The sequence below is a fragment of the Nothobranchius furzeri genome, chromosome 3, assembly GCF_043380555.1.
Source record: "Nothobranchius furzeri strain GRZ-AD chromosome 3, NfurGRZ-RIMD1, whole genome shotgun sequence".
Classification (NCBI taxonomy): domain Eukaryota; kingdom Metazoa; phylum Chordata; class Actinopteri; order Cyprinodontiformes; family Nothobranchiidae; genus Nothobranchius; species Nothobranchius furzeri.
In genome coordinates this window covers 23,977,976-24,047,283 of record NC_091743.1, presented here as the reverse complement: position 1 = coordinate 24,047,283, position 69,308 = coordinate 23,977,976, and positions in this window count along the sequence as shown.

Below are 69,308 nucleotides of genomic sequence, written 5' to 3'. Positions count from 1 at the left end.
CAGAACCAGTGTTGACATGTGTCAAGACACTCCTCGGGGCGCGTCTTGCTTGGGCTTCTCTCCTGGAGGCGCTCAGAAGAACCCAGTGTTGACATGTGACAAGACGCTCCTCGGTGCACGTCTTGCTGGGGACTCTCTCCTGGAGGCGCTCAGTCAGACCCAGTGTTGACATGTGGCAAGACGCTCTTCGGGGTGCGTCTTGCTTGGGCCTCTCGCCTGGAGGCGCTCAGTCAGACCCAGTGTTGACATGTGGCAAGACGCTCCTCGGGGCGCATCTTGCTGGGGTCTCTCTCCTGGAGGCGCTCAGTCAGACCCAGTTCTGACATGTGGCAAGACGCTCCTCGGGGCGCGTCTTGCTTGGGCCTCTCTCCTGGAGTTCCTCTGTCAGAACCAGTGTTGACATGTGTCAAGACACTCCTCGGGGCGCGTCTTGCTTGGGCTTCTCTCCTGGAGGCGCTCAGAAGAACCCAGTGTTGACATGTGACAAGACGCTCCTCGGTGCACGTCTTGCTGGGGACTCTCTCCTGGAGGCGCTCAGTCAGACCCAGTTCTGACATGTGGCAAGACGCTCCTCGGGGCGCGTCTTGCTTGGGCCTCTCTCCTGGAGGCGCTCAGTCAGACCCAGTGTTGACATGTGGCAAGACGCTCCTCGGGGCGCGTCTTGCTTGGGCCTCTCGCCTGGAGGCGCTCAGTCAGACCCAGTGTTGACATGTGGCAAGACGCTCCTCGGGGCGCATCTTGCTTGTGCTTCTCTCCTGGAAGCGCTCAGTCAGACCCAGTGTTGACATGTGGCAAGACGCTCCTCGGGGCGCGTCTTGCTTGGGCTTCTCTCCTGGAGGCCCTCAGTCAGACCCATTGTTGACATGTGGCAAGACGCTCCTCGGGGCGCGTCTTGCTTGGGCCTCTCTCCTGCAGGCGCTCAGTCAGACCGAGTAGTGACATGTGGCAAGAAGCTCCTCGGGGCGCGTCTTGCTTGGGCCTCTTTCCTGGAGGCGCTCAGTCAGACCGAGTGCTGACATGTGGCAAGACGCTCCTCGGGGCGCGTCTTGCTGGGGCTTCTCTCATGGAGGCACTCAGTCTGACCCAGTGTTGACATGTGGCAAGATGCTCCTCGGGGCTCGTCTTGCTTGGGCCTCTCTCCTGGAGGCGCTCAGTCAGGCCCAGTGGTGAAACGTTGCAAGACGCTCCTTGGGGCACGTCTTGCTTGGGCCTCTCTGCTGGAGGCGCTCAGTCAGACCCAGTGGTGACATGTGGCAAGACGCTCCTCGGGGCGTGTCTTGCTTGGGCCTCTCTCCTGGAGGCGCTCAGTCAGACCCAGTGTTGACACGTGGCAAGACGCTCCTTGGGGCGCGTCTTGCTTGGGCCTCTCTCCTGGAGGCGCTCAGTCAGACCCATTGTTGACATGTGGCAAGACACTCCTCCGAGCGCATCTTGCTTTGGCCTCTCTCCTGGAGGCGCTCAGTCAGACCGAGTGCTTACATGTGGCAAGAAGCTCCTCGGGGCGCGTCTTGCTTGGGCTTCTCTCCTGGAGGCCCTCAGTCAGACCCATTGTTGACATGTGGCAAGACGCACCTCGGGGCGCATCTTGCTTGGGCCTCTCTCCAGAAGGCCCTCAATCAGACCCAGTGTTGACACGTGGCAAGACCTTCCTCGGGGCGCGTCTTGCTTGGGCCTCTCTCCTGGAGGCGCTCAGTCAGACTGAGTAGTGACATGTGGCCTGACGCTCCTCGGGGCGCGTCTTGCTTGGTCCTCTCTCCTGGAGGCCCTCCGTCAGACCCAGTGTTGACATGTGGCAAGACGCTCCTCGGGGCGCGTCTTGCTTGGGCCTCTCTCCTGGAGGCGCTCAGTCAGACCCAGTGTTGACATGTGGCAAGACGCTCCTCGGGGCGCGTCTTGCTTGGGCTTCTCTCCTGGAGGCCCTCAGTCAGACCCATTGTTGACATGTGGCAAGACGCTCCTCGGGGTGCGTCTTGCTTGGGCCTCTCTCCTGGAGGCGCTCAGTCAGACCAAGTAGTGACATGTGGCAAGATGCTCCTCGGGGCGCTTCTTGCTTGGGCTTCTCTCATGGAGGCACTCAGTCAGACCCAGTGTTGACATGTGGCAAGACGCTCCTCGGGGCTCATCTTGCTTGGGCCTCTCTCCTGGAGGCGCTCAGTCAGACCCAGTGGTGACAAGTGGCAAGACGCTCCTCGGGGCGCGTCTTGCTTGGGCCTCTCTCCTGGAGGCGCTCAGTCAGACCGAGTGCTGACATGTGGCAAGAAGCTCCTCGGGGCGCGTCTTGCTTGGGCTTCTCTCCTGGAGGCCCTCAGTAAGACCCATTGTTGACATGTGGCAAGACGCTCCTCGGGGCGCGTCTTGCTTGGGCTTCTCTCCTGGAGGCCCTCAGTCAGACCCAGTGGTGACATGTGGCAAGACACTCCTCCGAGCGCATCTTGCTTTGGCCTCTCTCCTGGAGGCGCTCAGTCAGACCGAGTGCTTACATGTGGCAAGAAGCTCCTAGGGGCGCGTCTTGCTTGGGCTTCTCTCCTGGAGGCCCTCAGTCAGACCCATTGTTGACATGTGGCAAGACGCACCTCAGGGCGCATCTTGCTTGGGCCTCTCTCCAGAAGGCCCTCAATCAGACCCAGTGTTGACACGTGGCAAGACGTTCCTCGGGGCGCGTCTTGCTTGGGCCTCTCTCCTGGAGGCGCTCAGTCAGACTGAGTAGTGACATGTGGCCTGACGCTCCTCGGGGCGCGTCTTGCTTGGGCCTCTCTCCTGGAGGCCCTCCGTCAGACCCATTGTTGACATGTGGCAAGACGCTCCTCGGGGCGCGTCTTGCTTGGGCCTCTCTCCAGAAGGCCCTCAATCAGACCCAGTGTTGACACGTGGCAAGACACTCCTCGGGGCGTGTCTTGCTTGGGCCTCTCTCCTGGAGGCGCTCAGTCAGACCCAGTGTTGACATGTGGCAAGACGCTCCTCGGGGCGCGTCTTGCTTGGGCCTCTCTCCTGGAGGCGCTCAGTCAGACCCAGTGTTGACATGTGGCAAGACGCTCCTCGGGGCGCGTCTTGCTTGGGCTTCTCTCCTGGAGGCCCTCAGTCAGACCGAGTAGTGACATGTGGCAAGATGCTCCTCGGGGCGCTTCTTGCTTGGGCTTCTCTCATGGAGGCACTCAGTCAGACCCAGTGTTGACACGTGGCAAGACGCTCCTCGGGGCTCGTCTTGCTTGGGCCTCTCTCCTGGAGGCGCTCAGTCAGACCGAGTGCTGACATGTGGCAAGAAGCTCCTCGGGGCGCGTCTTGCTTGGGCTTCTCTCCTGGAGGCCCTCAGTAAGACCCATTGTTGACATGTGGCAAGACGCTCCTCGGGGCGCGTCTTGCTTGGGCTTCTCTCCTGGAGGCCCTCAGTCAGACCCATTGTTGACATGTGGCAAGACGCTCCTCGGGGCGCGTCTTGCTTGGGCATCTCTCCAGAAGGCCCTCAATCAGACCCATTGTTGACATGTGGCAAGACACTCCTCCGAGCGCATCTTGCTTTGGCCTCTCTCCTGGAGGCGCTCAGTCAGACCGAGTGCTTACATGTGGCAAGAAGCTCCTCGGGGCGCGTCCTGCTTGGGCTTCTCTCCTGGAGGCCCTCAGTCAGACCCATTGTTGACATGTGGCAAGACGCTCCTCGGGGCGCATCTTGCTTGGGCCTCTCTCCAGAAGGCCCTCAATCAGACCCAGTGTTGACACGTGGCAAGACACTCTTCGGGGCGCGTCTTGCTTGGGCCTCTCTCCTGGAGGCCCTCAGTCAGACACATTGTTGACATGTGGCAAGACGCTCCTCGGGGCGCATCTTGCTTGGGCCTCTCTCCAGAAGGCCCTCAATCAGACCCAGTGTTGACACGTGGCTAGACACTCCTCGGGGCGTGTCTTGCTTTGGCCTCTCTCCTGGAGGCGCTCAGTCAGACCGAGTGCTGACATGTGGCAAGAAGCTCCTCGGGGCGCGTCTTGCTTTGGGCTCTCTCCTGGAGGCCCTCAGTAAGGCCCATTGTTGACATGTGGCAAGACGCTCCTCAGGCCGCGTCTTGCTTGGGCCTCTCTCCAGAAGGCCCTCAATCAGACCCATTGGTGAAATGTGGCAGGACACTCCTCGGGGCGCGTCTTGCTTGGGCCTCTCTCCTGGAGGCCCTCTGTCAGACCCAGTGTTGACATGTGTCAAGACGCTCCTCGGGGGGCGTCTTGCTTTGGCCTCTCTCCTGGAGGCCCTTAGTCAGACCCATTGTTGACATGTGGCAAGACGCACCTCGGGGCGCATTTTGCTTGGGCCTCTCTCCAGAAGGCCCTCAATCAGACCCAGTGTTGACACGTGGCAAGACGTTCCTCGGGGCGCGTCTTGCTTGGGCCTCTCTCCTGGAGGCGCTCAGTCTGACTGAGTAGTGACATGTGGCCTGACGCTCCTCGGGGCGCGTCTTGCTTGGGCCTCTCTCCTGGAGGCCCTCCGTCAGACCCATTGTTGACATGTGGCAAGACGCTCCTCGGGGCGTGTCTTGCTTGGGCTTCTCTCCTGGAGGCCCTCAGTCAGACCCATTGTTGACATGTGGCAAGACGCTCCTCGGGGCGCGTCTTGCTTGGGCCTCTCTACAGAAGGCCCTCAATCAGACCCAGTGTTGACACGTGGCAAGACGCTCCTCGGGGCGCGTCTTGCTTGGGCCTCTCTCCAGAAGGCCCTCAATCAGACCCAGTGTTGACACGTGGCAAGACGCTCCTCGGGGCGCGTCTTGCTTGGGCCTCTCTCCTGGAGGCGCTCAGTCAGACTGAGTAGTGACACGTGGCCTGACGCTCCTCGCGGCGCGTCTTGCTTTGGCCTCTCTCATGGAGGCGCTCAGTCAGACCCAGTGGTGACATGTGGCAAGACACTCTTCGGGGCGCGTCTTGCTTGGGCCTCTCTCCTGGAGGCCCTCTGTCAGACCCAGTGTTGACATGTGTCAAGACGCTCCTCGGGGCGCGTCTTGCTTGGGCTTCTCTCCTGGAGGCGCTCAGACAGACCCAGTGTTGACATGTGACAAGACGCTCCTCGGGGCGCGTCTTGCTTGGGCCTCTCTCCTGGAGGCGCTCAGTCAGAACCAGAGGTGACATGTTGCAAGACTCTCCTCGTTGCGCGTCTTGCTTGGGCTTCTCTCCTGGAGGCCCTCAGTCAGACCCATTGTTGACATGTGGCAAGACGCTCCTCGGGGCTCATCTTGCTTGGGCCTCTCTCCAGAAGGCCCTCAATCAGACCCCGTGTTGACACGTGGCAAGACGTTCCTCGGGGCGCGTCTTGCTTGGGCCTCTCTCCTGGAAGCGCTCAGTCAGACTGAGTAGTGACATGTGGCCTGACGCTCCTCGGGGCGCGTCTTGCTTGGGCCTCTCTCCTGGAGGCCCTCTGTCAGAACCAGTGTTGACATGTGTCAAGACACTCCTCGGGGCGCGTCTTGCTTGGGCTTCTCTCCTGGAGGCGCTCAGAAGAACCCAGTGTTGACATGTGACAAGACGCTCCTCGGTGCACGTCTTGCTGGGGACTCTCTCCTGGAGGCGCTCAGTCAGACCCAGTTCTGACATGTGGCAAGACGCTCCTCGGGGCGCGTCTTGCTTGGGCCTCTCTCCTGGAGGCGCTCAGTCAGACCCAGTGTTGACATGTGGCAAGACGCTCTTCGGGGCGCGTCTTGCTTGGGCCTCTCGCCTGGAGGCGCTCAGTCAGACCCAGTGTTGACATGTGGCAAGACGCTCCTCGGGGCGCATCTTGCTGGGGTCTCTCTCCTGGAGGCGCTCAGTCAGACCCAGTTCTGACATGTGGCAAGACGCTCCTCGGGGCGCTTCTTGCTTGGGCCTCTCTCCTGGAGTTCCTCTGTCAGAACCAGTGTTGACATGTGTCAAGACACTCCTCGGGGCGCGTCTTGCTTGGGCTTCTCTCCTGGAGGCGCTCAGAAGAACCCAGTGTTGACATGTGACAAGACGCTCCTCGGTGCACGTCTTGCTGGGGACTCTCTCCTGGAGGCGCTCAGTCAGACCCATTGTTGACATGTGGCAAGACACTCCTCCGAGCGCATCTTGCTTTGGCCTCTCTCCTGGAGGCGCTCAGTCAGACCGAGTGCTTACATGTGGCAAGAAGCTCCTCGGGGCGCGTCTTGCTTGGGCTTCTCTCCTGGAGGCCCTCAATCAGACCCAGTGTTGACACGTGGCAAGACGTTCCTCGGGGCGCGTCTTGCTTGGGCCTCTCTCCTGGAGGCGCTCAGTCAGACTGAGTAGTGACATGTGGCCTGACGCTCCTCGGGGCGCGTCTTGCTTGGTCCTCTCTCCTGGAGGCCCTCCGTCAGACCCATTGTTGACATGTGGCAAGACGCTCCTCGGGGCGCGTCTTGCTTGGGCCTCTCTCCAGAAGGCCCTCAATCAGACCCAGTGTTGACACGTGGCAAGACACTCCTCGGGGCGTGTCTTGCTTGGGCCTCTCTCCTGGAGGCGCTCAGTCAGACCCAGTGTTGACATGTGGCAAGACGCTCCTCGGGGCGCGTCTTGCTTGGGCCTCTCTCCTGGAGGCGCTCAGTCAGACCCAGTGTTGACATGTGGCAAGACGCTCCTCGGGGCGCGTCTTGCTTGGGCGTCTCTCCTGGAGGCGCTCAGTCAGGCCCAGTGGTGAAACGTTGCAAGACGCTCCTTGGGGCACGTCTTGCTTGGGCCTCTCTGCTGGAGGCGCTCAGTCAGACCCAGTGGTGACATGTGGCAAGAAGCTCCTCGGGGCGTGTCTTGCTTGGGCCTCTCTCCTGGAGGCGCTCATTCAGACCCAGTGTTGACACGTGGCAAGACGCTCCTTGGGGCGCGTCTTGCTTGGGCCTCTCTCCTGGAGGCGCTCAGTCAGACCCAGTGTTGACATGTGGCAAGACACTCCTCCGAGCGCATCTTGCTTTGGCCTCTCTCCTGGAGGCGCTCAGTCAGACCGAGTGCTTACATGTGGCAAGAAGCTCCTCGGGGCGCGTCTTGCTTGGGCTTCTCTCCTGGAGGCCCTCAATCAGACCCAGTGTTGACACGTGGCAAGACGTTCCTCGGGGCGCGTCTTGCTTGGGCCTCTCTCCTGGAGGCGCTCAGTCAGACTGAGTAGTGACATGTGGCCTGACGCTCCTCGGGGCGCGTCTTGCTTGGTCCTCTCTCCTGGAGGCCCTCCGTCAGACCCATTGTTGACATGTGGCAAGACGCTCCTCGGGGCGCGTCTTGCTTGGGCCTCTCTCCAGAAGGCCCTCAATCAGACCCAGTGTTGACACGTGGCAAGACACTCCTCGGGGCGTGTCTTGCTTGGGCCTCTCTCCTGGAGGCGCTCAGTCAGACCCAGTGTTGACATGTGGCAAGACGCTCCTCGGGGCGCGTCTTGCTTGGGCCTCTCTCCTGGAGGCGCTCAGTCAGACCCAGTGTTGACATGTGGCAAGACGCTCCTCGGGGCGCGTCTTGCTTGGGCTTCTCTCCTGGAGGCCCTCAGTCAGACCCATTGTTGACATGTGGCAAGACGCTCCTCGGGGTGCGTCTTGCTTGGGCCTCTCTCCTGGAGGCGCTCAGTCAGACCGAGTAGTGACATGTGGCAAGATGCTCCTCGGGGCGCTTCTTGCTTGGGCTTCTCTCATGGAGGCACTCAGTCAGACCCAGTGTTGACACGTGGCAAGACGCTCCTCGGGGCTCGTCTTGCTTGGGCCTCTCTCCTGGAGGCGCTCAGTCAGACCCAGTGGTGACAAGTGGCAAGACGCTCCTCGGGGCGCGTCTTGCTTGGGCCTCTCTCCTGGAGGCGCTCAGTCAGACCGAGTGCTGACATGTGGCAAGAAGCTCCTCGGGGCGCGTCTTGCTTGGGCTTCTCTCCTGGAGGCCCTCAGTAAGACCCATTGTTGACATGTGGCAAGACGCTCCTCGGGGCGCGTCTTGCTTGGGCTTCTCTCCTTGAGGCCCTCAGTCAGACCCATTGTTGACATGTGGCAAGACGCTCCTCGGGGCGCGTCTTGCTTGGGCATCTCTCCAGAAGGCCCTCAATATGACCCATTGTTGACATGTGGCAAGACACTCCTCCGAGCGCATCTTGCTTTGGCCTCTCTCCTGGAGGCGCTCAGTCAGACCGAGTGCTTACATGTGGCAAGAAGCTCCTCGGGGCGCGTCCTGCTTGGGCTTCTCTCCTGGAGGCCCTCAGTCAGACCCATTGTTGACATGTGGCAAGACGCTCCTCGGGGCGCATCGTGCTTGGGCCTCTCTCCAGAAGGCCCTCAATCAGACCCAGTGTTGACACGTGGCAAGACACTCTTCGGGGCGCGTCTTGCTTGGGCCTCTATCCTGGAGGCGCTCAGTCAGACTGAGTAGTGACATGTGGCCTGACGCTCCTCGGGGCGCGTCTTGCTTGGGCCTCTCTCCTGGAGGCCCTCAGTCAGACACATTGTTGACATGTGGCAAGACGCTCCTCGGGGCGCATCTTGCTTGGGCCTCTCTCCAGAAGGCCCTCAATCAGACCCAGTGTTGACACGTGGCTAGACACTCCTCGGGGCGTGTCTTGCTTGGGCCTCTCTCCTGGAGGCGCTCAGTCAGACCGAGTGCTGACATGTGGCAAGAAGCTCCTCGGGGCGCGTCTTGCTTTGGCCTCTCTCCTGGAGGCCCTCAGTAAGGCCCATTGTTGACATGTGGCAAAATGCTCCTCGGGGCGTGTCTTGCTTGGGCTTCTCTCCTGGAGGCCCTCAGTCAGACCCATTGTTGACATGTGGCAAGACGCTCCTCAGGCCGCGTCTTGCTTGGGCCTCTCTCCAGAAGGCCCTCAATCAGACCCATTGGTGAAATGTGGCAAGACACTCCTCGGGGCGCGTCTTGCTTGGGCCTCTCTCCTCGAGGCCCTCTGTCAGACCCAGTGTTGACATGTGTCAAGACGCTCCTCGGGGGGCGTCTTGCTTTGGCCTCTCTCCTGGAGGCCCTCAGTAAGACCCATTTTTGACATGTGGCAAGACGCTCCTCGGGGCGTGTCTTGCTTGGTCTTCTCTCCTGGAGGCACTCAGTCAGACCCATTGTTGACATGTGGCAAGACGCTCCTCGGGGCGCGTCTTGCTTGGGCCTCTCTGCAGAAGGCCCTCAATCAGACCCAGTGTTGACACGTGGCAAGACGCTCCTCGGGGCGCGTCTTGCTTGGGCCTCTCTCCAGAAGGCCCTCATTCAGACCCAGTGTTGACACGTGGCAAGACGCTCCTCGGGGCGCGTCTTGCTTGGGCCTCTCTCCTGGAGGCGCTCAGTCAGACTGAGTAGTGACATGTGGCCTGACGCTCCTCGGGGCGCGTCTTGCTTGGGCCTCTCTCATGGAGGCGCTCAGTCAGACCTAGTGGTGACATGTGGCAAGACACTCCTCCGAGCGCATCTTGCTTTGGCCTATCTCCTGGAGGCGCTCAGTCAGACCGAGTGCTTACATGTGGCAAGAAGCTCCTAGGGGCGCGTCTTGCTTGGGCTTCTCTCCTGGAGGCCCTCAGTCAGACCCATTGTTGACATGTGGCAAGACGCACCTTAGGGCGCATCTTGCTTGGGCCTCTCTCCAGAAGGCCCTCAATCAGACCCAGTGTTGACACGTGGCAAGACGTTCCTCGGGGCGCGTCTTGCTTGGGCCTCTCTCCTGGAGGCGCTCAGTCAGACTGAGTAGTGACATGTGGCCTGACGCTCCTCGGGGCGCGTCTTGCTTGGGCCTCTCTCCTGGAGGCGCTCAGTCAGACCCAGTGTTGACATGTGGCAAGACGCTCCTCGGGGCGCGTCTTGCTTGGGCCTCTCTCCTGGAGGCGCTCAGTCAGACCCAGTGTTGACATGTGGCAAGACGCTCCTCGGGGCGCGTCTTGCTTGGGCTTCTCTCCTGGAGGCCCTCAGTCAGACCCATTGTTGACATGTGGCAAGACGCTCCTCGGGGTGCGTCTTGCTTGGGCCTCTCTCCTGGAGGCGCTCAGTCAGACCGAGTAGTGACATGTGGCAAGATGCTCCTCGGGGCGATTCTTGCTTGGGCTTCTCTCATGGAGGCACTCAGTCAGACCCAGTGTTGACACGTGGCAAGACGCTCCTCGGGGCTCGTCTTGCTTGGGCCTCTCTCCTGGAGGCGCTCAGTCAGACCCAGTGGTGACAAGTGGCAAGACGCTCCTCGGGGCGCGTCTTGCTTGGGCCTCTCTCCTGGAGGCGCTCAGTCAGACCGAGTGCTGACATGTGGCAAGAAGCTCCTCGGGGCGCGTCTTGCTTGGGCTTCTCTCCTGGAGGCCCTCAGTAAGACCCATTGTTGACATGTGGCAAGACGCTCCTCGGGGCGCGTCTTGCTTGGGCATCTCTCCAGAAGGCCCTCAATCAGACCCATTGTTGACATGTGGCAAGACACTCCTCCGAGCGCATCTTGCTTTGGCCTCTCTCCTGGAGGCGCTCAGTCAGACCGAGTGCTTACATGTGGCAAGAAGCTCCTCGGGGCGCGTCCTGCTTGGGCTTCTCTCCTGGAGGCCCTCAGTCAGACCCATTGTTGACATGTGTCAAGACACTCCTCCGAGCGCATCTTGCTTTGGCCTCTCTCCTGGAGGCGCTCAGTCAGACCGAGTGCTTACATGTGGCAAGAAGCTCCTCGGGGCGCGTCCTGCTTGGGCTTCTCTCCTGGAGGCCCTCAGTCAGACCCATTGTTGACATGTGGCAAGACGCTCCTCGGGGCGCATCTTGCTTGGGCCTCTCTCCAGAAGGCCCTCAATCAGACCCAGTGTTGACACGTGGCAAGACACTCTTCGGGGCGCGTCTTGCTTGGGCCTCTCTCCTGGAGGCCCTCAGTCAGACACATTGTTGACATGTGGCAAGACGCTCCTCGGGGCGCATCTTGCTTGGGCCTCTCTCCAGAAGGCCCTCAATCAGACCCAGTGTTGACACGTGGCTAGACACTCCTCGTGGCGTGTCTTGCTTGGGCCTCTCTCCTGGAGGCGCTCAGTCAGACCGAGTGCTGACATGTGGCAAGAAGCTCCTCGGGCGCGTCTTGCTTTGGCCTCTCTCCTGGAGGCCCTCAGTAAGGCCCATTGTTGACATGTGGCAAGACGCTCCTCAGGCCGCGTCTTGCTTGGGCCTCTCTCCAGAAGGCCCTCAATCAGACCCATTGGTGAAATGTGGCAGGACACTCCTCGGGGCGCGTCTTGCTTGGGCCTCTCTCCTGGAGGCCCTCTGTCAGACCCAGTGTTGACATGTGTCAAGACGCTCCTCGGGGGGCGTCTTGCTTTGGCCTCTCTCCTGGAGGCCCTCAGTCAGACCCATTGTTGACATGTGGCAAGACGCACCTCGGGGCGCATTTTGCTTGGGCCTCTCTCCAGAAGGCCCTCAATCAGACCCAGTGTTGACACGTGGCAAGACGTTCCTCGGGGCGCGTCTTGCTTGGGCCTCTCTCCTGGAGGCGCTCAGTCAGACTGAGTAGTGACATGTGGCCTGACGCTCCTCGGGGCGCGTCTTGCTTGGGCCTCTCTCCTGGAGGCCCTCCGTCAGACCCATTGTTGACACGTGGCAAGACACTCCTCGGGGCGTGTCTTGCTTGGGCCTCTCTCCTGGAGGCGCTCAGTCAGACCCAGTGTTGACATGTGGCAAGACGCTCCTCGGGGCGCGTCTTGCTTGGGCATCTCTCCTGGAGGCGCTCAGTCAGACCCAGTGTTGACATGTGGCAAGACGCTCCTCGGGGCGCGTCTTGCTTGGGCTTCTCTCCTGGAGGCCCTCAGTCAGACCCATTGTTGACATGTGGCAAGACGCTCCTCGGGGTGCGTCTTGCTTGGGCCTCTCTCCTGGAGGCGCACAGTCAGACCGAGTAGTGACATGTGGCAAGATGCTCCTCGGGGCGCTTCTTGCTTGGGCTTCTCTCATGGAGGCACTCAGTCAGACCCAGTGTTGACACGTGGCAAGACGCTCCTAGGCTCGTCTTGCTTGGGCCTCTCTCCTGGAGGCGCTCAGTCAGACCCAGTGGTGACAAGTGGCAAGACGCTCCTCGGGGCGCGTCTTGCTTGGGCCTCTCTCCTGGAGGCGCTCAGTCAGACCGAGTGCTGACATGTGGCAAGAAGCTCCTCGGGGCGCGTCTTGCTTGGGCTTCTCTCCTGGAGGCCCTCAGTAAGACCCATTGTTGACATGTGGCAAGACGCTCCTCGGGGCGCGTCTTGCTTGGGCTTCTCTCCTGGAGGCCCTCAGTCAGACCCATTGTTGACATGTGGCAAGACGCTCCTCGGGGCGCCTCTTGCTTGGGCATCTCTCCAGAAGGCCCTCAATCAGACCCATTGTTGACATGTGGCAAGACACTCCTCCGAGCGCATCTTGCTTTGGCCTCTCTCCTGGAGGCGCTCAGTCAGACCGAGTGCTTACATGTGGCAAGAAGCTCCTCGGGGCGCGTCCTGCTTGGGCTTCTCTCCTGGAGGCCCTCAGTCAGACCCATTGTTGACATGTGGCAAGACGCTCCTCGGGGCGCATCTTGCTTGGGCCTCTCTCCAGAAGGCCCTCAATCAGTCCCAGTGTTGACACGTGGCAAGACACTCTTCGGGGCGCGTCTTGCTTGGGCCTCTCTCCTGGAGGCGCTCAGTCAGACTGAGTAGTGACATGTGGCCTGACGCTCCTCGGGGCGCGTCTTGCTTGGGCCTCTCTCCTGGAGGCCCTCAGTCAGACACATTGTTGACATGTGGCAAGACGCTCCTCGGGGCGCATCTTGCTTGGGCCTCTCTCCAGAAGGCCCTCAATCAGACCCAGTGTTGACACGTGGCTAGACACTCCTCGGGGCGTGTCTTGCTTGGGCCTCTCTCCTGGAGGCGCTCAGTCAGACCGAGTGCTGACATGTGGCAAGAAGCTCCTCGGGGCGCGTCTTGCTTTGGCCTCTCTCCTGGAGGCCCTCAGTAAGGCCCATTGTTGACATGTGGCAAGACGCTCCTCAGGCCGCGTCTTGCTTGGGCCTCTCTCCAGAAGGCCCTCAATCAGACCCATTGGTGAAATGTGGCAAGACACTCCTCGGGGCGCGTCTTGCTTGGGCCTCTCTCCTGGAGGCCCTCTGTCAGACCCAGTGTTGACATGTGTCAAGACGCTCCTCGGGGGGCGTCTTGCTTTGGCCTCTCTCCTGGAGGCCCTCAGTCAGACCCATTGTTGACATGTGCCAAGACGCACCTCGGGGTGCATTTTGCTTGGGCCTCTCTCCAGAAGGCCCTCAATCAGACCCAGTGTTGACACGTGGCAAGACGTTCCTCGGGGCGCGTCTTGCTTGGGCCTCTCTCCTGGAGGCGCTCAGTCAGACTGAGTAGTGACATGTGGCCTGACGCTCCTCGGGGCGCGTCTTGCTTGGGCCTCTCTCCTGGAGGCCCTCCATCATGCCCATTGTTGACATGTGGCAAGACGCTCCTCGGGGCGCGTCTTGCTTGGGCCTCTCTCCAGAAGGCCCTCAATCAGACCCAGTGTTGACACGTGGCAAGACACTCCTCGGGGCGTGTCTTGCTTGGGCCTCTCTCCTGGAGGCGCTCAGTCAGACCCAGTGTTGACATGTGGCAAGACGCTCCTCGGGGCGCGTCTTGCTTGGGCCTCTCTCCTGGAGGCGCTCAGTCAGACCCAGTGTTGACATGTGGCAAGACGCTCCTCGGGGCGCGTCTTGCTTGGGCTTCTCTCCTGGAGGCCCTCAGTCAGACCCATTGTTGACATGTGGCAAGACGCTCCTCGGGGTGCGTCTTGCTTGGGCCTCTCTCCTGGAGGCGCTCAGTCAGACCGAGTAGTGACATGTGGCAAGATGCTCCTCGGGGCGCTTCTTGCTTGGGCTTCTCTCATGGAGGCACTCAGTCAGACCCAGTGTTGACACGTGGCAAGACGCTCCTCGGGGCTCGTCTTGCTTGGGCCTCTCTCCTGGAGGCGCTCAGTCAGACCCAGTGGTGACAAGTGGCAAGACGCTCCTCGGGGCGCGTCTTGCTTGGGCCTCTCTCCTGGAGGCGCTCAGTCAGACCGAGTGCTGACATGTGGCAAGAAGCTCCTCGGGGCGCGTCTTGCTTGGGCTTCTCTCCTGGAGGCCCTCAGTAAGACCCATTGTTGACATGTGGCAAGACGCTCCTCGGGGCGCGTCTTGCTTGGGCTTCTCTCCTGGAGGCCCTCAGTCAGACCCATTGTTGACATGTGGCAAGACGCTCCTCGGGGCGCGTCTTGCTTGGGCATCTCTCCAGAAGGCCCTCAATCAGACCCATTGTTGACATGTGGCAAGACACTCCTCCGAGCGCATCTTGCTTTGGCCTCTCTCCTGGAGGCGCTCAGTCAGACCGAGTGCTTACATGTGGCAAGAAGCTCCTCGGGGCGCGTCCTGCTTGGGCTTCTCTCCTGGAGGCCCTCAGTCAGACCCATTGTTGACATGTGGCAAGACGCTCCTCGGGGCGCATCTTGCTTGGGCCTCTCTCCAGAAGGCCCTCAATCAGACCCAGTGTTGACACGTGGCAAGACACTCTTCGGGGCGCGTCTTGCTTGGGCCTCTCTCCTGGAGGCGCTCAGTCAGACTGAGTAGTGACATGTGGCCTGACGCTCCTCGGGGCGCATCTTGCTTGGGCCTCTCTCCTGGAGGCCCTCAGTCAGACACATTGTTGACATGTGGCAAGACGCTCCTCGGGGCGCATCTTGCTTGGGCCTCTCTCCAGAAGGCCCTCAATCAGACCCAGTGTTGACACGTGGCTAGACACTCCTCGGGGCGTGTCTTGCTTCGGCCTCTCTCCTGGAGGCGCTCAGTCAGACCGAGTGCTGACATGTGGCAAGAAGCTCCTCGGGGCGCGTCTTGCTTTGGCCTCTCTCCTGGAGGCCCTCAGTAAGGCCCATTGTTGACATGTGGCAAAACGCTCCTCGGGGCGTGTCTTGCTTGGGCTTCTCTCCTGGAGGCCCTCAGTCAGACCCATTGTTGACATGTGGCAAGACGCTCCTCAGGCCGCGTCTTGCTTGGGCCTCTCTCCAGAAGGCCCTCAATCAGACCCATTGGTGAAATGTGGCAAGACACTCCTCGGGGCGCGTCTTGCTTGGGCCTCTCTCCTGGAGGCCCTCTGTCAGACCCAGTGTTGACATGTGTCAAGACGCTCCTCGGGGGGCGTCTTGCTTTGGCCTCTCTCCTGGAGGCCCTCAGTAAGACCCATTGTTGACATGTGGCAAGACGCTCCTCGGGGCGTGTCTTGCTTGGTCTTCTCTCCTGGAGGCACTCAGTCAGACCCATTGTTGACATGTGGCAAGACGCTCCTCGGGGCGCGTCTTGCTTGGGCCTCTCTGCAGAAGGCCCTCAATCAGACCCAGTGTTGACACGTGGCTAGACACTCCTCGGGGCGTGTCTTGCTTGGGCCTCTCTCCTGGAGGCGCTCAGTCAGACCGAGTGCTGACATGTGGCAAGAAGCTCCTCGGGGCGCGTCTTGCTTTGGCCTCTCTCCTGGAGGCCCTCAGTAAGGCCCATTGTTGACATGTGGCAAGACGCTCCTCAGGCCGCTTCTTGCTTGGGCCTCTCTCCAGAAGGCCCTCAATCAGACCCATTGGTGAAATGTGGCAAGACACTCCTCGGGGCGCGTCTTGCTTGGGCCTCTCTCCTGGAGGCCCTCTGTCAGACCCAGTGTTGACATGTGTCAAGACGCTCCTCGGGGGGCGTCTTGCTTTGGCCTCTCTCCTGGAGGCCCTCAGTCAGACCCATTGTTGACATGTGCCAAGACGCACCTCGGGGCGCATTTTGCTTGGGCCTCTCTCCAGAAGGCCCTCAATCAGACCCAGTGTTGACACGTGGCAAGACGTTCCTCGGGGCGCGTCTTGCTTGGGCCTCTCTCCTGGAGGCGCTCAGTCAGACTGAGTAGTGACATGTGGCCTGACGCTCCTCGGGGCGCGTCTTGCTTGGGCCTCTCTCCTGGAGGCCCTCCATCATGCCCATTGTTGACATGTGGCAAGACGCTCCTCGGGGCGCGTCTTGCTTGGGCCTCTCTCCAGAAGGCCCTCAATCAGACCCAGTGTTGACACGTGGCAAGACACTCCTCGGGGCGTGTCTTGCTTGGGCCTCTCTCCTGGAGGCGCTCAGTCAGACCCAGTGTTGACATGTGGCAAGACGCTCCTCGGGGCGCGTCTTGCTTGGGCCTCTCTCCTGGAGGCGCTCAGTCAGACCCAGTGTTGACATGTGGCAAGACGCTCCTCGGGGCGCGTCTTGCTTGGGCTTCTCTCCTGGAGGCCCTCAGTCAGACCCATTGTTGACATGTGGCAAGACGCTCCTCGGGGTGCGTCTTGCTTGGGCCTCTCTCCTGGAGGCGCTCAGTCAGACCGAGTAGTGACATGTGGCAAGATGCTCCTCGGGGCGCTTCTTGCTTGGGCTTCTCTCATGGAGGCACTCAGTCAGACCCAGTGTTGACACGTGGCAAGACGCTCCTCGGGGCTCGTCTTGCTTGGGCCTCTCTCCTGGAGGCGCTCAGTCAGACCCAGTGGTGACAAGTGGCAAGACGCTCCTCGGGGCGCGTCTTGCTTGGGCCTCTCTCCTGGAGGCGCTCAGTCAGACCGAGTGCTGACATGTGGCAAGAAGCTCCTCGGGGCGCGTCTTGCTTGGGCTTCTCTCCTGGAGGCCCTCAGTAAGACCCATTGTTGACATGTGGCAAGACGCTCCTCGGGGCGCGTCTTGCTTGGGCTTCTCTCCTGGAGGCCCTCAGTCAGACCCATTGTTGACATGTGGCAAGACGCTCCTCGGGGCGCGTCTTGCTTGGGCATCTCTCCAGAAGGCCCTCAATCAGACCCATTGTTGACATGTGGCAAGACACTCCTCCGAGCGCATCTTGCTTTGGCCTCTCTCCTGGAGGCGCTCAGTCAGACCGAGTGCTTACATGTGGCAAGAAGCTCCTCGGGGCGCGTCCTGCTTGGGCTTCTCTCCTGGAGGCCCTCAGTCAGACCCATTGTTGACATGTGGCAAGACGCTCCTCGGGGCGCATCTTGCTTGGGCCTCTCTCCAGAAGGCCCTCAATCCGACCCAGTGTTGACACGTGGCAAGACACTCTTCGGGGCGCGTCTTGCTTGGGCCTCTCTCCTGGAGGCGCTCAGTCAGACTGAGTAGTGACATGTGGCCTGACGCTCCTCGGGGCGCATCTTGCTTGGGCCTCTCTCCTGGAGGCCCTCAGTCAGACACATTGTTGACATGTGGCAAGACGCTCCTCGGGGCGCATCTTGCTTGGGCCTGTCTCCAGAAGGCCCTCAATCAGACCCAGTGTTGACACGTGGCTAGACACTCCTCGGGGCGTGTCTTGCTTCGGCCTCTCTCCTGGAGGCGCTCTGTCAGACCGAGTGCTGACATGTGGCAAGAAGCTCCTCGGGGCGCGTCTTGCTTTGGCCTCTCTCCTGGAGGCCCTCAGTAAGACCCATTGTTGACATGTGGCAAGACGCTCCTCGGGGCGTGTCTTGCTTGGTCTTCTCTCCTGGAGGCACTCAGTCAGACCCATTGTTGACATGTGGCAAGACGCTCCTCGGGGCGCGTCTTGCTTGGGCCTCTCTGCAGAAGGCCCTCAATCAGACCCAGTGTTGACACGTGGCAAGACGCTCCTCGGGGCGCGTCTTGCTTGGGCCTCTCTCCAGAAGGCCCTCAATCAGACCCAGTGTTGACACGTGGCAAGACGCTCCTCGGGGCGCGTCTTGCTTGGGCCTCTCTCCTGGAGGCGCTCAGTCAGACTGAGTAGTGACATGTGGCCTGACGCTCCTCGGGGCGCGTCTTGCTTGGGCCTCTCTCATGGAGGCGCTCAGTCAGACCCAGTGGTGACATGTGGCAAGACACTCTTCGGGGCGCGTCTTGCTTGGGCCTCTCTCCTGGAGGCCCTCTGTCAGACCCAGTGTTGACATGTGTCAAGACGCTCCTCGGGGCGCATCTTGCTTGGGCTTCTCTCCTGGAGGCGCTCAGACAGACCCAGTGTTGACATGTGTCAAGACGCTCCTCGGGGCGCGTCTTGCTTGGGCCTCTCTCCTGGAGGCGCTCAGTCAGAACCAGAGGTGACATGTGGCAAGACGCTCCTCGTTGCGCGTCTTGCTTGGGCTTCTCTCCTGGAGGCCCTCAGTCAGACCCATTGTTGACATGTGGCAAGACGCTCCTCGGGGCGCATCTTGCTTGGGCCTCTCTCCAGAAGGCCCTCAATCAGACCCAGTGTTGACACGTGGCAAGACGTTCCTCGGGGGGCGTCTTGCTTGGGCCTCTCTCCTGGAGGCGCTCAGTCAGACTGAGTAGTGACAGGTGGCCTGACGCTCCTCGGGGCGCGTCTTGCTTGGGCCTCTCTCCTGGAGGCGCTCAGTCAGACTTAGTGGTGACATGTGGCAAGACACTCCTCGGGGCGCGTCTTGCTTGGGCCTCTCTCCTGGAGGCCCTCTGTCAGACCCAGTGTTGACATGTGTCAAGACACTCCTCGGGGCGCGTCTTGCTTGGGCATCTCTCCTGGAGGCGCTCAGAAGAACCCAGTGTTGACATGTGTCAAGACGCTCCTCGGGGCGCGTCTTGCTTTGGCCTCTCTCCTGGAGGCCCTCAGTAAGACCCATTGTTGACATGTGGCAAGACGCTCCTCGGGGCGTGTCTTGCTTGGTCTTCTCTCCTGGAGGCCCTCAGTCAGACCCATTGTTGACATGTGGCAAGACACTCCTCGGGGCGCGTCTTGCTTGGGCTTCTCTCCTGGAGGCTCTCAGAAGAACCCAGTGTTGACATGTGACAAGACGCTCCTCGGTGCACGTCTTGCTTGGGCCTCTCTCCTGGAGGCGCTCAGTCAGACCGAGTGCTGTCATAAGGCAAGACGCTCCTCGGGGCGCGTCTTGCTTGGGCCTCTCGCCTGGAGGCGCTCAGTCAGACCCAGTGTTGACATGTGGCAAGACGCTCCTCGGGGCGCATCTTGCTTGGGCTTCTCTCCTGGAGGTGCTCAGTCAGACCCAGTGTTGACATGTGGCAAGACGCTCCTCTGGGCGCGTCTTGCTTGGGCTTCTCTCCTGGAGGCCCTCAGTCAGACCCATTGTTGACATGTGGCAAGACGCTCCTCGGGGCGCGTCTTGCTTGGGCCTCTCTCCTGCAGGCGCTCAGTCAGACCGAGTAGTGACATGTGGCAAGAAGCTCCTCGGGGCGCGTCTTGCTTGGGCCTCTCTCCTGGAGGCGCTCAGTCAGACCGAGTGCTGACATGTGGCAAGACGCTCCTCGGGGCGCGTCTTGCTGGGGCTTCTCTCATGGAGGCACTCAGTCAGACCCAGTGTTGACATGTGGCAAGACGCTCCTCGGGGCTCGTCTTGCTTGGGCCTCTCTCCTGGAGGCGCTCAGTCAGGCCCAGTGGTGAAACGTTGCAAGACGCTCCTCGGGGCGCGTCTTGCTTGGGCCTCTCTCCTGGAGGGGCTCAGTCAGACCCAGTGTTGACACGTGGCAAGACGCTCCTTGGGGCGCGTCTTGCTTGGGCCTCTCTCCTGGAGGCGCTCAGTCAGACCCATTGTTGACATGTGGCAAGACACTCCTCCGAGCGCATCTTGCTTTGGCCTCTCTCCAGAAGGCCCTCAATCAGACCCAGTGTTGACACGTGGCAAGACGTTCCTCGGGGCGCGTCTTGCTTGGGCCTTTCTCCAGAAGGCCCTCAATCAGACCCAGTGTTGACACGTGGCAAGACGTTCCTCGGGGCGCGTCTTGCTTGGGCCTCTCTCCTGGAGGCGCTCAGTCAGACTGAGTAGTGACATGTGGCCTGACACTCCTCGGCGTCTTGCTTGGGCCTCTCTCCTGGAGGCCCTCCGTCAGACCCATTGTTGAGATGTGGCAAGACGCTCCTCGGGGCGCGTCTTGCTTGGGCCTCTCTCCAGAAGGCCCTCAATCAGACCCAGTGTTGACACGTGGCAAGACACTCCTCGGGGCGTGTCTTGCTTGGGCCTCTCTCCTGGAGGCGCTCAGTCAGACCGAGTGCTGTCATAAGGCAAGACGCTCCTCGGGGAGCGTCTTGCTGGGGACTCTCTCCTGGAGGCGCTCAGTCAGACCCAGTTCTGACATGTGGCAAGACGCTCCTCGGGGCGCGTCTTGCTTGGGCCTCTCTCCTGGAGGCGCTCAGTCAGACCCAGTGTTGACATGTGGCAAGACGCTCCTCGGGGCGCGTCTTGCTTGGGCCTCTCGCCTGGAGGCGCTCATTCAGACCCAGTGTTGACATGTGGCAAGACGCTCCTCGGGGCGCATCTTGCTTGGGCTTTTCTCCTGGAGGCGCTCAGTCAGACCCAGTGTTGACATGTCGCAAGACGCTCCTCGGGGCGCGTCTTGCTTGGGCTTTTCTCATGGAGGCACTCAGTCAGACCCAGTGTTGACATGTGGCAAGACGCTCCTCGGGGCTCGTCTTGCTTGGGCCTCTCTCCTGGAGGCGCTCAGTCAGGCCCAGTGGTGAAACGTTGCAAGACGCTCCTCGGGGCGCGTCTTGCTTGGGCCTCTCTCCTGGAGGCGCTCAGTCAGACCCAGTGTTGACACGTGGCAAGACGCTCCTTGGGGCGCGTCTTGCTTGGGCCTCTCTCCTGGAGGCGCTCAGTCAGACCCATTGTTGACCTGTGGCAAGACACTCCTCCGAGCGCATCTTGCTTTGGCCTCTCTCCTGGAGGCGCTCAGTCAGACCGAGTGCTTACATGTGGCAAGAAGCTCCTCGGGGCGCGTCTTGCTTGGGCTTCTCTCCTGGAGGCCCTCAGTCAGACCCATTGTTGACATGTGGCAAGACGCTCCTCGGGGCGCATCTTGCTTGGGCCTCTCTCCAGAAGGCCCTCAATCAGACCCAGTGTTGACACGTGGCAAGACGTTCCTCGGGGCGCGTCTTGCTTGGGCTTCTCTCCTGGAGGCGCTCAGTCAGACCCAGTGTTGACATGTGGCAAGACGCTCCTCGGGGCGCGTCTTGCTTGGGCTTCGCTCCTGGAGGCCCTCAGTCAGACCCATTGTTGACATGTGGCAAGACGCTCCTCGGGGCGCGTCTTGCTTGGGCCTCTCTCCTGTAGGCGCTCAGTCAGACCGAGTAGTGACATGTGGCAAGAAGCTCCTCGGGGCGCGTCTTGCTTGGGCCTCTCTCCTGGAGGCCCTCAGTCAGACCGAGTGCTGACATGTGGCAAGACGCTCCACGGGGCGCATCTTGCTGGGGCTTCTCTCATGGAGGCACTCAGTCAGACCCAGTGTTGACATGTGGCAAGACGCTCCTTGGGGCGCGTCTTGCTTGGGCCTCTCTCCTGGAGGCGCTCAGTCAGACCCATTGTTGACATGTGGCAAGACACTCCTTCGAGCGCATCTTGCTTTGGCCTCTCTCCTGGAGGCGCTCAGTCAGACCGAGTGCTTACATGTGGCAAGAAGCTCCTCGGGGCGCGTCTTGCTTGGGCTTCTATCCTGGAGGCCCTCAGTCAGACCCACTGTTGACATGTGGCAAGACGCTCCTCGGGGCGCATCTTGCTTGGGCCTCTCTCCAGAAGGCCCTCAATCAGACCCAGTGTTGACACGTGGCAAGACGTTCCTCGGGGCGCGTCTTGCTTGGGCCTCTCTCCTGGAGGCGCTCAGTCAGACTGAGTAGTGACATGTGGCCTGACACTCCTCGGTGTCTTGCTTGGGCCTCTCTCCTGGAGGCCCTCCGTCAGACCCATTGTTGACATGTGGCAAGACGCTCCTCGGGGCGCGTCTTGCTTGGGCCTCTCTCCAGAAGGCCCTCAATCAGGCCCAGTGGTGAAACTTTGCAAGACGCTCCTCGGGGCACGTCTTGCTTGGGCCTCTCTCCTGGAGGCGCTCAGTCAGACCCAGTGTTGACACGTGGCAAGACGCTCCTTGGGGCGCGTCTTGCTTGGGCCTCTCTCCTGGAGGCGCTCAGTCAGACCCATTGTTGACACATGGCAAGACACTCCTCCGAGCGCATCTTGCTTTGGCCTCTCTCCTGGAGGCGCTCAGTCAGACCGAGTGCTTACATGTGGCAAGAAGCTCCTCGGGGCGCGTCTTGCTTGGGCTTCTCTCCTGGAGGCCCTCAGTCAGACCCATTGTTGACATGTGGCAAGACGCTCCTCGGGGCGCATCTTGCTTGGGCCTCTCTCCAGAAGGCCCTCAATCAGACCCAGTGTTGACACGTGGCAAGACGTTCCTCGGGGCGCGTCTTGCTTGGGCCTCTCTCCTGGAGGCGCTCAGTCAGACTGAGTAGTGACTTGTGGCCTGACGCTCCTCGGGGCGCGTCTTGCTTGGGCCTCTCTCCTGGAGGCCCTCCGTCAGACCCATTGTTGACATGTGGCAAGACGCTCCTCGGGGCGCGTCTTGCTTGGGCCTCTCTCCAGAAGGCCCTCAATCAGACCCAGTGTTGACACGTGGCAAGACACTCCTCGGGGCGTGTCTTGCTTGGGCCTCTCTCCTGGAGGCGCTCAGTCAGACCCAGTGTTGACATGTGGCAAGACGCTCCTCGGGGCGCGTCTTGCTTGGGCTTCTCTCCTGGAGGCCCTCAGTCAGACCCACTGTTGACATGTGGCAAGACGCTCCTCGGGGTGCGTCTTGCTTGGGCCTCTCTCCTGGAGGCGCTCAGTCAGACTGAGTAGTGACATGTGGCAAGATGCTCCTCGGGGCGCTTCTTGCTTGGGCTTCTCTCATGGAGGCACTCAGTCAGACCCAGTGTTGACACGTGGCAAGACGCTCCTCGGGGCTCGTCTTTCTTGGGCCTCTCTCCTGGAGGCGCTCAGTCAGACCCAGTGCTGACATGTGGCAAGAAGCTCCTCGGGGCGCGTCTTGCTTGGGCTTCTCTCCTGGAGGCCCTCAGTAAGACCCATTGTTGACATGTGGCAAGACGCTCCTCGGGGCGCGTCTTGCTTGGGCTTCTTTCCTGGAGGCCCTCAGTCAGACCCATTGTTGACATGTGGCAAGACGCTCCTCGGGGCGCGTCTTGCTTGGGCATCTCTCCAGAAGGCCCTCAATCAGACCCATTGTTGACATGTGGCAAGACACTCCTCCGAGCGCATCTTGCTTTGGCCTCTCTCCTGGAGGCGCTCAGTCAGACCGAGTGCTTACATGTGGCAAGAAGCTCCTCGGGGCGCGTCCTGCTTGGGCTTCTCTCCTGGAGGCCCTCAGGCAGACCCATTGTTGACATGTGGCAAGATGCTCCTCGGGGTGCATCTTGCTTGGGCCTCTCTCCAGAAGGCCCTCAATCAGACCCAGTGTTGACACGTGGCAAGATGTTCCTCGGGGCGCGTCTTGCTTGGGCCTCTCTCCTGGAGGCGCTCAGTCAGACTGAGTAGTGACATGTGGCCTGACGCTCCTCGGGGCGCGTCTTGCTTGGGCCTCTCTCCTGGAGGCCCTCAGTCAGACACATTGTTGACATGTGGCAAGACGCTCCTCGGGGCACATCTTGCTTGGGCCTCTCTCCAGAAGGCCCTCAATCAGACCCAGTGTTGACACGTGGCAAGACACTCCTCGGGGCGTGTCTTGCTTGGGCCTCTCTCCTGGAGGCGCTCAGTCAGACCCAGTGTTGACATGTGGCAAGACGCTCCTCGGGGCGAGTCTTGCTTGGGCATCTCTCCAGAAGCCCCTCAATCAGACCCATTGTTGACATGTGGCAAGACACTCCTCCGAGCGCATCTTGCTTTGGCCTCTCTCCTGGAGGCGCTCAGTCAGACCGAGTGCTTACATGTGGCAAGAAGCTCCTCGGGGCGCGTCCTGCTTGGGCTTCTCTCCTGGAGGCCCTCAGTCAGACCCATTGTTGACATGTGGCAAGACGCTCCTCGGGGCGCATCTTGCTTGGGCCTCTCTCCAGAAGGCCCTCAATCAGACCCAGTGTTGACACGTGGCAAGATACTCCTCGGGGCGTGTCTTGCTTGGGCCTCTCTCCTGGAGGCCCTCCGTCAGACCCAGTGTTGACATGTGTCAAGACGCTCCTCGGGGCGCGTCTTGCTTTGGCCTCTCTCCTGGAGGCCCTCAGTAAGACCCATTGTTGACATGTGGCAAGACGCTCCTCGGGGCGCGTCTTGCTTGGGCTTCTCTCCTGGAGGCCCTCAGTCAGACCCATTGTTGACATGTGGCAAGACGCTCCTCTGGGCGCATCTTGCTTGGGCCTCTCTCCAGAAGGCCCTCAATCAGACCCAGTGTTGACACGTGGCAAGACGTTCCTCGGGGCGCGTCTTGCTTGGGCCTCTCTCCTGGAGGCGCTCAGTCAGACTGAGTAGTGACATGTGGCCTCACGCTCCTCGGGGCGCGTCTTGCTTGGGCCTCTCTCCTGGAGGCGCTCAGTCAGACCCATTGGTGAAATGTGGCAAGAGACTCCTCGGGGCGCTTCTTCCTTGGGCCTCTCTCCTGGAGGCCCTCTGTCAGACCCATTGTTGACATGTGGCAAGACGCTCCTCGGGGCGTGTCTTGCTTGGGTTTCTCTCCTGGAGGCCCTCAGTCAGACCCATTGTTGACATGTGGCAAGACGCTCGTCGGGGCGCGTCTTGCTTGGGCCTCTCTGCAGAAGGCCCTCAATCAGACCCAGTGTTGACACGTGGCAAGACGCTCCTCGGGGCGCGTCTTGCTTGGGCCTCTCTCCAGAAGGCCCTCAATCAGACCCAGTGTTGACACGTGGCAAGACGCTCCTCGGGGCGCGTCTTGCTTGGGCCTCTCTCCTGGAGGGGCTCAGTCAGACTGAGTAGTGACATGTGGCCTGACGCTCCTCGGGGCACGTCTTGCTTGGGCCTCTCTCATGGAGGCGCTCAGTCAGACCCAGTGGTGACATGTGGCAAGACACTCTTCGGGGCGCGTCTTGCTTGGGCCTCTCTCCTGGAGGCCCTCTGTCAGACCCAGTGTTGACATGTGTCAAGACGCTCCTCGGGGCGCGTCTTGCTTGGGCTTCTCTCCTGGAGGCGCTCAGACAGACCCAGTGTTGACATGTGACAAGAGGCTCCTCGGGGCGCGTCTTGCTTGGGCCTCTCTCCTGGAGGCGCTCAGTCAGAACCAGAGGTGACATGTGGCAAGACGCTCCTCGTTGCGCGTCTTGCTTGGGCTTCTCTCCTGGAGGCCCTCAGTCAGACCCATTGTTGACATGTGGCAAGACGCTCCTCGTGGCGCATCTTGCTTGGGCCTCTCTCCAGAAGGCCCTCAATCAGACCCAGTGTTGACACGTGGCAAGACGCTCCTCGGGGTGCGTCTTGCTTGGGCCTCTCTCCTGGAGGCGCTCAGTCAGACCGAGTAGTGACATGTGGCAAGATGCTCCTCGGGGCGCTTCTTGCTTGGGCTTCTCTCATGGAGGCACTGAGTCAGACCCAGTGTTGACACGTGGCAAGACGCTCCTCGGGGCTCGTCTTGCTTGGGCCTCTCTCCTGGAGGCGCTCAGTCAGACCCAGTGCTGACATGTGGCAAGAAGCTCCTCGGGGCGCGTCTTGCTTGGGCTTCTCTCCTGGAGGCCCTCAGTAAGACCCATTGTTGACATGTGGCAAGACGCTCCTCGGGGCGCGTCTTGCTTGGGCTTCTCTCCTGGAGGCCCTCAGTCAGACCCATTGTTGACATGTGGCAAGACGCTCCTCGGGGCGCGTCTTGCTTGGGCATCTCTCCAGAAGGCCCTCAATCAGACCCATTGTTGACATGTGGCAAGACACTCCTCCGAGCGCATCTTGCTTTGGCCTCTCTCCTGGAGGCGCTCAGTCAGACCGAGTGCTTACATGTGGCAAGAAGCTCCTCGGGGCGCGTCCTGCTTGGGATTCTCTCCTGGAGGACCTCAGGCAGACCCATTGTTGACATGTGGCAAGACGCTCCTCGGGGTGCATCTTGCTTGGGCCTCTCTCCAGAAGGCCCTCAATCAGACCCAGTGTTGACACGTGGCAAGACGTTCCTCGGGGCGCGTCTTGCTTGGGCCTCTCTCCTGGAGGCGCTCAGTCAGACTGAGTAGTGACATGTGGCCTGACGCTCCTCGGGGCGCGTCTTGCTTGGGCCTCTCTCCTGGAGGCCCTCAGTCAGACACATTGTTGACATGTGGCAAGACGCTCCTCGGGGCGCGTCTTGCTTGGGCCTCTCTCCTGGAGGCGCTCAGTCAGACTGAGTAGTGACATGTGGCCTGACGCTCCTCGGGGCACGTCTTGCTTGGGCCTCTCTCATGGAGGCGCTCAGTCAGACCCAGTGGTGACATGTGGCAAGACACTCTTCGGGGCGCGTCTTGCTTGGGCCTCTCTCCTGGAGGCCCTCTGTCAGACCCAGTGTTGACATGTGTCAAGACGCTCCTCGGGGCGCGTCTTGCTTGGGCTTCTCTCCTGGAGGCGCTCAGACAGACCCAGTGTTGACATGTGACAAGAGGCTCCTCGGGGCGCGTCTTGCTTGGGCCTCTATCCTGGAGGCGCTCAGTCAGAACCAGAGGTGACATGTGGCAAGACGCTCCTCGTTGCGCGTCTTGCTTGGGCTTCTCTCCTGGAGGCCCTCAGTCAGACCCATTGTTGACATGTGGCAAGACGCTCCTCGGGGCGCATCTTGCTTGGGCCTCTCTCCAGAAGGCCCTCAATCAGACCCAGTGTTGACACGTGGCAAGACGCTCCTCGGGGTGCGTCTTGCTTGGGCCTCTCTCCTGGAGGCGCTCAGTCAGACCGAGTAGTGACATGTGGCAAGATGCTCCTCGGGGCGCTTCTTGCTTGGGCTTCTCTCATGGAGGCACTCAGTCAGACCCAGTGTTGACACGTGGCAAGACGCTCCTCGGGGCTCGTCTTGCTTGGGCCTCTCTCCTGGAGGCGCTTAGTCAGACCCAGTGCTGACATGTGGCAAGAAGCTCCTCGGGGCGCGTCTTGCTTGGGCTTCTCTCCTGGAGGCCCGTCAGTAAGACCCATTGTTGACATGTGGCAAGACGCTCCTCGGGGCGCGTCTTGCTTGGGCTTCTCTCCTGGAGGCCCTCAGTCAGACCCATTGTTGACATGTGGCAAGACGCTCCTCGGGGCGCGTCTTGCTTGGGCATCTCTCCAGAAGGCCCTCAATCAGACCCATTGTTGACATGTGGCAAGACACTCCTCCGAGCGCATCTTGCTTTGGCCTCTCTCCTGGAGGCGCTCAGTCAGACCGAGTGCTTACATGTGGCAAGAAGCTCCTCGGGGCGCGTCCTGCTTGGGATTCTCTCCTGGAGGACCTCAGGCAGACCCATTGTTGACATGTGGCAAGACGCTCCTCGGGGTGCATCTTGCTTGGGCCTCTCTCCAGAAGGCCCTCAATCAGACCCAGTGTTGACACGTGGCAAGACGTTCCTCGGGGCGCGTCTTGCTTGGGCCTCTCTCCTGGAGGCGCTCAGTCAGACTGAGTAGTGACATGTGGCCTGACGCTCCTCGGGGCGCGTCTTGCTTGGGCCTCTCTCCTGGAGGCCCTCAGTCAGACACATTGTTGACATGTGGCAAGACGCTCCTCGGGGCGCATCTTGCTTGGGCCTCTCTCCAGAAGGCCCTCAATCAGACCCAGTGTTGACACGTGGCAAGACACTCCTCGGGGCGTGTCTTGCTTGGGCCTCTCTCCTGGAGGCGCTCAGTCAGACCCAGTGTTGACATGTGGCAAGACGCTCCTCGGGGCGCGTCTTGCTTGGGCATCTCTCCAGAAGCCCCTCAATCAGACCCATTGTTGAGATGTGGCAAGATACTCCTCCGAGCGCATCTTGCTTTGGCCTCTCTCCTGGAGGCGCTCAGTCAGACCGAGTGCTTACATGTGGCAAGAAGCTCCTCGGGGCGCGTCCTGCTTGGGCTTCTCTCCTGGAGGCCCTCAGTCAGACCCATTGTTGACATTTGGCAAGACGCTCCTCGGGGCGCGTCTTGCTTGGGCCTCTCTCCAGAAGGCCCTCAAACAGACCCAGTGTTGACACATGGCAAGACGTTCCTCGGGGCGCGTCTTGCTTGGGCCTCTCTCCTGGAGGCGCTCAGTCAGACTGATTAGTGACATGTGTCCTGACGCTCCTCGGGGCGCGTCTTGCTTGGGCCTCTCTCCTGGAGGCCCTCAGTCAGACCCATTGTTGACATGTGGCAAGACGCTCCTCGGGGCGCATCTTGCTTGGGCCTCTCTCCAGAAGGCCCTCAATCAGACCCAGTGTTGACACGTGGCAAGACACTCCTCGGGGCGTGTCTTGCTTGGGCCTCTCTCCTGGAGGCCCTCCGTCAGACCCAGTGTTGACATGTGTCAAGACGCTCCTCGGGGCGCGTCTTGCTTTGGCCTCTCTCCTGGAGGCCCTCAGCAAGACCCATTGTTGACATGTGGCAAGACGCTCCTCGGGGCGCGTCTTGCTTGGGCTTCTCTCCTGGAGGCCCTCAGTCAGACCCATTGTTGACATGTGGCAAGACGCTCCTCGGGGCGCATCTTGCTTAGGCCTTTCTCCAGAAGGCCCTCAGTCAGACCCAGTGTTGACACGTGGCAAGACGTCCCTCGGGGCGCGTCTTGCTTGGGCCTCTCTCCTGCAGGCGCTCAGTCAGACTGAGTAGTGACATGTGGCCTGACGCTCCTCGGGGCGCGTCTTGCTTGGGCCTCTCTCCTGGAGGCGCTCAGTCAGACCCATTGGTGAAATGTGGCAAGACACTCCTCGGGGCGCGTCCTGCTTGGGCCTCTCTCCTGGAGGCCCTCTGTCAGACCCATTGTTGACATGTGGCAAGACGCTCCTCGGGTAAGGTAAGGTTATGAAGTTCATGGTTTTCAACTCCATACAGCTGGCCCCTGGGCACAATAACACCGTGTAGAAAAACCAAGGTCGGGTTGTTCCTCAGACTGTTTACATTCCAGGAGAAGAGTCCGAAGGAGAAGAAGAAGCTTTACCTAATCAAAGTACTTTATTTGTGATTAAAATTATTAAGCAAAACAGATGTTGATCAACAATAATCAAGTGAATGATCTGTGAAATAAATATGTCATGAATTATGTTTAATGAAACCAGGACTACGGTGCAGACATACTGATCCTCATCTCCATAGAAATGCATGACACATTGTTCCAACCAATCAGAGCTTTCGGCTGCCGCAGGAGAATCTGGTGTTGACTTCAAGTGTCCAATCTACTTTACTGAAACTTATCAACAATTCAGAGATATAAAACAAGGCAACGCCATTTTAAGTCAGTTCCATCTTGACTTCAGTTCTGTTCACCATCATCCTAAAGACAAGCGCAGCCTGGCCGGATGCGTTTTCTTTAAACTAAGAACTGTGAAACGGGAGATTTTCGTCGTTTAACAACCAGACGACGTCCTTTCAAAATAAGAGCACCTGCTGACGCCGCTGAACGGTACCGGGCCGACCCTCCAGACGGGCTTTGAAACGTTGTGATCGCTGCACCGACAGCTCCACCGTACATCCGAGGTTTCCAGACCTGGCAATTCCTGATCTACTTGGGAGACCCCACTGGGTACGTACACGGCAAAATAGCGGCTCATGTCATCACTTTATAAGCCTCGTGATATCTAGTCATAACAAAGACGACCAGATTCGATTACGTCATCCTAGAGAATCTGAACCAGACACACACACTCACACACACGCACCAACACAACATCCGAATCCATTCTCATCCATCACAGAGTAGTCCTGGTAGATTGTTTAGAATTTATAATTCAGAAATTAAAGATTCTCAAACGATCCCATATCTCTCTCTTTTCTTGTCTCAAAGTCAATACAGAGTGTTTAATTAAACTCCCTGATGATAAAAACAGCCTATTCTTCTGTTTATAAAAGTGAAGTACTAACAGTATATTAAAATACAACTTTGGTTAGTTACATCACTTTGATTCCGTTACATATGGCGAGCCAAGCTTGATATCTGCACAGTTTATTACACTTTGTGCCGAATTTGAGACATTTTGGGATTATCTGTGTCTGTGTGTTAGAGAAAAGGAAAAGGCGAGCGCTTCCTCAGTCAGCTCTTAGAAAGGGGGGTGCACATTCACCACCCTCCAACGGGAGGCGCTGTTTCATCAAAACACCTTAAGTGCTGACGTGTGCTGGTGGCCATTTTGAGGCCTACATCTAAGGGTAAACATTTCTCCTGTTTTATTGCATTGGAACCGTCTGTTTATTGTTTGTCGTGGTGTTTGTGACACTGTGTGCGTCCATTTGTGTAATCGGAGACTGAAGACTCCGTCGGAAATTTATTTCCATTCGATGAGCGCAGGATTCGCGCTGTTCTTAGTCGGAATTCTCGTTAGCACCTGCCGTTGCTTGACTGCTCGGTGAACGCTGTCAGCCGAGAACACCCGCAGAGCGGTACTGAATCCAGATTGCGTACACTTATGAGACCCTTTCAATCACGGAGCGAGAGGCCCGTTGGTTGATCGAGGCAATTTTGAGACCCTGATCGCTACAGGGCGTTCGCTAGCATTAGCCGAAGAGCTAACTGGCCACTCTCGGTGTGACGGCTCGGGAACGCGTCCCGCGGAGCTTTCTAGCCGTTCCGACGCAGCGGAACTGCGTCCTTTAATCCGCTAAACCTTCCGGTACGGAGTACTTTAAGGTAACGTTAGCGGCGGTTCTAAAACACGTTGCGGTGCTTAGAGTCGTGTTTCTGCTACGGGGGCAACGTCGTGTGACGGAGAGCGCATGCGCACAACTCCGCCATCCTGGGTGGCCCGACACGTAGCTCGACCGGCCATTTTGGGCAGGTCAGAGGCGTTTGGCATTTTGGCATTACTAAACAGTTTGGCCTGGCAGGGATTAAATAAAATAAATACTACATTACAGTTATTCCTTTCACCACTTTTACTTGTCAATACTTCTTCTTTAGACATTTTACTTGAAGATGTCTGCCGCAGAAGCGAATCCTGGCTCACTGGGACGCCAGGTGATTTATGCCGTGGAAAGTGTAGTTGGAGAGGCGACTTTGAGAGAACATCAATATGAGGAAGGTCTGGGGGGGAGATCCACTGATGACCTGCTGGAGTTACTTGGGACTACCGTGAGCCGTGTTCCCACATCGGGTAAGGCTCTTGGAACAAAAGAACGCAAGACTGTCTTGGTGGATTTCTCGGTCCTGCTGTCGCATTTGTGGGAGAAAGAGGTAGGTATACGGGACACGATCGTCAATCAGCTGGTGGTAGCGGAGACTGATAGAGACATGGCGTTCCGTGCCAAGACCCAGATGGCGCAGGAGCGGGACATGGTGGTGAATGAGAACTTTGCACTACACCAGGAAGCGACTGAGCTTAAAGCTGAGGTAGCGAATCTGAAGAAAGAACTGGAGCTTATGAAGGCACGGCAGGCGGGACCGTCTGCCCTGAAAGACGAACGGCCTTCGACCTCTCGGACATCACCATCACATCCGACCCATTACATCGTGGACGCTGCTCCACCGGCGGGTAGGGGCGCATCCGATGGGGTTGGCAGAGGTCAGGGTCATCATCCGGTGCCACCTAGCCCATATGGACCTCCTCCACCTGACGCGTACCGTGGTTATCCTCAGCCGGACATCTACAGGATGTCTCGGAGCGTGAAAAACTTCAGCCCTAAGCCGGATACTTCGTACCCGGTTGATGCGTACCTGAGCGACCTCCGGCACCACTTCAGGCGGTGTCCGGGAATGTCCATGGAGGACAAGATCTTTGTGATAAGACTGAGCTCCGATGGCGTGGGTTCGCTCATTGATCGCAAGCGTAACGACATTGGGGATGACTACGAGAAGCTAGAACAGGTGGTTCGGCAGGAGTACACCTACAACACACAGCGGCCTGGCTTACAGCTAGCCTTATCAGTCAAACAGGGTCGCGCTGAAGACCCGCAAGTCTATTATCAACGCCTATTCAATGCGTACTTTGGTACAGAATGCAAGGATGGGATGGAGGAGGATAAAAGTTTTAAGGCTTTATTCCTCGAAAATCAGCATGCCCACTACAGCTCATACATGGGTACGGTGGATACAGACACCACGCCCATGAGGGAACTCAGACGGATGGCGAGCTGCGCCTTCATGCGGTTCGGTAAAACCGGAAAAGGATCTAACAATCCATCAGTTATGGCGTTAGGAGACAGAGACGCGCTGCAACTAGAGGGTGCTGAATATAGGGATCGCAAGCCAAAAGGGTTTAAAGCTGGACCTCAGAAAAAGGGGGGCCAGCATGATGATGACAGACAATATCGGCCATTCAACAAGCGGCGGGACTCGGAGAGACCCAGGACCCCACCGCCTGCTCGCGGAGGGGCCCCTAAGTCACCGCGGACGGGACGTGTGGAACGCCGTGTTTCTTTCGAGAAAAAGGGGGGTTCTCCGAGGCCCGGCAGGAAGGCGTCGCCTCACCCGGATAGGGGTCGCACGCCTCCGAGGGCGAGCTCCCCGTATGCGTCCCGCGGGAGTCACAGCCCCGTTAGGGGGCGGGACCGTGAGTCTGAGGATACCACCGAAGAGGAGCGTCGGATAGTGAAGGAACTCCTTCGCCGGATGCGGGCTGACAAGACAACGACAAGGGAGGTCCTGTGTGCGACGACGAGAAGGGTTTCGCCGCCACACTGGGAACCAGCAGCTGGGGCCAGAGCGGTGGACGTTAGACCCTCCACGATGATTGGTACGCCGGCACCTGCAGCGTCGGTGACTCGTGCGGGGGTTGATACTGCCAGCGCTCGTGAGGTGACAAGCGGAAGCCTAGTGACCTGGCCTACCGACCGACGACACCAGCCTGCCATATCCGAATGTCGGTCTGACGACTCGGACTTTGTCCTTGGCAATATCGTCAGACGGGGGCACTCGGGGAAACCTCACGTTCTAGTGACTATGGCGGGGGTGAGAGACTGTGAGGCTCTTGTAGACACGGGTTCAACTACCACAGTCATGTCCCGGTCTGCTTGGGAGCAGGTCCGCCGGGCTGCGGAGTCGAGGGGTCGAGACTTGGCGTTCGCGCCTGGCATGGTGCGGGTTCCAACGCTCGCTGGCGTCGAGATCCCCTTTAAAGGTTTGGCGCTCATCGACCTCTCGGTGGGGTTCATGACCGTGCAACACCCGGTGTTGGTGGCTGACGTCGACTCGTTTCCACTCCTGCTGGGGTGTGACCTGTTGAATCGCCTTGGGGCGGAATTTGACTTGAGTGATTGGACGCTCCGGACTACTTTTACCAGTCCGGTGCCTTTGGAGGCCCTTGAACACCTCGATGTGGATTCCGAGGGTGAGGACGACGACGGGGTTGTCGAACCGGTCGATCGGTCGGTCGCCGGGGGTGGCCGTGCCGTCCGGGGTGTTTGCGTGGTCACGGTGAGACCTTTCCAAACGGAGTTGGGGGACTTGTCCATCCAAAGGGGGGTTGGTGGTTGCGATGAGAAAGCACCCGTGCCAGCCAGCCCTGCGATGGGGGATCCGCCTACCAAAGGGGGTGTTGCGGAGAGGGTTGCCACTCCAATCGACGCCCGGAGCCTTGGGGGGGATGATCCCGACCGTGCACGACGGGTGGTGAAGGTCGGTGACGGCGACGTGCGACGGGCGCTGGTGACTTTGTGCCCGGGGGCAGATGTGTCGCCTACCAAGGGCGTGGGGGTGTGGTGTCCTGGACCGGCGAGGCCTAACTCGGGCATCTCCTACTACACCTGCGCGTCGACCAGTGGCCCTGCGGCGCCTCCACCTGCGCCGGACCCTCGCGCGACCACACGAGGCTACAACCTGAAGCGCCCCTGGTTTCCATTCCCGGCTCCGGTGAGTTATGTTCTGTTGATCGTGTATTTTGGCCTGCTATCACCTGCGGTTGGTACCGATTATCGGCCTCCACTGACGCGACTGTATAGCCCTGGGCCCTCTTCGGGGATCGCACTCCGTGACCGCCCAGGTCTACTGATGACTGACTATCGATTGTACTCGCAAAAGATCTTTGTGCAATTCGACCCCGCTATGGCATGTACTGATAGGATGAAGACGGCCTTCGGCAACCTATCGGAAACGGGTGAACACTGGACTCGTACGATGACACAGCATGCGGTTGCCGATGTCGGTCACATCCTAAAACAAGCGCTAAAATTCACAATTTCTGACAGCCAACTTGCTGGTACCAGGAAAAGACCAAAGCGGTTCCTGGACGGACTTTTCTCTATCGGAAATATTATTGGCAATCTCTTAAATTTTGCGTTCTCTGCCGTCAACTCGGTTGAGATTCACACGGTCCGTCGACATGTTGATGAGCTTAGTAGGGAATACCCGAAACTGCGTAAGCTGGCGCTGCAGCAGCGGCGTGCCCTGGTACAGCTGGGCGTGTCTGAAAAACAGACTATGGTGGTGCTGAACACCCACAGTAACATTTTGCGTAAGACAACGGCCGCCGTGAATGAGTTGCGTTCGTTTGTGGAGGTTGATTATGGTCATATGCAGATGCTGACGGCTTGTTTGGCGGACTATGGTCGGGACGTGAGCGCCTCCATCGACCTTCTCCTTATGGGGAGGATCCCTCCTTACCTAGTGTCACAAGACATGGTCCGGGCTGCGATTGCTAGGGTGACCTCTGAGGCCCCGATTATGCTACAGGTTCACCTGGGCTTCTCGTTGGGCAGTGCTATTCCTTTATCCGTCATTCCGGAGGCGGGAGAGCTAGCCTTCCTCATAAACTTACCTGTGGTTTCTCCGCGGAACATCTATAGGTTGAAAGATGTAGTGAATGTCGGTAACTGGGTTCACCACTCTCATGTCAAGTTGCATACGCCTCCGGTCATTGCGTATCAGGACTGCGCGCCCCACGTCAGGTTGGTACCGGACTTGAGCGCGTGTTCTCTCAACCGTGGTCTGCACTTTATGTGCCCTGGCACGCCTTTTATACATCGGGAGGCTGTTGTCGTGTGTGGCGTTGATGAGTTGTCTGATACATCTAAATGCCCTATGACGGTGACTCCGCGTTCGCGTGTGGTGAGCAGTAAAGCTGTTATCGTTGGCGACCGTTGGTTGCTCAATACCCCTGCTAGTGATGCTGAAGTTTGCTTTGAGGGTTCGGTATCTACTAAGGTGGACCTACCATCTGCGACCTTGTGGGTGAAGGTTCCCCGGGGTGCAACGGTCCACGTGGGTGAAGTTTCTCTATATCACTTGGATCCTGGTGAGCATAGGTCTGTAGTGGAGTCCTCCACTTTCTATGATAACATCTCTTTTGCTCTTTCCCCAGCGACGGTGGTTCGGGTGGCGTTCGAGGGTCCGACCGTGGTTCGCGTGGGTGTGGTGAACAAAGTGTTGCGTGAGCTGTCGTCGGATTCCGACCTTCGGTTTCGACCAGTGTCTTACTCCTGGTCCTCCGCCGACTCTGTGGTGATATTCATTATAGGCATAAACATCTGCTTGATTTGGACTATGTTCATTTTCCAACACCGTCGGTTCTCCGCCGCATTGACGTTAATGAGAACATCGCTCGATGATGTAAATGGACGTCTGGCTCGGTCCATGGAACCGCGTCGCGATGGACCGCCGGCCCGGGCTGCTGTGCCAGGGACGGTGAGTTCCTCTCCACAGCCTCCTCCTCCTCCTCCTCTGCCGGCATCTGCGACGTAGAGGCGGGAGGATCCCGGTTACCTGACTTGTTGGTTCCACAGATTTCTATCTTTGATTACACAAACTTGTTTATTTGTGGGTGTGCATGGTTGTCTTTCCTGTTATACGTCACGTGCAGACTTAAGGTGTGTTGAGATGGACGTGCTGTGGGCTCCTGGAGTCAGGTGAAAGGCCAGGTAACAGTGAGTGGGTTAGGCCACATAGTGCTGTTGTCCAAAATTTTGTTTTTTTTAATCTTTACTAATCACCATTCCTTAGAGGTACATTAACATGAACATGATAACTAACCACTGATTTACATTTTAGTGCTGATTTACATTTCCGTTTTTTTTATAGTACCTTTGACTAGTTGATTTTAACAGTGAAAATTATGTTTGTGATTATCAATTCTTTGATTTATCCTACTGGGCTGTAACCAATTTTGCCCCTGTCCTGACACGAGTATTTACAGTGAGGATTCACTGATACCGGTTAGGGTGTCTTTCATTTTTCTGCTTCTCGCATCATCCCTTTTTGCATCTTACACAGTCAGGGCTGCATCCATTTCTTCACTTAATGGGTAATTACACTTAAAACTAACACATAGTACAAAAGGCACTCATAGAGTTAGGTTTTTATTATTTTTATTTCTTTGATGACATGAAATGCACTTTTGTCGTGTCTACATTGAAGTGCCTACACTGTGCTCTCTCTCCTCTGTTGAGCTTGTGAGGATCCTGCGTCCTGGGGGTGGATCCGTGACTCGTCATCTGCATCGACTACTCCTGAGGGTGCTCCGGCTCGTTGGCCTTGGACGACTGTGGTTCCGGCGAGGCTGCTGGGACACCTCATTCGTTGGGTTTACTGTCACCCGCTCTTCCCTTTTTGTGGATTACGATAAGTACTCTTACATAATTCAATTTTTATTTGGAATATTGCCCTGCCTGCGGATACAACAATCGATTTTTAATTGGAATACTACCCTGTTCGTGGATACGTTCAAGATTTGCTCCTGCTTTGCTTTATTGCCCGTAAGGATATGACGTTGCTGTTGCTTCGTTTATGACTTCCATGGGGAATAATTAATAACCTACTGACTTGTGTTCTTCCTGAGGAGTGTGCGAGACTGTTCTCCGGCGTGGGGTTCGTGCCTCACCACAGACGGCTGTTCCCTTGGGATCGCATCCGGTTCTGTTGTCGAGATTCTTCATAACTTGGGTTTGTTCAACGACCAAGTGGTCTCTTGAAGGACCACATTGACCTTGAAAAGGGGGGATATGTAAGGTTATGAAGTTCATGGTTTTCAACTCCATACAGCTGGCCCCTGGGCACAATAACACCGTGTAGAAAAACCAAGGTCGGGTTGTTCCTCAGACTGTTTACATTCCAGGAGAAGAGTCCGAAGGAGAAGAAGAAGCTTTACCTAATCAAAGTACTTTATTTGTGATTAAAATTATTAAGCAAAACAGATGTTGATCAACAATAATCAAGTGAATGATCTGTGAAATAAATATGTCATGAATTATGTTTAATGAAACCAGGACTACGGTGCAGACATACTGATCCTCATCTCCATAGAAATGCATGACACATTGTTCCAACCAATCAGAGCTTTCGGCTGCCGCAGGAGAATCTGGTGTTGACTTCAAGTGTCCAATCTACTTTACTGAAACTTATCAACAATTCAGAGATATAAAACAAGGCAACGCCATTTTAAGTCAGTTCCATCTTGACTTCAGTTCTGTTCACCATCATCCTAAAGACAAGCGCAGCCTGGCCGGATGCGTTTTCTTTAAACTAAGAACTGTGAAACGGGAGATTTTCGTCGTTTAACAACCAGACGACGTCCTTTCAAAATAAGAGCACCTGCTGACGCCGCTGAACGGTACCGGGCCGACCCTCCAGACGGGCTTTGAAACGTTGTGATCGCTGCACCGACAGCTCCACCGTACATCCGAGGTTTCCAGACCTGGCAATTCCTGATCTACTTGGGAGACCCCACTGGGTACGTACACGGCAAAATAGCGGCTCATGTCATCACTTTATAAGCCTCGTGATATCTAGTCATAACAAAGACGACCAGATTCGATTACGTCATCCTAGAGAATCTGAACCAGACACACACACTCACACACACGCACCAACACAACATCCGAATCCATTCTCATCCATCACAGAGTAGTCCTGGTAGATTGTTTAGAATTTATAATTCAGAAATTAAAGATTCTCAAACGATCCCATATCTCTCTCTTTTCTTGTCTCAAAGTCAATACAGAGTGTTTAATTAAACTCCCTGATGATAAAAACAGCCTATTCTTCTGTTTATAAAAGTGAACTACTAACAGTATATTAAAATACAACTTTGGTTAGTTACATCACTTTGATTCCGTTACAAGGCGCTCAGTCAGACTGAGTAGTGACATGTGGCCTGACGCTCCTCGGGGCGCGTCTTGCTTGGGCCTCTCTCCTGGAGGCGCTCAGTCAGACTGAGTAGTGACATGTGGCCTGACGCTCCTCGGGGCACGTCTTGCTTGGGCCTCTCTCATGGAGGCGCTCAGTCAGACCCAGTGGTGACATGTGGCAAGACACTCTTCGGGGCGCGTCTTGCTTGGGCCTCTCTCCTGGAGGCCCTCTGTCAGACCCAGTGTTGACATGTGTCAAGACGCTCCTCGGGGCGCGTCTTGCTTGGGCTTCTCTCCTGGAGGCGCTCAGACAGACCCAGTGTTGACATGTGACAAGAGGCTCCTCGGGGCGCGTCTTGCTTGGGCCTCTCTCCTGGAGGCGCTCAGTCAGAACCAGAGGTGACATGTGGCAAGACGCTCCTCGTTGCGCGTCTTGCTTGGGCTTCTCTCCTGGAGGCCCTCAGTCAGACCCATTGTTGACATGTGGCAAGACGCTCCTCGGGGAGCATCTTGCTTGGGCCTCTCTCCAGAAGGCCCTCAATCAGACCCAGTGTTGACACGTGGCAAGACGTTCCTCGGGGCGCGTCTTGCTTGGGCCTCTCTCCTGGAGGCGCTCAGTCAGACTGAGTAGTGACATGTGGCCTGACGCTCCTCGGGGCGCGTCTTGCTTGGGCCTCTCTCCTGGAGGCGCTCAGTCAGACCCAGTTGTGACATGTGGCAAGACACTCCTCGGGGCGCGTCTTGCTTGGGCCTCTCTCCTGGAGGCCCTCTGTCAGACCCAGTGTTGACAGGTGTCAAGACGCTCCTCGGGGCGCGTCTTGCTTGGGCTTCTCTCCTGGAGGCCCTCAGTCAGACCCATTGTTGACATGTGGCAAGACGCTCCTCGGGGCGCGTCTTGCTTGGGCTTCTCTCCTGGAGGCGCTCAGAAGAACCCAGTGTTGACATGTGACAAGACGCTCCTCGGTGCACGTCTTGCTTGGGCCTATGTCCTGGAGGCGCTAAGTCAGACCGAGTGCTGTCATAAGGCAAGACGCTCCTCGGGGCGCGTCTTGCTGGGGACTCTCTCCTGGAGGCGCTCAGTCAGACCCAGTTCTGACATGTGGCAAGACGCTCCTCGGGGCGCGTCTTGCTTGGGCCTCTCTCCTGGAGGCGCTCAGTCAGACCCAGTGTTGACATGTGGCAAGACGCTCCTCGGGGCGCGTCTTGCTTGGGCCTCTCGCCTGGAGGCGCTTAGTCAGACCCAGTGTTGACATGTGGCAAGACGCTGCTCGGGGCGCGTCTTGCTTGGGCTTCTCTCCTGGAGGCCCTCAGTCAGACCCATTGTTGACATGTGGCAAGACGCTGCTCGGGGCGCGTCTTGCTTGGGCCTCTCTCCTGCAGGCGCTCAGTCAGACCGAGTAGTGACATGTGGCAAGAAGCTCCTCGGGGCGCGTCTTGCTTGGGCCTCTCTCCTGGAGGCGCTCAGTAAGACCGAGTGCTGACATGTGGCAAGACGCTCCTCGGGGCTCGTCTTGCTTGGGCCTCTCTCCTGGAGGCGCTCAGTCAGGCCCAGTGGTGAAACATTGCAAGACGCTCCTCGGGGCGCGTCTTGCTTGGGCCTCTCTGCTGGAGGCGCTCAGTCAGACCTAGTGGTGACATGTGGCAAGACGCTCCTCGGGGCGCGTCTTGCTTGGGCCTCTCTCCTGGAGGCGCTCAGTCAGACCCAGTGTTGACACGTGGCAAGACGCTCCTTGGGGCGCGTCTTGCTTGGGCCTCTCTCCTGGAGGCGCTCAGTCAGACCCATTGTTGACATGTGGCAAGACACTCCTCCGAGCGCATCTTGCTTTGGCCTCTCTCCTGGAGGCGCTCAGTCAGACCGAGTGCTTACATGTGGCAAGAAGCTCCTCGGGGCGCGTCTTGCTTGGGCTTCTCTCCTGGAGGCCCTCAGTCAGACCCATTGTTGACATGTGGCAAGACGCTCCTCGGGGCGCATCTTGCTTGGGCCTCTCTCCAGAAGGCCCTCAATCAGACCCAGTGTTGACACGTGGCAAGACGTTCCTCGGGGTGCGTCTTGCTTGGGCCTCTCTCCTGGAGGCGCTCAGTCAGACTGAGTAGTGACATTTGGCCTGACGCTCCTCGGGGCGCGTCTTGCTTGGGCCTCTCTCCTGGAGGCCCTCCGTCAGACCCATTATTTACATGTGGCAAGACGCTCCTCGGGGCACATCTTGCTTGGGCCTCTCTCCAGAAGTTCCTCAATCAGACCCAGTGTTGACACGTGGCAAGACGCTCCTCGGGGCGCGTCTTGCTTGGGCTTCTCTCCTGGAGGCCCTCAGTCAGACCCATTGTTGACATGTGGCAAGACGCTCCTCGGGGTGCGTCTTGCTTGGGCCTCTCTCCTGGAGGCGCTCAGTCAGACCGAGTAGTGACATGTGGCAAGATGCTCCTCGGGGCGCTTCTTGCTTGGGCTTCTCTCATGGAGGCACTCAGTCAGACCCAGTGTTGACACGTGGCAAGACGCTCCTCGGGGCTCATCTTGCTTGGGCCTCTCTCCTGGAGGCGCTCAGTCAGACCCAGTGGTGACACGTGGCAAGACGCTCCTCGGGGCGCGTCTTGCTTGGGCCTCTCTCCTGGAGGCGCTCAGTCAGACCGAGTGCTGACATGTGGCAAGAAGCTCCTCGGGGCGCGTCTTGCTTCGGCTTCTCTCCTGGAGGCCCTCAGTAAGACCCATTGTTGACATGTGGCAAGACGCTCCTCGGGGCGCGTCTTGCTTGGGCATCTCTCCAGAAGTCCCTCAATCAGACCCATTGTTGACATGTGGCAAGACACTCCTCCGAGCGCATCTTGCTTTGGCCTCTCTCCTGGAGGCACTCAGTCAGACCGAGTGCTTACATGTGGCAAGAAGCTCCTCGGGGCGCGTCCTGCTCGAGCTTCTCTCCTGGAGGCCCTCAGTCAGACCCATTGTTGGCATGTGGCAAGACGCTCCTCGGGGCGCATCTTGCTTGGGCCTCTCTCCAGAAGGCCCTCAATGTGACCCAGTGTTGACACGTGGCAAGACGTTCCTTGGGGCGCGTCTTGCTTGGGTCTCTCTCCTGGAGGCGCTCAGTCAGACTGAGTAGTGACATGTGGCCTGACACTCCTCGGGGCGCGTCTTGCTTGGGCCTCTCTCCTGGAGGCCCTCAGTCAGACCCATTGTTGACATGTGGCAAGACGCTCCTCGGGGCGCATCTTGCTTGGGCCTCTCTCCACAAGGCCCTCAATCAGACCCAGTGTTGACACGTGGCAAGACACTCCTCGGGGCGTGTCTTGCTTGGGCCTCTCTCCTGGAGGTGCTCAGTCAGACCCAGTGTTGACATGTGGCAAGATGCTCCTCGGGGCGCGTCTTGCTTGGGCCTCTCTCCTGGAGGCGCTCAGTCAGAACCAGAGGTGACATGTGGCAAGACGCTCCTCGGGGCGCGTCTTGCTAGGGCCTCTCTCCTGGAGGCCCTCCGTCAGACCCAGTGTTGTCATGTGGCAAGACGCTCCTCGGGGCGCGTCTTGCTTGGGCCTCTCTCCTGGAGGCGCTCAGTTAGACCCAGTGTTGACATGTGGCAAGATGCTCCTCGGGGCGCGTCTTGCTTGGGCTTCTCTCCTGGAGGCCCTCAGTCAGACCCATTGTTGACATGTGGCAAGACGTTCCTCGGGGTGCGTCTTGCTTGGGCCTCTCTCCTGGAGGCGCTCAGTCAGACCGAGTAGTGACATGTGGCAAGATGCTCCTCGGGGCGCTTCTTGCTTGGGCTTCTCTCATGGAGGCCCTCAGTCAGACCCAGTGTTGACACGTGGCAAGACGCTCCTCGGGGCTCGTCTTGCTTGGGCCTCTCTCCTGGAGGCGCTCAGTCAGACCCAGTGGTGACACGTGGCAAGACGCTCCTCGGGGCGCGTCTTGCTTGATCCTCTCTCCTGGAGGCGCTCAGTCAGACCGAGTGCTGACATGTGGCAAGAAGCTCCTCGGGGTGCGTCTTGCTTGGGCTTCTCTCCTGAAGGCCCTCAGTAAGACCCATTGTTGACATGTGGCAAGACGCTCCTCGGGGCGCGTCTTGCTTGGGCTTCTCTCCTGGAGGCCCTCAGTCAGACCCATTGTTGACATGTGGCAAGACGCTCCTCGGGGCGCGTCTTGCTTGGGCATCTCTCCAGAAGGCCCTCAATCAGACCCAGTGTTGACATGTGGCAAGACGCTCCTCGGGGCGCATCTTGCTTGGGCCTCTCTCCTGGAGGCGCTCAGTCAGACTGAGTAGTGACATGTGGCCTGACGCTCCTCTGGGCGCGTCTTGCTTGGGCCTCTCTCCTGGAGGCGCTCAGTCAGACCCAGTGTTGACATGTGGCAAGACGCTCCTCGGGGCGCGTCTTGCTTGGGCATCTCTCCTGAAGGCCCTCAATCCGACCCATTGTTGACATGTGGCAAGACGCTCCTCGGGGCATGTCTTGCTTGGGCCTCTCTCCTGGAGGCGCTCAGTCAGACTGAGTAGTGACATGTGGCCTGACGCTCCTCGGGGCGCATCTTGCTTGGGCCTCTATCCTGGAGGCGCTCAGTCAGACCAAGTGTTTACATAAGGCAAGACGCTCCTCGGGGCGTGTCTTGCTTGGGCCTCTCTCCTGGAGGCCCTCCGTCAGACCCAGTGTTGACATGTGTCAAGACGCTCCTCGGGGCGCGTCTTGCTTTGGCCTCTCTCCTGGAGGCCCTCAGTAAGACCCATTGTTGACATGTGGCAAGACGCTCCTCGGGGCGCGTCTTGCTTGGGCTTCTCTCCTGGAGGCCCTCAGTCAGACCCATTGTTGACATGTGGCAAGACGCTCCTTGGGGCGCATCTTGCTTGGGCCTCTCTCCAGAAGGCCCTCAATCAGATCCAGTGTTGACACGTGGCAAGACGTTCGTCGGGGCGCGTCTTGCTTGGGCCTCTCTCCTGGAGGCGCTCAGTCAGACTGAGTAGTGACATGTGGCCTGACGCTCCTCGGGGCGCGTCTTGCTTGGGCCTCTCTCCTGGAGGCGCTCAGTCAGACCCATTGGTGAAATGTGGCAAGACACTCCTCGGGGCGCGTCTTGCTTGGGCCTCTCTCCTGGAGGCCCTCTGTCAGACCCATTGTTGACATGTGGCAAGACGCTCCTCGGGGCGTGTCTTGCTTGGGCTTCTCTCCTGGAGGCCCTCAGTCAGACCCATTGTTGACATGTGGCAAGACGCTCCTCGGGGCGCGTCTTGCTTGGGCCTCTCTGCAGAAGGCCCTCAATCAGACCCAGTGTTGACACGTGGCAAGACGCTCCTCGGGGCGCGTCTTGCTTGGGCCTCTCTCCAGAAGGCCCTCAATCAGACCCAGTGTTGACACGTGGCAAGACGCTCCTCGGGGCGCGTCTTGCTTGGGCCTCTCTCCTCGAGGCGCTCAGTCAGACTGAGTAGTGACATGTGGCCTGACGCTCCTCGGGGCACGTCTTGCTTTGGCCTCTCTCATGGAGGCGCTCAGTCAGACCCAGTGGTGACATGTGGCAAGACACTCTTCGGGGCGCGTCTTGCTTGGGCTTCTCTCCTGGAGGCGCTCAGACAGACCCAGTGTTGACATGTGACAAGAGGCTCCTCGGGGCGCGTCTTGCTTGGGCCTCTCTCCTGGAGGCGCTCAGTCAGAACCAGAGGTGACATGTGGCAAGACGCTCCTCGTTGCGCTTCTTGCTTGGGCTTCTCTCCTGGAGGCCCTCAGTCAGACCCATTGTTGACATGTGGCAAGACGCTCCTCGGGGCGCATCTTGCTTGGGCCTCTCTCCAGAAGGCCCTCAATCAGACCCAGTGTTGACACGTGGCAAGACGTTCCTCGGGGCGCGTCTTGCTTGGGCCTCTCTCCTGGAGGCGCTCAGTCAGACTGAGTAGTGACATGTGGCCTGACGCTCCTCGGGGCGCGTCTTGCTTGGGCTTCTCTCCTGGAGGCGCTCAGTCAGACCCAGTTGTGACATGTGGCAAGACACTCCTCAGGGCGCGTCTTGCTTGGGCCTCTCTCCTGGAGGCCCTCTGTCAGACCCAGTGTTGACAGGTGTCAAGACGCTCCTCGGGGCGCGTCTTGCTTGGGCTTCTCTCCTGGAGGCCCTCAGTCAGACCCATTGTTGACATGTGGCAAGACGCTCCTCGGGGCGCGTCTTGCTTGGGCTTCTCTCCTGGAGGCGCTCAGAAGAACCCAGTGTTGACATGTGACAAGACGCTCCTCGGTGCACGTCTTGCTTGGGCCTATGTCCTGGAGGCGCTCAGTCAGACCGAGTGCTGTCATAAGGCAAGACGCTACTCGGGGCGCGTCTTGCTGGGGACTCTCTCCTGGAGGCGCTCAGTCAGACCCAGTTCTGACATGTGGCAAGACGCTCCTCGGGGCGCGTCTTGCTTGGGCCTCTCTCCTGGAGGCGCTCAGTCAGACCCAGTGTTGACATGTGGCAAGACGCTCCTCGGGGCGCGTCTTGCTTGGGCCTCTCGCCTGGAGGCGCTCAGTCAGACCCAGTGTTGACATGTGGCAAGACGCTCCTCGGGGCGCATCTTGCTTGGGCTTCTCTCCTGGAGGCGCTCAGTCAGACCCAGTGTTGACATGTGGCAAGACGCTGCTCGGGGCGCGTCTTGCTTGGGCTTCTCTCCTGGAGGCCCTCAGTCAGACCCATTGTTGACATGTGGCAAGACGCTCCTCGGGGCGCGTCTTGCTTGGGCCTCTCTCCTGCAGGCGCTCAGTCAGACCGAGTATTGACATGTGGCAAGAAGCTCCTCGGGGCGCGTCTTGCTTGGGCCTCTCTCCTGGAGGCGCTCAGTAAGACCGAGTGCTGACATGTGGCAAGACGCTCCTCGGGGCTCGTCTTGCTTGGGCCTCTCTCCTGGAGGCGCTCAGTCAGGCCCAGTGGTGAAACATTGCAAGACGCTCCTCGGGGCGCGTCTTGCTTGGGCGTCTCTGCTGGAGGCGCTCAGTCAGACCTAGTGGTGACATGTGGCAAGACGCTCCTCGGGGCGCGTCTTGCTTGGGCCTCTCTCCTGGAGGCGCTCAGTCAGACCCAGTGTTGACATGTGGCAAGACACTCCTCCGAGCGCATCTTGCTTTGGCCTCTCTCCTGGAGGCGCTCAGTCAGACCGAGTGCTTACATGTGGCAAGAAGCTCCTCGGGGCGCGTCTTGCTTGGGCTTCTCTCCTGGAGGCCCTCAGTCAGACCCATTGTTGACATGTGGCAAGACGCTCCTCGGGGCGCATCTTGCTTGGGCCTCTCTCCAGAAGGCCCTCAATCAGACCCAGTGTTGACATGTGGCAAGACGTTCCTCGGGGCGCGTCTTGCTTGGGCCTCTCTCCTGGAGGCGCTCAGTCAGACTGAGTAGTGACATGTGGCCTGACGCTCCTCGGGGCGCGTCTTGCTTGGGCCTCTCTCCTGGAGGCCCTCCGTCAGACCCATTGTTTACATGTGGCAAGACGCTCCTCGGGGCGCATCTTGCTTGGGCCTCTCTCCAGAAGTTCCTCAATCAGACCCAGTGTTGACACGTGTCAAGACGCTCCTCGGGGCGCGTCTTGCTTGGGCTTCTCTCCTGGAGGCCCTCAGTCAGACCCATTGTTGACATGTGGCAAGACGCTCCTCGGGGTGCGTCTTGCTTGGGCCTCTCTCCTGGAGGCGCTCAGTCAGACCGAGTAGTGACATGTGGCAAGATGCTCCTCGGGGCGCTTCTTGCTTGGGCTTCTCTCATGGAGGCACTCAGTCAGACCCAGTGTTGACACGTGGCAAGACGCTCCTCGGGGCTCGTCTTGCTTGGGCCTCTCTCCTGGAGGCGCTCAGTCAGACCCAGTGGTGACACGTGGCAAGACGCTCCTCGGGGCGCGTCTTGCTTGGGCCTCTCTCCTGGAGGCGCTCAGTCAGACCGAGTGCTGACATGTGGCAAGAAGCTCCTCGAGGCGCGTCTTGCTTCGGCTTCTCTCCTGGAGGCCCTCAGTAAGACCCATTGTTGACATGTGGCAAGACGCTCCTCGGGGCGCGTCTTGCTTGGGCATCTCTCCAGAAGGCCCTCAATCAGACCCATTGTTGACATGTGGCAAGACACTCCTCCGAGCGCATCTTGCTTTGGCCTCTCTCCTGGAGGCGCTCAGTCAGACCGAGTGCTTACTTGTGGCAAGAAGCTCCTCGGGGCGCGTCCTGCTCGGGCTTCTCTCCTGGAGGCCCTCAGTCAGACCCATTGTTGACATGTGGCCTGACGCTCCTCGGGGCGCGTCTTGCTTGGGCCTCTCTCCTGGAGGCGCTCAGTCAGACTGAGTAGTGACATGTGGCCTGACGCTCCTCGGGGCACGTCTTGCTTGGGCCTCTCTCATGGAGGCGCTCAGTCAGACCCAGTGGTGACATGTGGCAAGACACTCTTCGGGGCGCGTCTTGCTTGGGCCTCTCTCCTGGAGGCCCTCAGTCAGACCCAGTGTTGACATGTGTCAAGACGCTCCTCGGGGCGCGTCTTGCTTGGGCTTCTCTCCTGGAGGCGCTCAGACAGACCCAGTGTTGACATGTGACAAGAGGCTCCTCGGGGCGCGTCTTGCTTGGGCCTCTCTCCTGGAGGCGCTCAGTCAGAACCAGAGGTGACATGTGGCAAGACGCTCCTCGTTGCGCGTCTTGCTTGGGCTTCTCTCCTGGAGGCCCTCAGTCAGACCCATTGTTGACATGTGGCAAGACGCTCCTCGGGGAGCATCTTGCTTGGGCCTCTCTCCAGAAGGCCCTCAATCAGACCCAGTGTTGACACGTGGCAAGACGTTCCTCGGGGCGCGTCTTGCTTGGGCCTCTCTCCTGGAGGCGCTCAGTCAGACTGAGTAGTGACATGTGGCCTGACGCTCCTCGGGGCGCGTCTTGCTTGGGCCTCTCTCCTGGAGGCGCTCAGTCAGACCCAGTTGTGACATGTGGCAAGACACTCCTCGGGGCGCGTCTTGCTTGGGCCTCTCTCCTGGAGGCCCTCTGTCAGACCCAGTGTTGACAGGTGTCAAGACGCTCCTCGGGGCGCGTCTTGCTTGGGCTTCTCTCCTGGAGGCCCTCAGTCAGACCCATTGTTGACATGTGGCAAGACGCTCCTCGGGGCGCGTCTTGCTTGGGCTTCTCTCCTGGAGGCGCTCAGAAGAACCCAGTGTTGACATGTGACAAGACGCTCCTCGGTGCACGTCTTGCTTGGGCCTATGTCCTGGAGGCGCTAAGTCAGACCGAGTGCTGTCATAAGGCAAGACGCTCCTCGGGGCGCGTCTTGCTGGGGACTCTCTCCTGGAGGCGCTCAGTCAGACCCAGTTCTGACATGTGGCAAGACGCTCCTCGGGGCGCGTCTTGCTTGGGCCTCTCTCCTGGAGGCGCTCAGTCAGACCCAGTGTTGACATGTGGCAAGACGCTCCTCGGGGCGCGTCTTGCTTGGGCCTCTCGCCTGGAGGCGCTTAGTCAGACCCAGTGTTGACATGTGGCAAGACGCTGCTCGGGGCGCGTCTTGCTTGGGCTTCTCTCCTGGAGGCCCTCAGTCAGACCCATTGTTGACATGTGGCAAGACGCTGCTCGGGGCGCGTCTTGCTTGGGCCTCTCTCCTGCAGGCGCTCAGTCAGACCGAGTAGTGACATGTGGCAAGAAGCTCCTCGGGGCGCGTCTTGCTTGGGCCTCTCTCCTGGAGGCGCTCAGTAAGACCGAGTGCTGACATGTGGCAAGACGCTCCTCGGGGCTCGTCTTGCTTGGGCCTCTCTCCTGGAGGCGCTCAGTCAGGCCCAGTGGTGAAACATTGCAAGACGCTCCTCGGGGCGCGTCTTGCTTGGGCCTCTCTGCTGGAGGCGCTCAGTCAGACCTAGTGGTGACATGTGGCAAGACGCTCCTCGGGGCGCGTCTTGCTTGGGCCTCTCTCCTGGAGGCGCTCAGTCAGACCCAGTGTTGACACGTGGCAAGACGCTCCTTGGGGCGCGTCTTGCTTGGGCCTCTCTCCTGGAGGTGCTCAGTCAGACCCATTGTTGACATGTGGCAAGACACTCCTCTGAGCGCATCTTGCTTTGGCCTCTCTCCTGGAGGCGCTCAGTCAGACCGAGTGCTTACATGTGGCAAGAAGCTCCTCGGGGCGCGTCTTGCTTGGGCTTCTCTCCTGGAGGCCCTCAGTCAGACCCATTGTTGACATGTGGCAAGACGCTCCTCGGGGCGCATCTTGCTTGGGCCTCTCTCCAGAAGGCCCTCAATCAGACCCAGTGTTGACACGTGGCAAGACGTTCCTCGGTGTGCGTCTTGCTTGGGCCTCTCTCCTGGAGGCGCTCAGTCAGACTGAGTAGTGACATTTGGCCTGACGCTCCTCGGGGCGCGTCTTGCTTGGGCCTCTCTCCTGGAGGCCCTCCGTCAGACCCATTATTTACATGTGGCAAGACGCTCCTCGGGGCACATCTTGCTTGGGCCTCTCTCCAGAAGTTCCTCAATCAGACCCAGTGTTGACACGTGGCAAGACGCTCCTCGGGGCGCGTCTTGCTTGGGCTTCTCTCCTGGAGGCCCTCAGTCAGACCCATTGTTGACATGTGGCAAGACGCTCCTCGGGGTGCGTCTTGCTTGGGCCTCTCTCCTGGAGGCGCTCAGTCAGACCGAGTAGTGACATGTGGCAAGATGCTCCTCGGGGCGCTTCTTGCTTGGGCTTCTCTAATGGAGGCACTCAGTCAGACCCAGTGTTGACACGTGGCAAGACGCTCCTCGGGGCTCATCTTGCTTGGGCCTCTCTCCTGGAGGCGCTCAGTCAGACCCAGTGGTGACACGTGGCAAGACGCTCCTCGGGGCGCGTCTTGCTTGGGCCTCTCTCCTGGAGGCGCTCAGTCAGACCGAGTGCTGACATGTGGCAAGAAGCTCCTCGGGGCGCGTCTTGCTTCGGCTTCTCTCCTGGAGGCCCTCAGTAAGACCCATTGTTGACATGTGGCAAGACGCTCCTCGGGGCGCGTCTTGCTTGGGCATCTCTCCAGAAGTCCCTCAATCAGACCCATTGTTGACATGTGGCAAGACACTCCTCCGAGCGCATCTTGCTTTGGCCTCTCTCCTGGAGGCACTCAGTCAGACCGAGTGCTTACATGTGGCAAGAAGCTCCTCGGGGCGCGTCCTGCTCGAGCTTCTCTCCTGGAGGCCCTCAGTCAGACCCATTGTTGGCATGTGGCAAGACGCTCCTCGGGGCGCATCTTGCTTGGGCCTCTCTCCAGAAGGCCCTCAATGTGACCCAGTGTTGACACGTGGCAAGACGTTCCTTGGGGCGCGTCTTGCTTGGGTCTCTCTCCTGGAGGCGCTCAGTCAGACTGAGTAGTGACATGTGGCCTGACGCTCCTCGGGGCGCGTCTTGCTTGGGCCTCTCTCCTGGAGGCCCTCAGTCAGACCCATTGTTGACATGTGGCAAGACGCTCCTCGGGGCGCATCTTGCTTGGGCCTCTCTCCACAAGGCCCTCAATCAGACCCAGTGTTGACACGTGGCAAGACACTCCTCGGGGCGTGTCTTGCTTGGGCCTCTCTCCTGGAGGTGCTCAGTCAGACCCAGTGTTGACATGTGGCAAGATGCTCCTCGGGGCGCGTCTTGCTTGGGCCTCTCTCCTGGAGGCGCTCAGTCAGAACCAGAGGTGACATGTGGCAAGACGCTCCTCGGGGCGCGTCTTGCTAGGGCCTCTCTCCTGGAGGCCCTCCGTCAGACCCAGTGTTGTCATGTGGCAAGACGCTCCTCGGGGCGCGTCTTGCTTGGGCCTCTCTCCTGGAGGCGCTCAGTTAGACCCAGTGTTGACATGTGGCAAGACGCTCCTCGGGGCGCGTCTTGCTTGGGCTTCTCTCCTGGAGGCCCTCAGTCAGACCCATTGTTGACATGTGGCAAGACGTTCCTCGGGGTGCGTCTTGCTTGGGCCTCTCTCCTGGAGGCGCTCAGTCAGACCGAGTAGTGACATGTGGCAAGATGCTCCTCGGGGCGCTTCTTGCTTGGGCTTCTCTCATGGAGGCCCTCAGTCAGACCCAGTGTTGACACGTGGCAAGACGCTCCTCGGGGCTCGTCTTGCTTGGGCCTCTCTCCTGGAGGCGCTCAGTCAGACCCAGTGGTGACACGTGGCAAGACGCTCCTCGGGGCGCGTCTTGCTTGATCCTCTCTCCTGGAGGCGCTCAGTCAGACCGAGTGCTGACATGTGGCAAGAAGCTCCTCGGGGTGCGTCTTGCTTGGGCTTCTCTCCTGAAGGCCCTCAGTAAGACCCATTGTTGACATGTGGCAAGACGCTCCTCGGGGCGCGTCTTGCTTGGGCTTCTCTCCTGGAGGCCCTCAAACAGACCCATTGTTGACATGTGGCAAGACGCTCCTCGGGGCGCGTCTTGCTTGGGCATCTCTCCAGAAGGCCCTCAATCAGACCCAGTGTTGACATGTGGCAAGACGCTCCTCGGGGCGCATCTTGCTTGGGCCTCTCTCCTGGAGGCGCTCAGTCAGACTGAGTAGTGACATGTGGCCTGACGCTCCTCGGGGCGCGTCTTGCTTGGGCCTCTCTCCTGGAGGCGCTCAGTCAGACCCAGTGTTGACATGTGGCAAGACGCTCCTCGGGGCGCGTCTTGCTTGGGCATCTCTCCTGAAGGCCCTCAATCCGACCCATTGTTGACATGTGGCAAGACGCTCCTCGGGGCATGTCTTGCTTGGGCCTCTCTCCTGGAGGCGCTCAGTCAGACTGAGTAGTGACATGTGGCCTGACGCTCCTCGGGGCGCATCTTGCTTGGGCCTCTATCCTGGAGGCGCTCAGTCAGACCAAGTGTTTACATAAGGCAAGACGCTCCTCGGGGCGTGTCTTGCTTGGGCCTCTCTCCTGGAGGCCCTCCGTCAGACCCAGTGTTGACATGTGTCAAGACGCTCCTCGGGGCGCGTCTTGCTTTGGCCTCTCTCCTGGAGGCCCTCAGTAAGACCCATTGTTGACATGTGGCAAGACGCTCCTCGGGGCGCGTCTTGCTTGGGCTTCTCTCCTGGAGGCCCTCAGTCAGACCCATTGTTGACATGTGGCAAGACGCTCCTTGGGGCGCATCTTGCTTGGGCCTCTCTCCAGAAGGCCCTCAATCAGATCCAGTGTTGACACGTGGCAAGACGTTCGTCGGGGCGCGTCTTGCTTGGGCCTCTCTCCTGGAGGCGCTCAGTCAGACTGAGTAGTGACATGTGGCCTGACGCTCCTCGGGGCGCGTCTTGCTTGGGCCTCTCTCCTGGAGGCGCTCAGTCAGACCCATTGGTGAAATGTGGCAAGACACTCCTCGGGGCGCGTCTTGCTTGGGCCTCTCTCCTGGAGGCCCTCTGTCAGACCCATTGTTGACATGTGGCAAGACGCTCCTCGGGGCGTGTCTTGCTTGGGCTTCTCTCCTGGAGGCCCTCAGTCAGACCCATTGTTGACATGTGGCAAGACGCTCCTCGGGGCGCGTCTTGCTTGGGCCTCTCTGCAGAAGGCCCTCAATCAGACCCAGTGTTGACACGTGGCAAGACGCTCCTCGGGGCGCGTCTTGCTTGGGCCTCTCTCCAGAAGGCCCTCAATCAGACCCAGTGTTGACACGTGGCAAGACGCTCCTCGGGGCGCGTCTTGCTTGGGCCTCTCTCCTCGAGGCGCTCAGTCAGACTGAGTAGTGACATGTGGCCTGACGCTCCTCGGGGCACGTCTTGCTTTGGCCTCTCTCATGGAGGCGCTCAGTCAGACCCAGTGGTGACATGTGGCAAGACACTCTTCGGGGCGCGTCTTGCTTGGGCTTCTCTCCTGGAGGCGCTCAGACAGACCCAGTGTTGACATGTGACAAGAGGCTCCTCGGGGCGCGTCTTGCTTGGGCCTCTCTCCTGGAGGCGCTCAGTCAGAACCAGAGGTGACATGTGGCAAGACGCTCCTCGTTGCGCTTCTTGCTTGGGCTTCTCTCCTGGAGGCCCTCAGTCAGACCCATTGTTGACATGTGGCAAGACGCTCCTCGGGGCGCATCTTGCTTGGGCCTCTCTCCAGAAGGCCCTCAATCAGACCCAGTGTTGACACGTGGCAAGACGTTCCTCGGGGCGCGTCTTGCTTGGGCCTCTCTCCTGGAGGCGCTCAGTCAGACTGAGTAGTGACATGTGGCCTGACGCTCCTCGGGGCGCGTCTTGCTTGGGCTTCTCTCCTGGAGGCGCTCAGTCAGACCCAGTTGTGACATGTGGCAAGACACTCCTCGGGGCGCGTCTTGCTTGGGCCTCTCTCCTGGAGGCCCTCTGTCAGACCCAGTGTTGACAGGTGTCAAGACGCTCCTCGGGGCGCGTCTTGCTTGGGCTTCTCTCCTGGAGGCCCTCAGTCAGACCCATTGTTGACATGTGGCAAGACGCTCCTCGGGGCGCGTCTTGCTTGGGCTTCTCTCCTGGAGGCGCTCAGAAGAACCCAGTGTTGACATGTGACAAGACGCTCCTCGGTGCACGTCTTGCTTGGGCCTATGTCCTGGAGGCGCTCAGTCAGACCGAGTGCTGTCATAAGGCAAGACGCTACTCGGGGCGCGTCTTGCTGGGGACTCTCTCCTGGAGGCGCTCAGTCAGACCCAGTTCTGACATGTGGCAAGACGCTCCTCGGGGCGCGTCTTGCTTGGGCCTCTCTCCTGGAGGCGCTCAGTCAGACCCAGTGTTGACATGTGGCAAGACGCTCCTCGGGGCGCGTCTTGCTTGGGCCTCTCGCCTGGAGGCGCTCAGTCAGACCCAGTGTTGACATGTGGCAAGACGCTCCTCGGGGCGCATCTTGCTTGGGCTTCTCTCCTGGAGGCGCTCAGTCAGACCCAGTGTTGACATGTGGCAAGACGCTGCTCGGGGCGCGTCTTGCTTGGGCTTCTCTCCTGGAGGCCCTCAGTCAGACCCATTGTTGACATGTGGCAAGACGCTCCTCGGGGCGCGTCTTGCTTGGGCCTCTCTCCTGCAGGCGCTCAGTCAGACCGAGTATTGACATGTGGCAAGAAGCTCCTCGGGGCGCGTCTTGCTTGGGCCTCTCTCCTGGAGGCGCTCAGTAAGACCGAGTGCTGACATGTGGCAAGACGCTCCTCGGGGCTCGTCTTGCTTGGGCCTCTCTCCTGGAGGCGCTCAGTCAGGCCCAGTGGTGAAACATTGCAAGACGCTCCTCGGGGCGCGTCTTGCTTGGGCGTCTCTGCTGGAGGCGCTCAGTCAGACCTAGTGGTGACATGTGGCAAGACGCTCCTCGGGGCGCGTCTTGCTTGGGCCTCTCTCCTGGAGGCGCTCAGTCAGACCCAGTGTTGACATGTGGCAAGACACTCCTCCGAGCGCATCTTGCTTTGGCCTCTCTCCTGGAGGCGCTCAGTCAGACCGAGTGCTTACATGTGGCAAGAAGCTCCTCGGGGCGCGTCTTGCTTGGGCTTCTCTCCTGGAGGCCCTCAGTCAGACCCATTGTTGACATGTGGCAAGACGCTCCTCGGGGCGCATCTTGCTTGGGCCTCTCTCCAGAAGGCCCTCAATCAGACCCAGTGTTGACATGTGGCAAGACGTTCCTCGGGGCGCGTCTTGCTTGGGCCTCTCTCCTGGAGGCGCTCAGTCAGACTGAGTAGTGACATGTGGCCTGACGCTCCTCGGGGCGCGTCTTGCTTGGGCCTCTCTCCTGGAGGCCCTCCGTCAGACCCATTGTTTACATGTGGCAAGACGCTCCTCGGGGCGCATCTTGCTTGGGCCTCTCTCCAGAAGTTCCTCAATCAGACCCAGTGTTGACACGTGTCAAGACGCTCCTCGGGGCGCGTCTTGCTTGGGCTTCTCTCCTGGAGGCCCTCAGTCAGACCCATTGTTGACATGTGGCAAGACGCTCCTCGGGGTGCGTCTTGCTTGGGCCTCTCTCCTGGAGGCGCTCAGTCAGACCGAGTAGTGACATGTGGCAAGATGCTCCTCGGGGCGCTTCTTGCTTGGGCTTCTCTCATGGAGGCACTCAGTCAGACCCAGTGTTGACACGTGGCAAGACGCTCCTCGGGGCTCGTCTTGCTTGGGCCTCTCTCCTGGAGGCGCTCAGTCAGACCCAGTGGTGACACGTGGCAAGACGCTCCTCGGGGCGCGTCTTGCTTGGGCCTCTCTCCTGGAGGCGCTCAGTCAGACCGAGTGCTGACATGTGGCAAGAAGCTCCTCGAGGCGCGTCTTGCTTCGGCTTCTCTCCTGGAGGCCCTCAGTAAGACCCATTGTTGACATGTGGCAAGACGCTCCTCGGGGCGCGTCTTGCTTGGGCATCTCTCCAGAAGGCCCTCAATCAGACCCATTGTTGACATGTGGCAAGACACTCCTCCGAGCGCATCTTGCTTTGGCCTCTCTCCTGGAGGCGCTCAGTCAGACCGAGTGCTTACATGTGGCAAGAAGCTCCTCGGGGCGCGTCCTGCTCGGGCTTCTCTCCTGGAGGCCCTCAGTCAGACCCATTGTTGACATGTGGCAAGACGCTCCTCGGGGTGCATCTTGCTTGGGCCTCTCTCCAGAAGGCCCTCAATCAGACCCAGTGTTGACACGTGGCAAGACGTTCCTCGGGGCGCGTCTTGCTTGGGCCTCTCTCCTGGAGGCGCTCAGTCAGACTGAGTAGTGACATGTGGCCTGACGCTCCTCGGGGCGCGTCTTGCTTGGGCCTCTCTCCTGGAGGCCCTCAGTCAGACCCATTGTTGACATGTGGCAAGACGCTCCTCGGGGCGCATCTTGCTTGGGCCTCTCTGCAGAAGGCCCTCAATCAGACCCATTGTTGACATGTGGCAAGACGCTCCTCGGGGCGCATCTTGCTTGGGCCTCTCTCCTGGAGGCGCTCAGTCAGAACCAGAGGTGACATGTGGCAAGACGCTCCTCGGGGCGCGTCTTGCTTGGGCCTCTCTCCTGGAGGCGCTCAGTCAGACCCAGTGTTGACATGTGGCAAGACGCTCCTCGGGGCGCGTCTTGCTTGGGCTTCTCTCCTGGAGGCCCTCAGTCAGACCCATTGTTGACATGTGGCAAGACGTTCCTCGGGGTGCGTCTTGCTTGGGCCTCTCTCCTGGAGGCGCTCAGTCAGACCGAGTAGTGACATGTGGCAAGATGCTCCTCGGGGCGCTTCTTGCTTGGGCTTCTCTCATGGAGGCCCTCAGTCAGACCCAGTGTTGACACATGGCAAGACGCTCCTCGGGGCTCGTCTTGCTTGGGCCTCTCTCCTGGAGGCGCTCAGTCAGACCCAGTGGTGACACGTGGCAAGACGCTCCTCGGGGCACGTCTTGCTTGGGCCTCTCTCCTGGAGGCGCTCAGTCAGACCGAGTGCTGACATGTGGCAAGAAGCTCCTCGGGGCGCGTCTTGCTTGGGCTTCTCTCCTGAAGGCCCTCAGTAAGACCCATTGTTGACATTTGGCAAGACGCTCCTCGGGGCGCGTCTTGCTTGGGCTTCTCTCCTGGAGGCCCTCAGTCAGACCCATTGTTGACATGTGGCAAGACGCTCCTCGGGGCGCGTCTTGCTTGGGCATCTCTCCAGAAGGCCCTCAATCAGACCCAGTGTTGACATGTGGCAAGACGCTCCTCGGGGCGCATCTTGCTTGGGCCTCTCTCCTGAAGGCGCTCAGTCAGACTGAGTAGTGACATGTGGCCTGACGCTCCTCGGGGCGCGTCTTGCTTGGGCCTCTCTCCTGGAGGCGCTCAGTCAGACCCAGTGTTGACATGTGGCAAGACGCTCCTCGGGGCGCGTCTTGCTTGGGCATCTCTCCAGAAGGCCCTCAATCAGACCCATTGTTGACATGTGGCAAGACGCTCCTCGGGGCATGTCTTGCTTGGGCCTCTCTCCTGGAGGCGCTCAGTCAGACTGAGTAGTGACATGTGGCCTGACGCTCCTCGGGGCGCATCTTGCTTGGGCCTCTCTCCTGGAGGCGCTCAGTCAGACCCAGTGTTTACATAAGGCAAGACGCTCCTCGGGGCGCGTCTTGCTGGGGACTCTCTCCTGGAGGCGCTCAGTCAGACCCAGTGCTGACATGTGGCAAGACGCTCCTCGGGGCACGTCTTGCTTGGGCCTCTCTACTGGAGGCGCTCAGTCAGACCCAGTGTTGACATGTGGCAAGACGCTCCTCGGGGCGCTTCTTGCTTGGGCCTCTCGCCTGGAGGCGCTCTGTCAGACCCAGTGTTGACATGTGGCAAGACGCCCCTCGGGGCGCGTCTTGCTTGGGCCTCTCTCCTGGAGGCGCTCAGTCAGACCCAGTGTTGACATGTGGCAAGACGCTCCTCGGGGCGCGTCTTGCTTGGGCTTCTCTCCTGGAGGCCCTCAGTCAGACCCCTTGTTGACATGTGGCAAGACGCTCCTCGGGGTGCGTCTTGCTTGGGCCTCTCTCCTGGAGGCGCTCAGTCAGACCGAGTAGTGACATGTGGCAAGATGCTCCTCGGGGCGCGTCTTGCTGGGGCTTCTCTCCTGGAGGCACTCAGTCAGACCCAGTGTTGACATGTGGCAAGACGCTCCTCGGGGCTTGTCTTGCTTGGGCCTCTCTCCTGGAGGCGCTCAGTCAGACCCAGTGGTGACACGTGGCAAGACGCTCCTCGGGGCGCGTCTTGCTTGGGCCTCTCTCCTGGAGGCGCTCAGTCAGACCCAGTGGTGACACGTGGCAAGACGCTCCTCAGGGCACGACTTGCTTGGGCCTCTCTCCTGGAGGCGCTCAGTCAGACCCAGTGTTGACACGTGGCAAGACGCTCCTCGGGGCGCGTCTTGCTTGGGCCTCTCTGCTGGAGGCGCTCAGTCAGACCCAGTGTTGACATGTGGCAAGACACTCCTCGGGGCGCGTCTTGCTTGGGCCTCTCTCCTGGAGGCCCTCAGTAAGACCCATTGTTGACATGTGGCAAGACGCTCCTCGGGGCGTGTCTTGCTTGGGCTTCTCTCCTGGAGGCCCTCAGTCAGACCCATTGTTGACATGTGGCAAGACGCTCCTCAGGCCGCGTCTTGCTTGGGCCTCTCTCCAGAAGGCCCTCAATCAGACCCAGTGTTGACACGTGGCAAGACGCTCCTCGGGGCGCGTCTTGCTTTGGCCTCTCTCCTGGAGGCGCTCAGTCAGACCGAGTGCTGACATGTGGCAAGAAGCTCCTCGGGTTGCGTCTTGCTTGGGCTTCTCTCCTGGAGGCCCTCAGTAAGACCCATTGTTGACATGTGGCAAGAAGCTCCTCGGGGCGCGTCTTGCTTGGGCTTCTCTCCTGGAGGCCCTCAGTCAGACCCATTGTTGACATGTGGCAAGACGCTCCTCGGGGCGCATCTTGCTTGGGCCTCTCTCCAGTAGGCCCTCAATCAGACCCAGTGTTGACACGTGGCAAGACGTTCCTCGGGGCGCGTCTTGCTTGGGCCTCTCTCCTGGAGGCGCTCAGTCAGACTGAGTAGTGACATGTGGCCTGACGCTCCTCGGGGCGCGTCTTGCTTGGGCCTCTCTCCTGGAGGCGCTCAGTCAGACCCAGTGGTGACATGTGGCAAGACACTCCTCGGGGCGCGTCTTGCTTGGGCCTCTCTCCTGGAGGCCCTCTGTCAGACCCAGTGTTGACATGTGTCAAGTCGCTCCTCGGGGCGCGTCTTGCTTTGGCCTCTCTCCTGGAGGCCCTCAGTAAGACCCATTGTTGACATGTGGCAAGACCCTCCTCGGGGTGTGTCTTGCTTAGGCTTCTCTCCTGGAGGCCCTCAGTCAGACCCATTGTTGACATGTGGCAAGACGCTCCTCGGGGCGCGTCTTGCTTGGGCCTCTCTGCAGAAGGCTCTCAATCAGACCCAGTGTTGACACGTGGCAAGACGCTCCTCGGGGCGCGTCTTGCTTGGGCCTCTCTCCAGAAGGCCCTCAATCAGACTCAGTGTTGACACGTGGCAAGACGCTCCTCGGGGCGCGTCTTGCTTGGGCCTCTCTCCTGGAGGCGCTCAGTCAGACTGAGTAGTGAAATGTGGCCTGACGCTCCTCGGGGCGCGTCTTGCTTGGGCCTCTCTCATGGAGGTGCTCAGTCAGACCCAGTGGTGACCTATGGCAAGACACTCTTCGGGGCGCGTCTTGCTTGGGCCTCTCTCCTGGAGGCCCTCTGTCTGACCCAGTGTTGACATGTGTCAAGACGCTCCTCGGGGCGCGTCTTGCTTGGGCTTCTCTCCTGGAGGCCCTCAGTCAGACCCATTGTTGACATGTGGCAAGACGCTCCTCGGGGCGCGTCTTGCTTGGGCTTCTCTCCTGGAGGCGCTCAGACAGACCCAGTGTTGACATGTGACAAGACACTCCTCGCGGCGCGTCTTGCTTGGGCCTCTCTCCTGGAGGCGCTCAGTCAGAACCAGAGGTGACATGTGGCAAAACGCTCCTCGGGGCGCGTCTTGCTTGGGCCTCTCTCCTGGAGGCGCTCAATCAGACTGAGTAGTGACATGTGGCCTGACGCTCCTCGGGGCGCGTCTTGCTTGGGCCTCTCTCCTGGAGGCCCTCAGTCAGACCCATTGTTGACATGTGGCAAGACGCTCCTCGGGGCGCGTCTTGCTTGGGCTTCTCTCCTGGAGGCGCTCAGAAGAACCCAGTGTTGACATGTGACAAGACGCTCCTCGGTGCACGTCTTGCTTGGGCCTGTCTCCTGGAGGCGCTCAGTCAGACCGAGTGCTGTCATAAGGCAAGACGCTCCTCGGGGCGCGTCTTGCTTGGGCCTCTCTCCTGGAGGCGCTCAGTCAGACCCAGTGTTGACATGTGGCAAGACGCTCCTCGGGGCGTGTCTTGCTTGGGCCTCTCGCCTGGAGGCGCTCAGTCAGACCCAGTGTTGACATGTGGCAAGACGCTCCTCGGGGCGCATCTTGCTTGGGCTTCTCTCCTGGAGGCGCTCAGTCAGACCCAGTGTTGACATGTGGCAAGACGCTCCTCGGGGCGCGTCTTGCTTGGGCTTCTCTCCTGGAGGCCCTCAGTCAGACCCATTGTTGACATGTGGCAAGACGCTCCTCGGGGCGCGTCTTGCTTGGGCCTCTCTCCTGCAGGCGCTCAGTCAGACCGAGTAGTGACATGTGGCAAGAAGCTCCTCAGGGCGCGTCTTGCTTGGGCCTCTCTCCTGGAGGCGCTCAGTCAGACCGAGTGCTGACATGTGGCAAGACGCTCCTCGGGGCGCGTCTTGCTGGGGCTTCTCTCATGAAGGCACTCAGTCAGACCCAGTGTTGACATGTGGCAAGACGCTCCTCGGGGCTCGTCTTGCTTGGGCCTCTCTCCTGGAGGCGCTCAGTCAGGCCCAGTGGTGAAACGTTGCAAGACGCTCCTCGGGGCGCGTCTTGCTTGGGCCTCTCTCCTGGAGGCGCTCAGTCAGACCCATTGTTGACATGTGCAAGACGCTCCTCGGGGCGCGTCTTGCTTGGGCTTCTCTCCTGGAGGCGCTCAGACAGACCCAGTGTTGACATGTGACAAGACACTCCTCGCGGCGCGTCTTGCTTGGGCCTCTCTCCTGGAGGCGCTCAGTCAGAACCAGAGGTGACATGTGGCAAAACGCTCCTCGGGGCGCGTCTTGCTTGGGCCTCTCTCCTGGAGGCGCTCAATCAGACTGAGTAGTGACATGTGGCCTTACGCTCCTCGGGGCGCGTCTTGCTTGGGCCTCTCTCCTGGAGGCGCTCAGTCAGACCCAGTGGTGACATGTGGCAAGACACTCCTCGGGGCGCGTCTTGCTTTGGCCTCTCTCCTGGAGGCCCTCTGTCAGACACAGTGTTGACATGTGTCAAGACGCTCCTCGGGGCGCGTCTTGCTTGGGCTTCTGTCCTGGAGGCCCTCAGTCAGACCCATTGTTGACATGTGGCAAGACGCTCCTCGGGGCACGTCTTGCTTGGGCTTCTCTCCTGGAGGCGCTCAGAAGAACCCAGTGTTGACATGTGACAAGACGCTCCTCGGTGCACGTCTTGCTTGGGCCTCTCTCCTGGAGGCGCTCAGTCAGACCGAGTGCTGTCATAAGGCAAGACGCTCCTCGGGGCGCGTCTTGCTTGGGCCTCTCTCCTGGAGGCGCTCAGTCAGACCCAGTGTTGACATGTGGCAAGACGCTCCTCGGGGCGTGTCTTGCTTGGGCCTCTCGCCTGGAGGCGCTCAGTCAGACCCAGTGTTGACATGTGGCAAGACGCTACTCGGGGCACATCTTGCTTGGGCTTCTCTCCTGGAGGCGCTCAGTCAGACCCAGTGTTGACATGTGGCAAGACGCTCCTCGGGGCGCGTCTTGCTTGGGCTTCTCTCCTGGAGGCCCTCAGTCAGACCCATTGTTGACATGTGGCAAGACGCTCCTCGGGGCGCGTCTTGCTTGGGCCTCTCTCCTGCAGGCGCTCAGTCAGACCGAGTAGTGACATGTGGCAAGAAGCTCCTCAGGGCGCGTCTTGCTTGGGCCTCTCTCCTGGAGGCGCTCAGTCAGACCGAGTGCTGACATGTGGCAAGACGCTCCTCGGGGCGCGTCTTGCTGGGGCTTCTCTCATGAAGGCACTCAGTCAGACCCAGTGTTGACATGTGGCAAGACGCTCCTCGGGGCTCGTCTTGCTTGGGCCTCTCTCCTGGAGGCGCTCAGTCAGGCCCAGTGGTGAAACGTTGCAAGACGCTCCTCGGGGCGCGTCTTGCTTGGGCCTCTCTCCTGGAGGCGCTCAGTCAGACCCAGTGGTGACATGTGCAAGACGCTCCTCGGGGCGCGTCTTGCTTGGGCCTCTCTCCTGGAGGCGCTCAGTCAGACCCAGTGTTGACACGTGGCAAGACGCTCCTTGGGGCGCGTCTTGCTTGGGCCTCTCTCCTGGAGGCGCTCAGTCAGACCCATTGTTGACATGTGGCAAGACACTCCTCCGAGCGCATCTTGCTTTGGCCTCTCTCCTGGAGGCGCTCAGTCAGACCGAGTGCTTACATGTGGCAAGAAGCTCCTCGGGGCGCGTCTTGCTTGGGCTTCTCTCCTGGAGGCCCTCAGTCAGACCCATTGTTGACATGTGGCAAGACGCTCCTCGGGGCGCATCTTGCTTGGGCATCTCTCCAGAAGGCCCTCAATCAGACCCAGTGTTGACACGTGGCAAGACGTTCCTCGGGGCGCGTCTTGCTTGGGCCTCTCTCCTGGAGGCAATCAGTCAGACTGAGTAGTGACATGTGGCCTGACGCTCTTCGGGGCGCGTCTTGCTTGGGCCTCTCTCCTGGAGGCCCTCCGTCAGACCCATTGTTGACATGTGGCAAGACGCTCCTCGGGGCGCATCTTGCTTGGGCCTCTCTCCAGAAGGCCCTCAATCAGACCCAGTGTTGACACGTGGCAAGACACTCCTCGGGGTGTGTCTTGCTTGGGCCTCTCTCCTGGAGGCGCTCAGTCAGACCCAGTGTTGACATGTGGCAAGACGCTCCTCGGGGCGCGTCTTGCTTGGGCCTCTCTCCTGGAGGCGCTCAGTCAGACCCAGTGTTGACATGTGGCAAGACGCTCCTCGGGGCGCGTCTTGCTTGGGCTTCTCTCCTGGAGGCCCTCAGTCAGACCCATTGTTGACATGTGGCAAGACGCTCCACGGGGTGCGTCTTGCTTGGGCCTCTCTCCTGGAGGCGCTCAGTCAGACCGAGTAGTGACATGTGGCAAGATGCTCCTCGGGGCGCTTCTTGCTTGGGCTTCTCTCATGGAGGCACTCAGTCAGACCCAGTGTTGACACGTGGCAAGACGCTCCTCGGGGCTCGTCTTGCTTGGGCCTCTCTCCTGGAGGCGCTCAGTCAGACCCAGTGGTGACACGTGGCAAGACGCTCCTCGGGGCGCGTCTTGCTTGGGCCTCTCTCGTGGAGGCGCTCAGTCAGACCGAGTGCTGACATGTGGCAAGAAGCTCCTCGGGGCGCGTCTTGCTTGGGCTTCTCTCCTGGAGGCCCTCAGTAAGACCCATTGTTGACATGTGGCAAGACGCTCCTCGGGGCGCGTCTTGCTTGGGCTTCTCTCCTGGAGGCCCTCAGTCAGACCCATTGTTGACATGTGGCAAGACGCTCCTCGGGGCGCGTCTTGCTTGGGCATCTCTCCAGAAGGCCCTCAATCAGACCCATTGTTGACATGTGGCAAGACACTCCTCCGAGCGCATCTTGCTTTGGCCTCTCTCCTGGAGGCGCTCAGTCAGACCGAGTGCTTACATGTGGCAAGAAGCTCCTCGGGGCGCGTCCTGCTTGGGCTTCTCTCCTGGAGGCCCTCAGTCAGACCCATTGTTGACATGTGGCAAGACGCTCCTCGGGGCGCATCTTGCTTGGGCCTCTCTCCAGAAGGCCCTCAATCAGACCCAGTGTTGACACGTGGCAAGACGTTCCTCGGGGCGCGTCTTGCTTGGGCCTCTCTCCTGGAGGCGTTCAGTCAGACTGAGTAGTGACATGTGGCCTGACGCTCCTCGGGGCGCGTCTTGCTTGGGCCTCTCTCCTGGAGGCCCTCAGTCAGACCCATTGGTGACATGTGGCAAGACGCTCCTCGGGGCGCATCTTGCTTGGGCCTCTCTCCAGAAGGCCCTCAATCAGACCCAGTGTTGACACGTGGCAAGACGTTCCTCGGGGCGCGTCTTGCTTGGGCCTCTCTCCTGGAGGCGTTCAGTCAGACTGAGTAGTGACATGTGGCCTGACGCTCCTCGGGGCGCGTCTTGCTTGGGCCTCTCTCCTGGAGGCCCTCAGTCAGACCCATTGGTGACATGTGGCAAGACGCTCCTCGGGGCGCATCTTGCTTGGGCCTCTCTCCAGAAGGCCCTCAATCAGACCCAGTGTTGACACGTGGCAAGACACTCCTCGGGGCGTGTCTTGCTTGGGCCTCTCTCCTGGAGGCGCTCAGTCAGACCCAGTGTTGACATGTGGCAAGACACTCCTCGGGGCGCGTCTTGCTTGGGCCTCTCTCCTGGAGGCGCTCAGTCAGACCCAGTGTTGACATGTGGCAAGACGCTCCTCGGGGCGCGTCTTGCTTGGGCTTCTCTCCTGGAGGCCCTCAGTCAGACCCATTGTTGATATGTGGCAAGACGCTCCTCGGGGTGCGTCTTGCTTGGGCCTCTCTCCTGGAGGCGCTCAGTCAGACCGAGTAGTGACATGTGGCAAGATGCTCCTCGGGGCGCTTCTTGCTTGGGCTTCTCTCATGGAGGCACTCAGTCAGACCCAGTGTTGACACGTGGCAAGACGCTCCTCGGGGCTCGTCTTGCTTGGGCCTCTCTCCTGGAGGCGCTCAGTCAGACCGAGTGCTGACATGTGGCAAGAAGCTCCTCGGGGCGCGTTTGCTTGGGCTTCTCTCCTGGAGGCCCTCAGTAAGACCCATTGTTGACATGTGGCAAGACGCTCCTCGGGGCGCGTCTTGCTTGGGCTTCTCTCCTGGAGGCCCTCAGTCAGACCCATTGTTGACATGTGGCAAGACGCTCCTCGGGGCGTGTCTTGCTTGGGCATCTCTCCAGAAGGCCCTCAATCAGACCCAGTGTTGACATGTGGCAAGAAGCTCCTCGGGGCACGTCTTGCTTGGGCCTCTCTCCTGGAGGCGCTCAGTCAGACTGAGTAGTGACATGTGGCCTGACGCTCCTCGGGGCGGGTCTTGCTTGGGCCTCTCTCCTGGAGGCGCTCAGTCAGACCCAGTGGTGACATGGGGCAAGACACTCCTCGGGGCGCGTCTTGCTTGGGCCTCTCTCCTGGAGGCCCTCTGTCAGACCCAGTGTTGACATGTGGCAAGACGCTCCTCGGGGCGCGTCTTGCTTGGGCATCTCTCCAGAAGGCCCTCAATCAGACCCAGTGTTGACATGTGGCAAGACGCTCCTCGGGGCGTGTCTTGCTTGGGCCTCTCTCCTGGAGGCGCTCAGTCAGACTGAGTAGTGACATGTGGCCTGACGCTCCTCGGAGCGCGTCTTGCTGGGGACTCTCTCCTGGAGGCGCTCAAACAGACCCATTGCTTACATGTGGCAAGACGCTCCTCGGGGTGCGTCTTGCTTGGGCCTCTCTCCTGGAGGCGCTCAGTCAGACCCAGTGCTGACATGTGGCAAGACGCTCCTCGGGGCGCATCTTGCTTGGGCCTCTCTCCTGGAGGCGCTCAGTCAGACCCAGTGTTGACATGTGGCAAGACGCTCCTCGGGGCGCATCTTGTTTGGGCTTCTCTCCTGGAGGCCCTCAGTCAGACCCCTTGTTGACATGTGGCAAGACGCTCCTCGGGGTGCGTCTTGCTTGGGCCTCTCTCCTGGAGGCGCTCAGTCAGACCGAGTAGTGACATGGGGCAAGATGCTTCTCGGGGCGCGTCTTGTTTGGGCCTCTCTCCTGGAGGCGCTCAGTCAGACCGAGTGCTGACATGTGGCAAGACGCTCCTCGGGGCGCGTCTTGCTGGGGCTTCTCTCATGGAGGCACTCAGTCAGACCCAGTGTTGACATGTGGCAAGACGCTCCTCGGGTCTCGTCTTGCTTGGGCCCCTCTCCTGGAGGCGCTCAGTCAGACCCAGTGGTGACACGTGGCAAGACGCTCGTCGGGGCGCGTCTTGCTTGGGCCTCTCTCCTGGAGGCGCTCAGTCAGACCCAGTTGTGACATGTGGCAAGACGCTCCTCGGGGCGCGACTTGCTTGGGCCTCTCTCCTGGAGGCGCTCAGTCAGACCCAGTGTTGACACGTGGCAAGACGCTCCTCGGGGCGCGTCTTGCTTGGGCCTCTCTGCTGGAGGCGCTCAGTCAGACCCAGTGTTGACATGTGGCAAGACACTCCTCGGGGCGCGTCTTGCTTTGGCCTCTCTCCTGGAGGCGCTCAGTCAGACCGAGTGCTGACATGTGGCAAGAAGCTCCTCGGGGTGCGTCTTGCTTGGGCTTCTCTCCTGGAGGCCCTCAGTAAGACCCATTGTTGACATGTGGCAAGACGCTCCTCGGGGCGCGTCTTGCTTGGGCTTCTCTCCTGGAGGCCCTCAGTCAGACCCATTGTCGACATGTGGCAAGACGCTCCTCGGGGCGCATCTTGCTTGGGCCTCTCTCCAGAAGGCCCTCAATCAGACCCAGTGTTGACACGTGGCAAGACGTTCCTCGGGGCGCGTCTTGCTTGGGCCTCTCTCCTGGAGGCGCTCAGTCAGACTGAGTAGTGACATGTGGCCTGACGCTCCTCAAAGCGCGTCTTGCTTGGGCCTCTCTCCTGGAGGCGCTCAGTCAGACCCAGTGGTGACATGTGGCAAGACACTCCTCGGGGCGTGTCTTGCTTGGGCCTCTCTCCTGGAGGCCCTCTGTCAGACCCAGTGTTGACATGTGTCAAGACGCTCCTCGGGGCGCGTCTTGCTTGGGCTTCTCTCCTGGAGGCCCTCAGTCAGACCCATTGTTGACATGTGGCAAGACGCTCCTCGGGGCGCGTCTTGCTTGGGCTTCTCTCCTGGAGGCGCTCAGACAGACCCAGTGTTGACATGTGACAAGACACTCCTTGCGGCGCGTCTTGCTTGGGCCTCTCTCCTGGAGGCGCTCAGTCAGAACCAGAGGTGACATGTGGCAAAACGCTCCTCGGGGCGCGTCTTGCTTGGGCCTCTCTCCTGGAGGCGCTCAATCAGACTGAGTAGTGACATGTGGCCTGACGCTCCTCGGGGCGCGTCTTGCTTGGGCCTCTCTCCTGGAGGCCCTCAGTCAGACCCATTGTTGACATGTGGCAAGACGCTCCTCGTGGCGCGTCTTGCTTGGGCTTCTCTCCTGGAGGCGCTCAGAAGAACCCAGTGTTGACATGTGACAAGACGCTCCTCGGTGCACGTCTTGCTTGGGCCTCTCTCCTGGAGGCGCTCAGTCAGACCGAGTGCTGTCATAAGGCAAGACGCTCCTCGGGGCGCGTCTTGCTTGGGCCTCTCTCCTGGAGGCGCTCAGTCAGACCCAGTGTTGACATGTGGCAAGACGCTCCTCGGGGCGTGTCTTGCTTGGGCCTCTCGCCTGGAGGCGCTCAGTCAGACCCAGTGTTTACATGTGGCAAGACGCTCCTCGGGGCGCATCTTGCTTGGGCTTCTCTCCTGGAGGCGCTCAGTCAGACCCAGTGTTGACATGTGGCAAGACGCTCCTCGGGGCGCGTCTTGCTTGGGCTTCTCTCCTGGAGGCCCTCAGTCAGACCCATTGTTGACATGTGGCAAGACGCTCCTCGGGGCGCGTCTTGCTTGGGCCTCTCTCCTGCAGGCGCTCAGTCAGACCGAGTAGTGACATGTGGCAAGAAGCTCCTCAGGGCGCGTCTTGCTTGGGCCTCTCTCCTGGAGGCGCTCAGTCAGACCGAGTGCTGACATGTGGCAAGACGCTCCTCGGGGCGCGTCTTGCTGGGGCTTCTCTCATGAAGGCACTCAGTCAGACCCAGTGTTGACATGTGGCAAGACGCTCCTCGGGGCTCGTCTTGCTTGGGCCTCTCTCCTGGAGGCGCTCAGTCAGACCCATTGTTGACATGTGCAAGACGCTCCTCGGGGCGCGTCTTGCTTGGGCTTCTCTCCTGGAGGCGCTCAGACAGACCCACTGTTGACATGTGACAAGACACTCCTCGCGGCGCGTCTTGCTTGGGCCTCTCTCCTGGAGGCGCTCAGTCAGAACCAGAGGTGACATGTGGCAAAACGCTCCTCGGGGCGCGTCTTGCTTGGGCCTCTCTCCTGGAGGCGCTCAATCAGACTGAGTAGTGACATGTGGCCTGACGCTCCTCGGGGCGCGTCTTGCTTGGGCCTCTCTCCTGGAGGCGCTCAGTCAGACCCAGTGGTGACATGTGGCAAGACACTCCTCGGGGCGCGTCTTGCTTTGGCCTCTCTCCTGGAGGCCCTCTGTCAGACACAGTGTTGACATGTGTCAAGACGCTCCTCGGGGCGCGTCTTGCTTGGGCTTCTCTCCTGGAGGCCCTCAGTCAGACCCATTGTTGACATGTGGCAAGACGCTCCTCGGGGCGCGTCTTGCTTGGGCTTCTCTCCTGGAGGCGCTCAGAAGAACCCAGTGTTGACATGTGACAAGACGCTCCTCGGTGCACGTCTTGCTTGGGCCTCTCTCCTGGAGGCGCTCAGTCAGACCGAGTGCTGTCATAAGGCAAGACGCTCCTCGGGGCGCGTCTTGCTTGGGCCTCTCGCCTGGAGGCGCTCAGTCAGACCCAGTGTTGACATGTGGCAAGACGCTCCTCGGGGCACATCTTGCTTGGGCTTCTCTCCTGGAGGCGCTCAGTCAGACCCATTGTTGACATGTGGCAAGACACTCCTCCGAGCGCATCTTGCTTTGGCCTCTCTCCTGGAGGCGCTCAGTCAGACCGAGTGCTTACATGTGGCAAGAAGCTCCTCGGGGCGCGTCTTGCTTGGGCTTCTCTCCTGGAGGCCCTCAGTCAGACCCATTGTTGACATGTGGCAAGACGCTCCTCGGGGCGCATCTTGCTTGGGCATCTCTCCAGAAGGCCCTCAATCAGACCCAGTGTTGACACGTGGCAAGACGTTCCTCGGGGCGCGTCTTGCTTGGGCCTCTCTCCTGGAGGCAATCAGTCAGACTGAGTAGTGACATGTGGCCTGACGCTCTTCGGGGCGCGTCTTGCTTGGGCCTCTCTCCTGGAGGCCCTCCGTCAGACCCATTGTTGACATGTGGCAAGACGCTCCTCGGGGCGCATCTTGCTTGGGCCTCTCTCCAGAAGGCCCTCAATCAGACCCAGTGTTGACACGTGGCAAGACACTCCTCGGGGTGTGTCTTGCTTGGGCCTCTCTCCTGGAGGCGCTCAGTCAGACCCAGTGTTGACATGTGGCAAGACGCTCCTCGGGGCGCGTCTTGCTTGGGCCTCTCTCCTGGAGGCGCTCAGTCAGACCCAGTGTTGACATGTGGCAAGACGCTCCTCGGGGCGCGTCTTGCTTGGGCTTCTCTCCTGGAGGCCCTCAGTCAGACCCATTGTTGACATGTGGCAAGACGCTCCACGGGGTGCGTCTTGCTTGGGCCTCTCTCCTGGAGGCGCTCAGTCAGACCGAGTAGTGACATGTGGCAAGATGCTCCTCGGGGCGCTTCTTGCTTGGGCTTCTCTCATGGAGGCACTCAGTCAGACCCAGTGTTGACACGTGGCAAGACGCTCCTCGGGGCTCGTCTTGCTTGGGCCTCTCTCCTGGAGGCGCTCAGTCAGACCCAGTGGTGACACGTGGCAAGACGCTCCTCGGGGCGCGTCTTGCTTGGGCCTCTCTCGTGGAGGCGCTCAGTCAGACCGAGTGCTGACATGTGGCAAGAAGCTCCTCGGGGCGCGTCTTGCTTGGGCTTCTCTCCTGGAGGCCCTCAGTAAGACCCATTGTTGACATGTGGCAAGACGCTCCTCGGGGCGCGTCTTGCTTGGGCTTCTCTCCTGGAGGCCCTCAGTCAGACCCATTGTTGACATGTGGCAAGACGCTCCTCGGGGCGCGTCTTGCTTGGGCATCTCTCCAGAAGGCCCTCAATCAGACCCATTGTTGACATGTGGCAAGACACTCCTCCGAGCGCATCTTGCTTTGGCCTCTCTCCTGGAGGCGCTCAGTCAGACCGAGTGCTTACATGTGGCAAGAAGCTCCTCGGGGCGCGTCCTGCTTGGGCTTCTCTCCTGGAGGCCCTCAGTCAGACCCATTGTTGACATGTGGCAAGACGCTCCTCGGGGCGCATCTTGCTTGGGCCTCTCTCCAGAAGGCCCTCAATCAGACCCAGTGTTGACACGTGGCAAGACGTTCCTCGGGGCGCGTCTTGCTTGGGCCTCTCTCCTGGAGGCGTTCAGTCAGACTGAGTAGTGACATGTGGCCTGACGCTCCTCGGGGCGCGTCTTGCTTGGGCCTCTCTCCTGGAGGCCCTCAGTCAGACCCATTGGTGACATGTGGCAAGACGCTCCTCGGGGCGCATCTTGCTTGGGCCTCTCTCCAGAAGGCCCTCAATCAGACCCAGTGTTGACACGTGGCAAGACGTTCCTCGGGGCGCGTCTTGCTTGGGCCTCTCTCCTGGAGGCGTTCAGTCAGACTGAGTAGTGACATGTGGCCTGACGCTCCTCGGGGCGCGTCTTGCTTGGGCCTCTCTCCTGGAGGCCCTCAGTCAGACCCATTGGTGACATGTGGCAAGACGCTCCTCGGGGCGCATCTTGCTTGGGCCTCTCTCCAGAAGGCCCTCAATCAGACCCAGTGTTGACACGTGGCAAGACACTCCTCGGGGCGTGTCTTGCTTGGGCCTCTCTCCTGGAGGCGCTCAGTCAGACCCAGTGTTGACATGTGGCAAGACACTCCTCGGGGCGCGTCTTGCTTGGGCCTCTCTCCTGGAGGCGCTCAGTCAGACCCAGTGTTGACATGTGGCAAGATGCTCCTCGGGGCGCGTCTTGCTTGGGCTTCTCTCCTGGAGGCCCTCAGTCAGACCCATTGTTGATATGTGGCAAGACGCTCCTCGGGGTGCGTCTTGCTTGGGCCTCTCTCCTGGAGGCGCTCAGTCAGACCGAGTAGTGACATGTGGCAAGATGCTCCTCGGGGCGCTTCTTGCTTGGGCTTCTCTCATGGAGGCACTCAGTCAGACCCAGTGTTGACACGTGGCAAGACGCTCCTCGGGGCTCGTCTTGCTTGGGCCTCTCTCCTGGAGGCGCTCAGTCAGACCGAGTGCTGACATGTGGCAAGAAGCTCCTCGGGGCGCGTTTGCTTGGGCTTCTCTCCTGGAGGCCCTCAGTAAGACCCATTGTTGACATGTGGCAAGACGCTCCTCGGGGCGCGTCTTGCTTGGGCTTCTCTCCTGGAGGCCCTCAGTCAGACCCATTGTTGACATGTGGCAAGACGCTCCTCGGGGCGTGTCTTGCTTGGGCATCTCTCCAGAAGGCCCTCAATCAGACCCAGTGTTGACATGTGGCAAGA